The sequence below is a fragment of the Lampetra fluviatilis genome, chromosome 66 (genome assembly GCF_964198595.1).
Source record: "Lampetra fluviatilis chromosome 66, kcLamFluv1.1, whole genome shotgun sequence".
NCBI classification, from domain to species: Eukaryota; Metazoa; Chordata; class Hyperoartia; order Petromyzontiformes; family Petromyzontidae; genus Lampetra; species Lampetra fluviatilis.
The window spans coordinates 615,348-686,607 of NC_136340.1; the positions used below are offsets into that span (position 1 = coordinate 615,348).

The 71,260-nt window shown below is 48.0% G+C and overlaps 11 non-coding genes across 11 annotated transcripts; all 11 read right to left on the reverse strand.

Annotated features, from left to right (window-relative positions):
* Positions 1-8,165: 8,165 nt before the first annotated feature.
* Positions 8,166-8,237, reverse strand: TRNAD-GUC (transfer RNA aspartic acid (anticodon GUC)). The gene has a single exon. It is a non-coding gene; the product is annotated as a tRNA-Asp (tRNA).
* A 1,171-nt stretch (positions 8,238-9,408) lies between these two features.
* Positions 9,409-9,480, reverse strand: TRNAD-GUC (transfer RNA aspartic acid (anticodon GUC)). Its single transcript has one exon. It is a non-coding gene; the product is annotated as a tRNA-Asp (tRNA).
* A 547-nt stretch (positions 9,481-10,027) lies between these two features.
* On the reverse strand, positions 10,028-10,099 carry TRNAD-GUC (transfer RNA aspartic acid (anticodon GUC)). Its single transcript has one exon. It is a non-coding gene; the product is annotated as a tRNA-Asp (tRNA).
* Positions 10,100-13,028: 2,929 nt separating this feature from the next.
* Positions 13,029-13,100, reverse strand: TRNAD-GUC (transfer RNA aspartic acid (anticodon GUC)). The gene has a single exon. It is a non-coding gene; the product is annotated as a tRNA-Asp (tRNA).
* A 552-nt stretch (positions 13,101-13,652) lies between these two features.
* Positions 13,653-13,724, reverse strand: TRNAD-GUC (transfer RNA aspartic acid (anticodon GUC)). The gene has a single exon. It is a non-coding gene; the product is annotated as a tRNA-Asp (tRNA).
* Positions 13,725-25,609: 11,885 nt separating this feature from the next.
* Positions 25,610-25,681, reverse strand: TRNAD-GUC (transfer RNA aspartic acid (anticodon GUC)). Its single transcript has one exon. It is a non-coding gene; the product is annotated as a tRNA-Asp (tRNA).
* An 11,798-nt stretch (positions 25,682-37,479) lies between these two features.
* On the reverse strand, positions 37,480-37,551 carry TRNAD-GUC (transfer RNA aspartic acid (anticodon GUC)). Its single transcript has one exon. It is a non-coding gene; the product is annotated as a tRNA-Asp (tRNA).
* A 3,327-nt stretch (positions 37,552-40,878) lies between these two features.
* TRNAD-GUC (transfer RNA aspartic acid (anticodon GUC)) lies at positions 40,879-40,950 on the reverse strand. Its single transcript has one exon. It is a non-coding gene; the product is annotated as a tRNA-Asp (tRNA).
* Positions 40,951-59,892: 18,942 nt separating this feature from the next.
* Positions 59,893-59,964, reverse strand: TRNAD-GUC (transfer RNA aspartic acid (anticodon GUC)). Its single transcript has one exon. It is a non-coding gene; the product is annotated as a tRNA-Asp (tRNA).
* Positions 59,965-62,051: 2,087 nt separating this feature from the next.
* On the reverse strand, positions 62,052-62,123 carry TRNAD-GUC (transfer RNA aspartic acid (anticodon GUC)). Its single transcript has one exon. It is a non-coding gene; the product is annotated as a tRNA-Asp (tRNA).
* Positions 62,124-64,527: 2,404 nt separating this feature from the next.
* On the reverse strand, positions 64,528-64,599 carry TRNAD-GUC (transfer RNA aspartic acid (anticodon GUC)). Its single transcript has one exon. It is a non-coding gene; the product is annotated as a tRNA-Asp (tRNA).
* Between the last annotated feature and the right edge of the window lie 6,661 nt (positions 64,600-71,260).

A 71,260-nucleotide genomic window follows, 5' to 3' on the forward strand; every position in this document is an offset into this window, starting at 1 on the left:
ATCACGTTATTGAAGTCAAGAACAAGTCCTTTTAAATTGTAATAATGTAGTACCGTTGAGGACGCGTGGACACCGGAGTAGAGGCACACGTATTTATTTCACAACAGTCACTGGGGACATACAGTACTGGAGGGGGTATCGGCCCCCTCACCCGGATAGCTGGGAACACACGGCTAGCTACCCCTAGCCTGCCTCCCAAATACTGGGCTAGGGGAGGCTGTCTGGCCCGACACTGGTCAGTCGGGCTACGGTACCCGGAGTCCCAGAGTCCTGGCTCTGGTTCACGGGACCACGCCGCTGGCTCGGTCCTGCGCGGCCCTGACAAGGGCGGCGTCCCAGGGGAGTCCAGGGCTCTAGCTAGCCAGTCTTCGGTCTTCAAGAGTTTACTTAAACATTCTGCCCCGAGCCCTCTGACACATCCCCCTTTATACTCCACCCCCGCTGAGGGGTGGGGCCCCGGGCTGCCTGGTGCGGACGTCGTTGAGAGCACCCCCCCCCGTGCACTCACGTAGCCCCGCCCACTGTGTTTGTTTCCCATAAGCTGCCATGCATAATGGCTCTCTCTCTAACACCCCTACACTAGTTTCCCGTGTGATCCCATACATACAGCTCCTCCGTAACACCCCTACATCACCCCCCCCTGTACAGCTCGCAGCCGTCCCGGCTGCAACCTTGACAATAAAAGTTTATTCACCCCTCGATCCCCCAGCGTGTGCCTCATTTTTACAACAATCACGCAACGAGAAGAACAACAGGAAGGGAAAATAACCCGACGCACCCCACCCCCGAATAAATACGAAATCCGTACAACCAACGTATATACATTTTTTTCCAGGAAACCCCCCAGCACACACACAACACACAGCGAACACAACATTCGTACAATGCAATGTGCCAGGAACACACCACCGACGCCGCACACAGTGAGCATAACATGTGAACGTACACAGGAAAAAAAAAATATTTTAAAAAAATTTTCCTTCTTCTTTTTTTTCTTTTTTTTTTTCCCATTTTCACTCCGTGCATCACAAGAGTCTGCACATTTTTGCGCGCGTCCTCGCCGCAGGCCCGTCACACGGGATAACCCCGGCCGGCAGGCCGTCGGGTGGCAAGTGTTCATCTCCGAGTGAGTCTGTTGTTGACGTCGCAAGACCCTCGGCATCCCCCGTGGGGGTCGGCGGGCGTGAGCCCGTCACTCCCGGTGCACCTGGGGGCGGGACAGCCGGCAACACGTCAGGCGAGAGCAGCGGAGACGAACTCTTTGAGTCGGTCGCCCCCCCACATGTTCGGCCACGCGCGTGTGTAGTGGGACCTCGCACCGCAACGAAGGGTTTGAGCCTGGAGGGGTGTACAAACCACCGGCGCTTCCCCCATTTAATGCGTACGCACTGAGGTCTCAGGACCTCAACCACCTCGACGGGGCCCCGCCACGGCCGCACCAGTTTTGAGGAGGTCGCGAGTGGTACTGGGGACAGTGCAGCCATGCCCTGTCCCCCGGCTTCCACTGTAGCACATGCGCGCGACCCAGTCTGAGGCGCTCATTAGCCCTCTGCCGCATGTCAGAATTCTGCATGGCAGCATCCCGTGCCTCTGTCAATTTTTGCAGGTTAAATTTAACATGTTCGGCCAATTGAGTTTTTCCCTGTGGCGCTGGGATCTGCAGCTGGGCCCGAACAGGTGGGTCAGGTTCGCGGCCATACATGAGGAAGAAGGGGGAAAATCCCGTCGCAGCATGGGGCCAATCTGTATGCTGCCAGGACCCCCTGAATTTTCAAGTCCCAATCTGTCTGTGAGTCCGAAACCTGCTGTGACAACATCGACGTGATGGTACGATGCAACCGCTCGACCATCCCGTCGGTTTGTGGGTGATATGGAGAGGTACGAATCTTTTTCGTGCCCAGGATCTCACAGACCTGTTGGAGCAATTTGCCAGAAATTTTTTTACCCTGGTCGGTCAGCAGCCGCTCGGGAGCACCTTTGTCAAGGACATATCCCTGGACAAAGGCCTCCACGATGGCTGCTGCCGACGGGTTGGCCAGGGGCCAGGCCATAGGCCAGCGTGTGAAGTACTCCACCCCGGTTAACAAATATCTATTTCCCCTGGGGGTGGCGGGGAACGGTCCCAGAATATCCAGCGCGACAAGTTCGTTCACTCGGGAGACCCTGATAGACTGCAGGGGCGGGTTCGACTCCCTCGCTGGTGGTTTCCGCTGCGCACACCTAGGGCACGACCCTAACAGATCCCCGACATCCCTTGTCATGCCCGGCCAGAAAAAATCAAGTTGGAGCAAGGCCAGGGTCTTTTGGGTTCCCAGGTGGAGGAGGCGCTCGTGAGCGGCCCACACCACCCTACCCGTAACCCCGAAGGGACCACCAGCCGGTGTCGATGGGATTTCCCGTCCCAATGCATTAACAACCCACCGAGCATTTCCCATGCGTCGGCATCACCCCTCCCCCACCCCCGGTCCCCGACGAGGCGGCGCAACGCAAGGAGGGAGGTATCTTCCATCTGCAAACGCCCCCATTCCGTGGCAGGCAACCCCAACAGGGAATCAGATCCCTGCTGTGCGATGGAATTCGTCATTGACGCTGCGTCGTCAGCAGCCGCCAAGACCGGAACAGGCATTTCACCAGGATGCCTGCACCGACCCGACCCCAGGAGGCATGCGCATTCGGGGGTGGTTAGCATGCGCGACAGAGCGTCCGCGTTGGTGTGGCAAACGCCCTTACGGTACGTGGTCTCAAAATCAAAATCCTGGAGAACCTCCAGCCATCGAGACAATTGTCCCGATGGTTGTTGGACTCGCAGGACGTACTGTAGCACCGCATGGTCTGTACGGACGGTGAAACGCTGCCTGTACAGATATGGCCGGTACTGCTGGATGAAATAGACAATTGCCAGCAGTTCCCGACGGGTGACACAATATCGTTGCTCCGCTGGAGACAACACTCGACTACCGTACGCGACCACCCGTTCCACGCCCTCAACCACCTGGGAAAGCACGCCCCCAATACCTGTGTTGCTCACGTCGGTATCGAGCACAAAGGGTTTTGAAAAATCGGGATAAACCAGGGGAGGGGCATTAACCAGAGCGTCCCGAAGGGAGCGGAACACAGCCTCCTCCTCCTGTCCCCAATGGAAGCGGACCCCCTTTGACGTCAAAGCGTGCAGGGGCTTAGCAATGGTGGCAAAGTCCGCGACAAAGCGTCGGTAATATGACGCGAAACCAACGAAGCTCCTGACCTCTCCCACCGAGGTGGGAGTCGGCCAGGAGCTGACGCACTGCGTTTTGGCGGGATCGGTAGCAATACCCGAGCGTCCAACGATGTGCCCCAAATAACGTACCGATTCGCGCAATAAATGACACTTTTGGGGTCTAAATTTCAAATTAGCAGCCCGCATTTTGAGGAAAACGGCCCGCAACCTCTGGAGATGCTCGTCAAATGTTCTGCTAAAGACGATAACGTCATCCAAATAGATTAAACACGAATCCCACTGCAATCCAGCCAAAACCAATTCCATCAATCGCTGGAAAGTCGCCGGCGCCGAGTGTAATCCCATCGGCAACCGGTTAAATTGGAAGAGACCATGTGGTGTACGGAATGCAGTTTTAGGCTTAGATTCATCGTCCAGAGGAAGCTGCCAGAATCCCGAAAGCAAATCCAATGTGGAGAAGAATCGCGCCCCCGCCAAGGCGTCCAGCGATTCGTCAATACGGGGAAGCGGGTATGCGTCAGCAACGGAAATTTTGTTGAGGCGGCGAAAATCGACGCAAAACCGCAACGATCCATCCTGTTTCTTAACCAGAACGATCGGCGCTCTCCATGGGCTGGTAGAGGGAGAAATGATGTCGGCGGCTAACATGTCATCAACAGCCGATTTGACATGGTTCTTTTCGGCGGGACTCAGCCGGAAGGGATTTTGGCGTATGGGCGCGCTGTCACCCGTATCAATATGGTGACGCAGCAAATGGGTACAGCCTAAATCGAATTTGTTCTGACTAAACACGTCGGCAAATTCGCGCAGGAGTGTCCTAAGTTTTTGACGCTCTACATCCGACAGGTCCGTCGATCCCGCACAAAGCGCCTCAAGCCACCCTTCATCGGTGTCCGAATGTGGAAGCGGCAGAGTGGCAGTGCCAACGTGATTGGTGACAGGTTCCTCGCAGGGCACCGGCGTTGCGTGAGCAAGCACGGTCCCTTGAGGAATTACCACGGCCTGCGACCCCACATTGAGGACCGTGATGAAAGGGTCCCCGTCCCCCCTTACGATGGTCTGGGCGGGAATTAAATGCGGCCCGCTAACCCCGGCCCTAGATGGCCCCAGCAGGACACCCTGGTCCCCAACACCCTTAGCGAAGGGCCTGCAAAGTTTTAGGGGCACCAACATTTGTGCGCCCGGCGGCACGCGAACCGTTTGAACGACAAACGCCGGTACCGTCGCGAACGCCGACCGAGCCGCAGTAGGGGAAGGCAAAAACGCCATCCGTCGTCCCGACGGGAGCTCAATGCAACCTTGATCAATCAAAATCCGAATTGGCATTTTGCCCAAGAAGTCCGTCCCCAGCAGGCACGGAACCGCCAGCGAGGAGGAAACAAAAATCGGGCCGGACAATTTAATATCACCGATCGAAATTTGTGCGCGAATCTGACCCATGATACCCAATGAGCCCCCGTTAGCAGCGTAGAATGGGACATTAACTGGTAGCAAAGGACGACTCTGGACAGGGAGAATGTTGTATATGAGTTCCGAAATGATAGTCGCCGACGCTCCTGTATCGACGAGGATACGCACTTCGCCCCCGTCAATGTGCCCTACTACGGCCGACGACCCCGACGACGCAGCCACAACGCGATGGGCCAACACGGACCACTGCCTGGGTTCGATTTGGGTCCCCATAGTGGTGCGTGTTGGCCCGACGGTGCGCAATGTTGGCCCCCCGTTCGTTGCGGTGTGCTTGTGTGTAACGGGTGTGTGCTTTGGCCAAACATGTGGGGTGCCGCGACTCGCCGGGTCATGTTGATGGAGCTTGGAAGGAGGAGGAGGGCCGGCGTCCCGGCGAGGCGTCGTCCCCCGCTGTCGAGGAGAGCGGCACCCCGAGGCGACGTGGCCCCGGATGCCGCAGTTATAGCAGCGCGGGAGCGCAGGCGGTGATGACGGACGGTCGGAGCGGCCCTACCCATCCCGGCCCGCCCATACTCCCACCCTCTGCTGCTGTCGGAAGTCGGCGGCGTAGACCTCCTCCGTCGGGGGGGTGACGGCAGCGACCGTACGCCCGGCCGCTGCCCTGCTGGCCTTCCGTCGCTGTGACAGGAGGTTAGCGTGGAGGAGCCGCGCCGCCTGGAGGGAACCCATCTCCGTGTCCTCCTGTGCGACGATGGCGATGTCCAGGTCGTCCGCCAGCAGAAGAATTTTCTCAGTGACCATCGCGTCCACGCCTTGGTCATCCATACGAGGGAAGGCCGTCTTTGCCAACGCCAGAAGGCTCGTACGGTAGGCGAGGGGCGACTCCTTTGCACCCCGCTGGCGATCGTAAAATCACTGTCTGCATTCCGCCGAAGGTCCGTAGACCCCAGCCAGCAACTGCAGCGCCATCTGAAGAGTGGAGCGCTTGTCCCTCGGTGCCGACGTAAGAGCGGCGAGGGCGTCGCCGTCGAGGAGCGCCGGCAGCGCGCAGAGGGCTTCGGCGTCCGACCACCCCGCCATTTCTTGGTGCGCGAGGAAGCGCCACTGGAACCCCCAAGAGTTGCCCTCCTCAGCTACAAACTCTTTCAGCGGAGGCAGCCTTTGGTGTAGCGCAGCGATCGCCGTGGAGGCCCGCGCTTTGCTGTCCCCGCAACTCGGCTGAGCGTCGGCACGAACGACACATGGAATCGCCTGTCGCGCTGATGGTGACGCTCCGTCCGTTGGTGGTGACGCGGCAGCCCCTGCGAGGCCGATGTCGGACCCCAGGTTGAGGCTGGCCACGCCCTCGGCAGCTGCTGCGGCGATGGCGGGAGATTCGAAGTTGTAGTCAGTAGAAATGGCGGGAAGGCGCAACGGTCGTCGGCCGTCCTCGCCCCGCGGCGGACCAGCAGCCCCCAGCCGAGTGATGCTCTCGAGTGTGGCGGCAGCAGCATACAGCAGCTCCGCCAGCCTCACGTGCGCCAGCCGAAGTCCGTCGGATGGCGACTCCCCTTCCTCCCGATGCCCCGGTAAGGATGCATTCGGCCCCGGCTGCTCGTTGCCCCCATCAGCCGTCTCTGGCACCGCACTTCCCGCGGTGTCCTCCGCCTCCTGCACCCCGGCCCGAGCTGTTCGGCGCGTGTCCATGTTCGTAGTTGTTCACTTCTGTCACCAGATGTAGTACCGTTGAGGACGCGTGGACACCGGAGTAGAGGCACACGTATTTATTTCACAACAGTCACTGGGGACATACAGTACTGGAGGGGGTATCGGCCCCCTCACCCGGATAGCTGGGAACACACGGCTAGCTACCCCTAGCCTGCCTCCTAATCCTGGGCTAGGGGAGGCTGTCTGGCCCGACACTGGTCAGTCGGGCTACGGTACCCGGAGTCCCAGAGTCCTGGCTCTGGTTCACGGGACCACGCTCGGTCCTGACAAGGGCGGCGTCCCAGGGGAGTCCAGGGCTCTAGCTAGGCAGTCTTCGGTCTTCAAGAGTTTACTTAAACATTCTGCCCCGAGCCCTCTGACACATCCCCCTTTATACTCCACCCCCGCTGAGGGGTGGGGCCTCGTACGTCGTTGAGAGCACCCCCCCCCGTGCACTCACGTAGCTCCACCCACTGTGTTGTTTCCCATAAGCTGCCATGCATAACGGCTCTCTCTCTAACACCCCTACACTAGTTTCCCGTGTGATCCCATACATACAGCTCCTCCATAACACCCCTACAATAACAATGAGAGCCAGTGGCCATTTTTTTAAAAAGAGTTTTTCTCCCCGACAGGGAATTGAACCCTGGTCTCCCGCGTGACAGGCGGGGATACTAACCACTACACTATCGAGGACTCGCTCAGAATGCGATTGATTCAAGATTGACTGATATTACAATAAATAGAAATGAACCCATATTCTTGGCATATTACTGATTGAAATGAAGAGGGGTTTATCTTTAAAAGTTCAAGCTGGTTAGAACAGCAGGTTACCTAACGGTTAGGGAAAATCACGTGATTAAAGTCAAGAGCAAGTCCTTTCAAATAGTAATAACAGTAAGGAGAGCCAGAGGCCAAAACATTTTTTAAAAGAGTAGTTCTCCCCGACGGGGAATTGAACCCTGGTCTCCCGCGTTCCATGTGGGGAAACTAACGACGTTACTATCGAGGACTCGGTCAGAGTATGGCTAATTCGTGATTGACAGCAATTATAACAAAAAAAACTCATATTCTCCTCAGATAATAGCTTAAAATGAAGAAGGATTCATCTTTAAAAGTTCAGGCTTTTGAGTGCAGCAGGTGACTCAACGTTTGGTGTAATTAACGTGATAAAAGGATACAGAAAGTAATTTTAAATTGTAATAACAATGAGAGCCAGTGGCCATTTTCTTTTTAAAAAGAGTTTTTCTCCCCGACGGGGAATTGAACCCCGGTCACTCGCGTGACAGGCGGGGATACTAACCACTATATTATCGTGGACTCGCTCAGAATGAGGCTGATTGTAGATTGACTGAAATTATAAGAAGTAGAAATGAACCCCTATACTCGGCATATTACTGATTGAAATGAAGAGGGGTTTATCTTTAAAAGTTCAGCAGGTTACTTCACAATTGGTGAAAATCACGTTATTGAAGTCAAGAGCAAGTCATTTTAAATTGTAATAACAATGAGAGCCAGTGGCCATTTTTTTTAAAAGAGTTTTTCTCCCCGACGGGGAATTGAACCCTGATCTCCCGCGTTACATGTGGGGAACCTAACGGCTTTACTATCGAGGACTCGGTCAGAGTGGGGCAGATTTGTGATTGACAGAAATTATAACTAGAAATAATCTCTAATACTCAATAAATAATAGCTTGAAATGTTGAAGGATTCATCTTTAAAAGCTAAGGCTTTTGAGTGCAGCAGGTGATTTAACGTTTGGTGAAATTAACGTTATAAAAGGGAACAGCAAGTGATTTAAATTGTAATAACAATGAGAGCCAGTGGCCAAAACATTTTAAAAAGTGTAGCTCTCCCCGACGGGGAATTGAACCCCGGTCTCCCGCGTGACAGGCGGGGATACTAACCACTATACTATCGAGGACTCGCTCAGAATGCGACTGATTCTAGATTGACTGATATTATAACACATAGAAATGAACCCATATTCTCGGCATATTACTGATTGAAATGAAGAGGGGGTTATCTTTAAAAGTTCAAGCTGGTTAGAGCAGCAGGTTACTTAACAATTGGTGAAAATCACGTAATTAAAGTCAAGAGCAAGTCCTTGTAAATTGTAATAACAATGAGAGCCAGTGGCCATTTTTTTAAAAAGAGTTGCTCTCCCCGACGGGGAATTGAACCCTGGTCTCCCGCGTTATATGTGGGTAACCTAACGGCTTTACTATCGAGGACTCGGTCAGAGTGGGGCAGATTTGTGATTGACAAAAATTATAACTAGAAATAATCTCTAATACTCAATAAATAATAGCTTGAAATGTTGAAGGATTCATCTTTAAAAGTTAAGGCTTTTGAGTGCAGCAGGTGATTTAACGTTTGGTGAAATTAACGTTATAAAAGGGAACAGCAAGTGATTTTAAATTGTAATAACAATGAGAGCCAGTGGCCAAAACATTTTAAAAAGTGTAGCTCTCCCCGACTGGGAATTGAACCCCGGTCTCCCGCGTGACAGGCGGGGATACTAACCACTATACTATCGAGAACTCGCTCAGAATGCGCCTGATTCTAGATTGACTGATGTTATAACAAATAGAAATGAACCCATATTCTCGGCATATTACTGATTGAAATGAAGAGTGGTTTATCTTTAAACGTTCAAGCTGGTTAGAGCAGCAGGTTACCTAACGATTAGGGAAAATCACGTGATTAAAGTCAAGAGCAAGTCCTTTCAAATAGTAATAACAATAAGGAGAGCCAGAGGCCAAAACATTTTTAAAAGAGTAGTTCTCCCCGACGGGGAATTGAACCCTGGTCTCCCGCGTTCCATGTGGGGAAACTAACGACGTTACTATCGAGGACTCGGTCAGAGTGGGGCAGATTTGTGATTGACAGAAATTATAACTAGAAATAATCTCTAATACTCAATAAATAATAGCTTGAAATGTTGAAGGATTCATCTTTAAAAGTTAAGGCTTTTGAGTGCAGCAGGTGATTTAACGTTTGGTGAAATTAACGTTATAAAAGGGAACAGCAAGTGATTTTAAATTGTAATAACAATGAGAGCCAGTCGCCAAAACATTTTAAAAAGTATTGCTCTCCCCGACGGGGAATTGAACCCCGGTCTCCCGCGTGACAGGCGGGGATACTCACCACTATACTATCGAGGACTCGCTCAGACTGAGGCTGATTGTAGATTGACTGAAATTATAACAAGTAGAAATGAACCCATATACTCGGCATATTACCGATTGAAATGAAGAGGGGTTTTTCTTTAAAAGTTCAAGCTGGTTAGAGCAGCAGGTTACTTAACAATTGGTGAAAATCACGTGATTAAAGTCAAGAGCAAGTCCTTTTAAATTGTAATAACAATGAGAGCCAGTGGCCATTTTTTTAAAAAGAGTTGCTCTCCCCGGCTGGGAATTGAACCCTGGTCTCCCGCGTTACATGTGGGGAACCTAACGACTTTACAATCGAGGACTCGGTCAGAGTGGGGCAGATTTGTGATTGACAGAAATTATAACTAAAAATAATCTCTAATACTTAATAAATAATCGTTTGAAATGAAGAAGGAGTCATCTTTAAAAGTTCAGGCTTTTGAGTGCAGCAGGTGACTTAACGTTTGGTGAAATTAACGTTATAAAAGAGAACAGCAAGTGATTGTAAATTGTAATAACAATGAGAGCCAGTGGCCAAAACATTTTAAAAAGTGTAGCTCTCCCCGACGGGGAATTGAACCCCGGTCTCCCGCGTGACAGGCGGGGATACTAACCACTATACTATCGAGGACTCGCTCAGAATGCGACTGATTCTAGATTGACTGATATTATAACAAGTAGAAATGAACCCATATTCTCGGCATATTACCGATTGAAATGAAGAGGGGTTTATCTTTAAAAGTTCAAGCTAGTTAGAGCAGCAGGTTACCTAACGATTAGGGAAAATCACGTGATTAAAGTCAAGAGCAAGTCCTTTCAAATAGTAATAACAATAAGGAGAGCCAGAGGCCAAAACATTTTTTAAAAGAGTAGTTCTCCCCTACGGGGAATTGAACCCTGGTCTCCCGCGTTCCATGTGGGGAAACTAACGACGTTACTATCGAGGACTCGGTCAGAGTGGGGCTAATTCGTGATTGACAGCAATTATAACAAAAAAATCTCATATTCTCAGTAAATAATAGCTTGAAATGAAGAAGGATTCATCTTTAAAAGTTCAGGCTTTTGAGTGCAGCAGGTGACTCAACGTTTGGTGAAATTAACGTGATAAAAGGGGTCAGCAAGTAATTTTAAATTGTAATAACAATGAGAGCAAGTGGCCAAAAGATTTTAAAAAGTGTTGCTCTCCTCGACGGGAAATTGAACCCCGGTCTCCCGCGTGACAGGCGGGGATACTAACCACAATACTATCGAGGACTCGCTCAGAATGCGACTGATTCTAGATTGACTGATATTATGACAAGTAGAAATGAACCCATATACTCGGCATATTACCGATTTAAATGAAGAGGGGTTTATCTTTAAAAGTTCAAGCTGGTTAGAGCAGCAGGTTACTTCACAATTGGTGAAAATCACGTGATTGAAGTCAAGAGCAAGTCCTTTTAAATTGTAATAACAATGAGAGCCAGTGGCCATTTTTTAAAAAAGAGTTGCTCTCCCCGACGGGAAATTGAACCCTGGTCTCCCGCGTTACATGTGTAGTGGTGATACGCGCTGGGGTAGGGATCGTGTGTCAGCGCGTAGTGATTGGCTGTGTGTGTTGGTGACGCGCGCTGACGGTGAAGGATCAGGGGTCAGCGTGGGGTCATGGGTTATGTGGTAGTGATTGGCTGTGTGCCGGTGACGCGCTTGAGAGGGAGTGATCGTGTGGCAGCGCGGCGTGATTGGTTGTGTAGTGGTAACACGCGCTGGGGAAAACGGATCGTAGGAACAGCGCGTCGTGATTGGTCAACTAAGGAGCGATGCTCACGTCGAGGTCCGCATACACTCCGTCTCCCATGAGCGGGGACTATATAAGGGGATGCGCACAGGCGCACGGGGAGGGAGTACCAGCGAAGACTGAAGACGGAGGAGGAGGCGGAACCCTGGGACCCGGGGCCGAACGTCCGTGAGAGGGCCGGCTCGTGGGACTCAGAGGTTGTGGCCCACGACCAAGCTGGGGTGGGCCTGTAGGCTCCACGGACGTTACGGGGTCAAGTGAAGTGTGTGTAGCCGGAGGAATAGAAGCTACACGAGTCAAGTGAAGTGTGTGTAGCCGGAGGAATAGAAGCTACACGAGTCAAGTGAAGTGTGTGTAGCCGGAGGAATAGAAGCTACACGAGTCAAGTGAAGTGTGTGTAGCCGGAGGAATAGAAGCTACACGAGTCAAGTGAAGTGTGTGTAGCCGGAGGAATAGTAACTACACGTGTCGAGTGAAGTGTGTGTCGTCCGAGGAATAGAGACCACTCGTTGTATAGTGACAAGTCAAGATTTAATAAAAAGTGTGTTACCCGTCAAGGAGTTTCCTGCCGTCATTCAAATACTTCACATGTGGGAAATCTAACGGCTTTACTATCGAGGACTCGGTCAGAGTGGGGCAGATTTGTGATTGACAGAAATTATAACTAGAAATAATCTCTAATACTCAATAAATAATAGCTTGAAATGTTGAAGGATTCATCTTTAAAAGTTAAGGCTTTTGAGTGCCGCAGGTGATTCAACGTTTGGTGAAATTAACGTTATAAAAGGGAACAGCAAGTGATTTGAAATTGTAATAACAATGAGAGCCTGTGGCCAAAACATTTTAAAAAGTGTAGCTCTCCCCGATGGGGAATTGAACCCTGGTCTCCCGCGTTCCATGTGGGGAAACTAACGACGTTACTATCGAGGACTCGGTCAGAGTGGGGCTAATTCGTGATTGACAGCAATAATAACAAAAAAAATCTCATATTCTCAGTAAATAATAGCTTGAAATGAAGAAGGATTCATCTTTAAAAGTTCAGGCCTTTGAGTGCAGCAGGTGACTCAACGTTTGGTGAAATTAACATGATAAAAGGGAACAGCAAGTAATTTTAAATTGTAATAACAATGAGAGTCAATGGCCATTTTCTTTTTAAAAAGAGTTGCTCTCCCCGACGGAAAATTGAACCCCGGTCTCCCGCGTGACAGGCAGGGATACTAACCACAATGCTATCGAGGACTCGCTCAGAATGAGGCTGATTGTAGATTGACTGAAATTATAAGAAGTATAAATGAACCCATATACTCGGCATATTACCGATTGAAATGAAGAGGGGTTTCTCTTCAAAAGTTCAAGCTGGTTAGAGCTGCAGGTTACTTAACAATTGGTGAAAATCACGTGATTAAAGTCAAGAGCAAGTCCTTTTAAATTGTAATAACAATGAGACCCAGTGACCATTTTCTTAAAAAGAGTTACTCTCCCCGACGGGGAATTGAACCCTGGTCTCCCGCGTTACATGTGGGGAACCTATCGACTTTATTATCGAGGACTCGGTCAGTGGGGCAGATTTGTGATTGACAGAAGTTACAACTAGAAATAATCTCTAATACTTAATAAATAATCGTTTGAAATGAAGAAGGAGTCCTCTTTAAAAGTTCAGGCTTTTGAGTGCAGCAGGTGACTCAACGTTTGGTGAAATTAACGTGATAAAAGGGAACAGCAAGTCATTTTTTATTGTAATAACAATGAGAGCCAGTGGCCAAAACATTTTGAAAGCGTAGCTCTCCCCGACGGGGAATTGAACCCCGGTCTCCCGCGTGACAGGCGGGGATACTAACCACTATACTATCGAGGACTCGCTCAGAATGCGAGTGATTCTAGATTGACTGATATTATAACAAATAGAAATGAACCCATATTCTCGGCATATTACTGATTGAAATGAAGAGGGATTTATCTTTAAAAGTTCAAGCTGGTTAGAGCAGCAGGTTACCTAACGATTAGGGAAAATCACGTGATTAAAGTCAAGAGCAAGTCCTTTCAAATAGTAATAACAATAAGGAGAGCCAGAGGCCAAAACATTTTTAAAAGAGTAGTTCTCCCCGACGGGGAATTGAACCCTGGTCTCCCGCGTTCCATGTGGGGAAACTAACGACGTTACTATCGAGGACTCGGTCAGAGTGGGGCAGATTTGTGATTGACAGAAATTATAACTAGAAATAATCTCTAATACTCAATAAATAATATCTTGAAATGTTGAAGGATTAATCTTTAAAAGTTAAGGCTTTTGAGTGCAGCAGGTGACTTAACGTTTGGTGAAATTAACGTGATAAAAGGGAACAGCAAGTGATTTTAAATTGTAATAACAATGAGAGCCAGTCGCCAAAACATTTTAAAAAGTATTGCTCTCCCCGACGGGGAATTGAACCCCGGTCTCCCGCGTGACAGGCGGGGATACTCACCACTATACTATCGAGGACTCGCTCAAAATGAGGCTGATTGTAGATTGACTGAAATTATAACAAGTAGAAATGAACCCATATACTCGGCATATTACCGATTGAAATGAAGAGGGGTTTATCTTTAAAAGTTCAAGCTGGTTAGAGCAGCAGGTTACTTAACAATTGGTGAAAATCACGTGATTAAAGTCAAGAGCAAGTCCTTATAAATTGTAATAACAATGAGAGCCAGTGCCATTTATTTAAAAAGATTTTTTCTCCCCGACGGGGAATTGAACCCTGGTTTCCCGCGTTCCATGTGGGGAAACTAACGACGTTTCTATCGAGGACTCGGTCAGAGTGGGGCAGATTTGTGATTGACAGAAATTATATCTAGAAATAATCTCTAATACTCAATAAATAATAGCTTGAAATGTTGAAGGATTCATCTTTAAAAGTTAAGGCTTTTGAGTGCAGCAGGTGATTTAACGTTTGGTGAAATTAACGTTATAAAAGGGAACAGCAAGTGATTTTAAATTGTAATAACAATGAGAGCCAGTCGCCAAAACATTTTAAAAAGTATTGCTCTCCCCGACGGGGAATTGAACCCCGGTCTCCCGCGTGACAGGCGGGGATACTAACCACTATACTATCGAAGACTCGCTCAGAATGCGACTGATTCTAGATTTACTGATATTATAACAAGTAGAAATGAACCCATATTCTCGGAATTTTACTGATTGAAATGAAGTGGGGTTTATCTTTAAAAGTTCAAGCTGGTTAGAGCAGCAGGTTACCTAACGATTGGTGAAAATCACGTGATTAAAGTCAAGAGCAAGTCCTTTTAAATTGTAATAACAATGAGAGCCAGTGGCCATTTTTTAAAAAAGAGTTGCTCTCCCCGACGGGAAATTGAACCCTTGTCTCCCGCGTTACATGTGTAGTGGTGATACGCGCTGGGGTAGGGATCGTGTGTCAGCGCGTAGTGATTGGCTGTGTGTGTTGGTGACGCGCGCTGACGGTGAAGGATCAGGGGTCAGCGTGGGGTCATGGGTTATGTGGTAGTGATTGGCTGTGTGCCGGTGACGCGCTAGAGAGGGAGTGATTGTGTGGCAGCGCGGCGTGATTGGTTGTGTAGTGGTAACACGCGCTGGGGAAAACGGATCGTAGGAACAGCGCGTCGTGATTGGTCAACTAAGGAGCGATGCTCACGTCGAGGTCCGCATACACTCCGTCTCCCATGAGCGGGGACTATATAAGGGGATGCGCACAGGCGCACGGGGAGGGAGTACCAGCGAAGACTGAAGACGGAGGAGGAGGCAGAACCCTGGGACCCGGGCCGAACGTCCGTGAGAGGGCCGGCTCGTGGGACTCAGAGGTTGTGGCCCACGCCCAAGCTGGGGTGGGCCTGTAGGCTCCACGGACGTTACGGGGTCAAGTGAAGTGTGTGTAGCCGGAGGAATAGAAGCTACACGAGTCAAGTGAAGTGTGTGTAGCCGGAGGAATAGAAGCTACACGAGTCAAGTGAAGTGTGTGTAGCCGGAGGAATAGAAGCTACACGAGTCAAGTGAAGTGTGTGTAGCCGGAGGAATAGAAGCTACACGAGTCAAGTGAAGTGTGTGTAGCCGGAGGAATAGTAACTACACGTGTCGAGTGAAGTGTGTGTCGTCCGAGGAATAGAGACCACTCGTTGTATAGTGACAAGTCAAGATTTAATAAAAAGTGTGTTACCCGTCAAGGAGTTTCCTGCCGTCATTCAAATACTTCACATGTGGGAAATCTAACGGCTTTACTATCGAGGACTCGGTCAGAGTGGGGCAGATTTGTGATTGACAGAAATTATAACTAGAAATAATCTCTAATACTCAATAAATAATAGCTTGAAATGTTGAAGGATTCATCTTTAAAAGTTAAGGCTTTTGAGTGCCGCAGGTGATTCAACGTTTGGTGAAAATCACGTGATTAAAATCAAGAGCAAGTCCTTTTAAATTGTAATAACAATGAGAGCCAGTGGCCATTTTTTTAAAAAGAGTTGCTCTCCCCGACGGGGAATTGAACCCTGGTCTCCCGCGTTATATGTGGGGAACCTAACGGCTTTACTATCGAGGACTCGGTCAGAGTGGGGCAGATTTGTGATTGACAAAAATTATAACTAGAAATAATCTCTAATACTCAATAAATAATAGCTTGAAATGTTGAAGGATTCATCTTTAAAAGTTAAGGCTTTTGAGTGCAGCAGGTGATTTAACGTTTGGTGAAATTAACGTTATAAAAGGGAACAGCAAGTGATTTTAAATTGTAATAACAATGAAGGCCAGTGGCCAAAACATTTTAAAAAGTGTAGCTCTCCCCGACGGGGAATTGAACCCCGGTCTCCCGCGTGACAGGCGGGGATACTAACCACTATACTATCGAGAACTCGCTCAGAATGCGCCTGATTCTAGATTGACTGATGTTATAACAAATAGAAATGAACCCATATTCTCGGCATATTACTGATTGAAATGAAAAGTGGTTTATCTTTAAAAGTTCAAGCTGGTTAAAGCAGCAGGTTACCTAACGATTAGGGAAAATCACGTGATTAAAGTCAAGAGCAAGTCCTTTCAAATAGTAATAACAATAAGGAGAGCCAGAGGCCAAAACATTTTTAAAAGAGTAGTTCTCCCCGACGGGGAATTGAACCCTGGTCTCCCGCGTTCCATGTGGGGAAACTAACGACGTTACTATCGAGGACTCGGTCAGAGTGGGGCAGATTTGTGATTGACAGAAATTATAACTAGAAATAATCTCTAATACTCAATAAATAATAGCTTGAAATGTTGAAGGATTCATCTTTAAAAGTTAAGGCTTTTGAGTGCAGCAGGTGATTTAACGTTTGGTGAAATTAACGTTATAAAAGGGAACAGCAAGTGATTTTAAATTGTAATAACAATGAGAGCCAGTCGCCAAAACATTTTAAAAAGTATAAGCTCTCCCCGACGGGGAATTGAACCCCGGTCTCACGCGTGACAGGCGGGGATACTAACCACTATACTATCGAGGACTCGCTCAGAATGAGGCTGATTGTAGATTGACTGAAATTATAACAAGTAGAAATGAACCCATATACTCGGCATATTACCAATTGAAATGAAGAGGGGTTTTTCTTTAAAAGTTCAAGCTGGTTAGAGCAGCAGGTTACTTAACAATTGGTGAAAATCACGTGATTAAAGTCAAGAGCAAGTCCTTTTAAATTGTAATAACAATGAGAGCCAGTGGCCATTTTTTAAAAAAAGAGTTGCTCTCCCCGGCGGGGAATTGAACCCTGGTCTCCCGCGTTACATGTGGGGAACCTAACGACTTTATATCGAGGACTCGGTCAGAGTGGGCAGATTTGTGATTGACAGAAATTATAACTAAAAATTATCTCTAATACTTAATAAATAATCGTTTGAAATGAAGAAGGAGTCATCTTTAAAAGTTCAGGCTTTTGAGTGCAGCAGGTGACTTAACGTTTGGTGAAATTAACGTTATAAAAGAGAACAGCAAGTGATTGTAAATTGTAATAACAATGAGAGCCAGTGGCCAAAACATTTTAAAAAGTGTAGCTCTCCCCGACGGGGAATTGAACCCGGGTCTCCAGCGTGACAAGCGGGGATAATTACCACTATACTATCGAGGACTCGCTCAGAATGCGACTGATTCTAGATTGACTGATATTATAACAAGTAGAAATGAACCAATTTTCTCGGCATATTACTGATTGAAATGAAGAGGGGTTTATCTTTAAAAGTTCAAGCTGGTTAGAGCAGCAGGTTACCTACAGATTAGGGAAAATCACGTGAATAAAGTCAAGAGCAAGTCCTTTCAAATAGTAATAACAATAAGGAGAGCCAGAGGCCAAAACATTTTTTTAGAAGAGTAGTTCTCCCCGACAGGAAATTGAACTCCGGTCTCCCGCGTGACAGGCGGGGATACTAACCACTATACTATCGAGGACTGGCTCAGAATGAGGCTGATTGTAGATTTGTAATGCGGGCGTAAGCGACCTTCCGGATGTGACGTCACGAGGAGGCGGAGCCAGGTGACGTGGGTAAAAGGTTGGGGTCCTTAAGCGGGTAAACCGGAAAGAGAAGGCAGTCGGGGTGTGAATGGAAAGGTGTGGGGCCACGCGGGCGTACGAGCCGAGGGGGCACCGTCGGAGCGGGAGCCAACCCCGGGAACAGTAGGGAGCTACTGGGAGGTGTAAAGCTGCAGATAGAAATAGGCAGTAAGGCTGTGTGTGAGAGGCAGCGGTGTGGCTGCCAAGAGTCGCAGGAGCGACGAGGAGGCGAGACAGCACGAGGCTGATAGAGCTGCGGAGTAGCAGAGAGGAGAGTGGAGCTGCAGCAAGAACAGCCAAAGGGGCTGTGTGAGATTACAGCAGCGGAGCTACCGTGGGGCTGCAAGAGCGACAAAGAACAGCAGCGGGGCTGCTGATGGTGACTGGAGTGACATCGGAGCAGCACTGTGAGAACTGAGCGAATGAGAGAGACAGCCGTGTGGGAATACAGTACGGACCGAATAAAGGACACTGAGCCAGAGATCGTGGTCAAGTCTCTTATTACACTGGTGTCAGAAGTGAAACGTCATGTCTAAGCAAGTAAGGAAGAAAATTCCTCCGGCGCCAGCATCGGCTTCTTCGTCTGACGACGACGAATTCCCTCCGACCACGGATTCTGCTGGGGTGGTGGAGGAGAGCCCTGCTGAGGCGAGCACGGGGACGGGCGTGGAAGATGTCGGCGCGATGGCGGGTCCGTCAACAACATCGGACGCTGATCAAAGATGGCAACAGGTGGCAGAACAACTGGAGACACTCAAGGACGTCATGGCGCATCTATGTCACCTCGTTGCGCCAAGGACGTTGGCGGAAGGAGAAGGTGCTCCACGGGCCGCCACGTTGCCTGCCCTGCCGCCGCCATTGGCCACGCGGCAAGAAGACGCCATCTTGCGCGCTCCGTGGCGCCAAACCGCCATCTTGGCCACGCCGCGGGCCGACGCCATTTTGAATTTGCCTCCAGAACAACCATCATTGGAAGACGGCGTAAAGAGGAGTCGGAGTCGCCACCTTACTACAGTTAAGGAATTCTCCATCGGGGGCGATTGGAGCGCTTTCGCCTGCCGATTTTTAGCGGCGGTTCGTTCAGCAAGATGGACCGATGCGGAGGCTTTGGAAGTGTTGCCGACTCTACTGGACGACGAATCTGTTCTATTTTTCCGTTCCATAACGGCCGATAAGAAGAAGACTTTATGTGGAGTTTTTGAGGAAATGGCCGACGCCTATGAGCCACCTGACGACGCGCATCGGCGATTCGCTCAACGACAACGGGCACCCGAAGAATCGCCCGTGGCCTTCAGGGGTGCGGTGTTGGAGCTGGCCATGGCAGCATATCCTGAGACGCCACAGGATCTGCTCGAGCCTCTCATATTGGGAAAAATGCTGGAGCTGTCTCGGGATCTGGGGATCCCCATGCCTGTGTGTGGGCATGAGAAGCTCACGTCCCGGGCGGCAGCAAAGTGTCTGGATGCGCAGTTTAATCTCCGTCGCTGGAAGCAAGTGGCGGCATGGACGGGTGGGCCCGTCAAGGAAGGAGGCGCGATGGGGTGGGACCCCACAAGGGCGATCTATGTGCCGGATGAGCGGGGTCCTCGGGAGCTGACGGCCGCCTCCTCTCCATGGTCGGGACGCGGAAGGCCGGGGCCGCGCGCTACGCCATCGGAAAGGGGCCGTCGGGATGCAAGACCTGCGCTTCGGCGCAACGATGCCGATTGCTTCCGCTGTGGCCGTAGGGGCCATTACGCCAAGGATTGCTGGGCCCGCTTCCCGGGTCCGCCACAGCAGGAGGCCACAACACCGGATAAGCCGACCAAGGAACCTCCGAAACAGGCATGTCGGCACGCACCAGACACCCGGCAAGGCTTTACACCTCACCCACCACCTTTGTTGCGCGATCCTATTGTTGTTGTTAAAGAAAGGCCATCGACGGGGCCTTGTCGTTCAGTTACGCAGTGGCGCAAATTGGCACGGAGAGTTGTCGCGGCCGCTACGGGTTCGTCCACTGTACCGGGGTCTATACAAGGTGTGGACGTGCGCATTTTGGTCGACTCGGGAGCGTCTGCGACTATTATATCGGATGTCATTTTCCATCTGTTGGGCATTCCGCCGGGGGCTGTGCGCCCGGTCTATGGGTCGTGCGTCGCTGCGAACGGGGGTAGTATGGGTATCGTGGGCCAGGTGGATGCTAAGATATCTATTGGGGATGTGTCGGCTTCGGGCGTTGTGTTAATATCGAGATCTTTGGCGGTTCCTTGCTTACTAGGCACGGATTTTTTGGCTAAGATGCCCATTTTGATTAAAATCAATGAGAATTGTATTGAATTGCCGGGGGGCCGTCGAATCTCGTTTCTGCCGTCGCCCTGGGGGCGACCTGCTTCAGCCGTACAGGTGCAGGCGCTGTCCGTCGCATCCGTGGACATCCCACCTGGTTCACAGATGCTTATACCCTTGCGGTATCGGAAGCCCCTGCCCAATCGGCTAGGAGCAGTAGGGGTCTTGTTGTCGCCATCCGCCACGATAACAACAGGGTTGGCGTTAGTTGGGGCACAGACCATCGTCCGGCCGGATCAATTACCGTTTTTACAGGTGCTTAATGCGGGGGTGGAAAACATCCATGTTCCGGCCGGTACGGTTGTGGCACATGCCACTACGGCGTTTGCGACGCACGATTGTCCGCATCGCCGGGGAGTGGTCGCTGGTGTTTCCGAGCCAAGGGGTTCGGATAATCGTTGGATCGCTACCTTATGTGACGAAAATTCTTCCCTGTCCGTGGGGCAACGTGATGCGCTGCGTAAATTGTTGCTGACGTATTCGGATGTGTTCAGCTCCGATGATTTGGATTTGGGACGCACATCGTTGCTTTCCCATCACATTGAGACGGGCGACGCTGCCCCTATTCGATTAAATTCGCATCGGATGAGTCCAGCGGAGCGAGAACACGTTCGGGGGGTGGTGGAAGACATGTTGGCTGCGGACATTATATCGCCATCTAACAGCCCATGGGGCGCTCCTGTGGTCTTGGTTAAGAAAAAGGATGGCAACTTGCGATTTTGTGTTGATTTCCGGAAATTGAATAAGATATCGGTGGCAGATGCGTACCCCCTGCCGCGTATGGACGACTCCCTTGACGCATTGTCGGGGGCTAAGTTCTTTTCCACACTGGACCTCTCTTCGGGATTTTGGCAGCTTCCCCTTGACGAGTCCTCACGGGAGAAAACCGCATTCCGTACGCCGCAGGGGTTATTTCAATTCAACTGCCTCCCGATGGGATTGAATGCGGCCCCTGCTACATTTCAAAGGTTGATGGAGCTCGTTTTGACGGGGTTGCAGTGGGAGACGTGTCTTATATATTTGGACGATATTATTGTGTTCAGCCGCACATTTGAGGAACATTTAACGCGGCTGGAGACAGTGTTCACGAGGATGCGCTCTGCCAATTTGAAATTCAAACCAAAGAAATGCCACCTACTGCAACGGTCCGTCCGTTATTTGGGGCACATTGTGAGTGCAGAGGGGGTGTCCACGGATCCGGAGAAGACGGCGTGCGTCCGGGATTGGCCGACCCCGGCCTCCGTGGGGGATGTTCGGCGGTTTTTGGGATTTGCCTCGTATTACCGAAGATTTGTGCCGGGGTTTGCGACGATTGCGAGGCCCTTGCATCTCCTTACGGGTAAAGGACGGAAATTTGTTTGGGGAGAGCCGGAAGAGGCGGCCTTTCGGAGTCTGCGTGATCTATTGGCTACGGCCCCGACATTGGATTATCCCGATTTTGATCGCCCTTTCATTCTTGATACGGACGCGAGTGACACAGGTATTGGGGCGGTATTATCACAGTCTAAAGGGGGCGTAGAGCGCGTCGTGGCGTATGGTAGCCGAGTTTTGTCGCCTGCGGAAACACGCTACTGTGTCACTCGTAGAGAACTTTTGGCGGTTGTTTTTTTCCTACGGCAATTTCGACCGTACCTTTACGGTCGTTCTTTTATTGTGCGTACGGATCATGCGGCCTTGCAATATGCACTTAAAATGGACCAGCCATCGGGACAGTGGGCACGTTGGTTGGACACGCTGCAGGAATTTTCCTTCCAAATTCAACATCGGAAGGGAGTGCGCCATGCGAACGCTGACGCACTTTCCAGATTACCAGGGCGCGCCCCTTGTAAATGTGCGTCGGGGACGCATAGGTGTTCGCCGATTCTAAACCCCCCTCAGCCGCTTACGTTGGCCGTCGAGAAGTCGGATACTCCGATGGAACCGGGACCGGCTGACGGGGTTTTGAATCTGCCGCGGTCTGTCTGGATTCGGGAACAGATGATGGACGAGTCGTTGTTGTCCATGCGGAAGCGGTCTATGAGGGACAATGGGAGTCCGAGTTCGGCTGTGGGGCCGCGAACCGCTCTCCGAGATGGTCTGCTTATGTGGCGAGAAAGGTTCCAGGAAAGCTGGCGTGTGGTGGTACCAACGTCCTTGCGATTTGAGTTGATTAGAACTCTCCATTGTGACACACTATTACATTTAGGGGTGCAGAAAACTTTGTTGACGTTACAACGTCATTATTTTTGGCACGGCATGGCGACAGATGTCGTAGGGCACGTGCGCGCGTGCCCTGAATGCGCCCGGCGTAAGCCGCCTAAACATCCTTACGTGCCGCCTCTCCAGTCGATTCAGGTGTCTCGAGTCAATGAATTGGTGGCACTGGACATATTGGGACCCTTCCCACCATCGGCGAGGGGAAATAAATATTTGCTGGTAGGGGTTGAGTATCTCTCCCGTTGGCCGATGGCCTGGCCGTTGCCCAATCAGTCGGCCGCGGCCATCACCGACGCCTTTTTGTTTGGGTACATTATGGACAAGGGGGCGCCTGAGAGACTCCTCACGGACCAGGGCCGAAATTTCTCTTCTAAATTATTGGCTGAAGTGTGCGCGGGCCTTGGGACTAAGAAAATACGGACATCCCCATACCATCCGCAGACGGATGGTATGGTTGAGCGGCTGAACAGGACATTGTCTGCCATGCTTTGCCATACTGTGAGTGAACAGCAATCAGATTGGGATCTGCACATCCCCAGAGTGCTTTCGGCGTACAGGATGACGCCCCATGCGGCTACAGGGTATTCGCCGTTTTACCTTATGTATGGTCGGGAAAACGTGCCTCCGGTGGATGTGCAATTGGGTACTGGGGTGAAGGGACCTCGTAAACCACTCCCTGAATACATTCAGGACACGGTTCGCCGGGTTACGGAGGCGCGGGAAAACGCCCGCGTGGCTACGGCCAAAGCCCAGGCTCGGAACGAGCGGTATGCTCGGCGGTCTGAGGGGGAGTGCCCCTGGAAGGTTGGAGACCTGGCCTGGCTCCATTGTCCGCAGGTGCGGCCGGGGACCTCTCCTAAATTGCACAAACCTTGGCATGGTCCTGTGCGCCTCATTGAGGTTCCCAATCCACAGTCGGCGCGCGTTCAGATTGGGTCTCGCCGTTGGTTTGTTCATACGTCGCGGTTGAAACCATATGTTGCTCCCCTACGTGATGCGTCATCTCCCAATGTTGCCTTGCCGGGGTCGGTTGCTGCTGACTCTGACTGTTCCCCGCCTGCGTCCATTGATCTTGCTAGACCGCCTGTCGTACCTGTTCCAGACAGGCCGACCGTGACGCCGCGGGGGAGGAGTGGGCCTGTTCGGAGGGCGCCTGCCAGGGCTGCGGGACCTTCGAGCCCTGCAACCCTTCCGACCCCGCTGCAGGCGCATTCGCGGAACACGACCAGGACTGATTCGTCAGGGACACGAGACGTCGGTGGACTTCCAATCGCAGCAGGGGAATTACCCCCTGTCATTCCTCGTGTTCCATCGCGTCCCCGTTCTACAAGTGGGCCGCCGACCGTCCGGGACGGGCCGGCGACCCGCACTCGTTCCAAATCGCTTACGTTTCGTTGATTGTATGTTGTTATTGTTCTTGTTCTTGCCGTCGTATTTATCGCATGCTTTCGTACGTTCGTCGTTGTTACTTGTGTTGTTGTTCTTGTTGTTATATTGCATGCTTAGTGTCCTTTAAGGGGGAAGGTCGGTTCACCGCATTACGCTTTGGTATTGTTCAGCCGAGGTCGGCTGGGTTTTTTCTACGGGGGAGGGTGGTGTAATGCGGGCGTAAGCGACCTTCCGGATGTGACGTCACGAGGAGGCGGAGCCAGGTGACGTGGGTAAAAGGTTGGGGTCCTTAAGCGGGTAAACCGGAAAGAGAAGGCAGTCGGGGTGTGAATGGAAAGGTGTGGGGCCACGCGGGCGTACGAGCCGAGGGGGCACCGTCGGAGCGGGAGCCAACCCCGGGAACAGTAGGGAGCTACTGGGAGGTGTAAAGCTGCAGATAGAAATAGGCAGTAAGGCTGTGTGTGAGAGGCAGCGGTGTGGCTGCCAAGAGTCGCAGGAGCGACGAGGAGGCGAGACAGCACGAGGCTGATAGAGCTGCGGAGTAGCAGAGAGGAGAGTGGAGCTGCAGCAAGAACAGCCAAAGGGGCTGTGTGAGATTACAGCAGCGGAGCTACCGTGGGGCTGCAAGAGCGACAAAGAACAGCAGCGGGGCTGCTGATGGTGACTGGAGTGACATCGGAGCAGCACTGTGAGAACTGAGCGAATGAGAGAGACAGCCGTGTGGGAATACAGTACGGACCGAATAAAGGACACTGAGCCAGAGATCGTGGTCAAGTCTCTTATTACAGATTGACTGAAATTATAACAAGTAGAAATGAACCCATATACTCGGCATATTACCGATTGAAATGAAGAGGGGTTTATCTTTAAAAGTTCAAGCTGGTTAGAGCAGCAGGTTACTTCACAATTGGTGAAAATCACGTGATTGAAGTCAAGAGCAAGTCCTTTTAAATTGTAATAACAATGAGAGCCAGTGGCCATTTTTTAAAATAGAGTTGCTCTCCCCGACGGGGAATTGAACCCTGGTCTCTATCGTTACATGTGGGGAACCTAACGACTTTATCGAGGACACGGTCAGAGTGGGGCAGATTTGTGATTGACAGAAATGAAATTATAACTAGAAATAATCTCTAATACTTAATAAATAATCGTTTGAAATGAAGAAGGAGTCATCTTTAAAAGTTCAGGCTTTTGAGTGCAGCAGGTGACTCAACGTTTGGTGAAATTAACGTGATGAAAGGGGACAGCAAGTAATTTTAAATTGTAATAACAATGAGAGCCAGTGGCCAAAATAATTTAAAAGCGTAGCTCTCCCCGACGGGGAATTGAATCCCGGTCTCCCGCGTGACAGGCGGGGATACTAACCACTGTACTATCGAGGACTCGCTCAGAATGCGACTGATTCTAGATTGACTGATATTATAACAAGTAGAAATGAACCCATATACTCGGCATATTACCAATTTAAATGAAGAGGGGTTTATCTTTAAAAGTTCAAGCTGGTTAGAGCAGCAGGTTACCTAACGATTAGGGAAAATCACGTGATTAAAGTCAAGAGCAAGTCCTTTCAAATAGTAATAACAGTAAGGAGAGCCAGAGGCCAAAACATTTTTTAAAAGAGTAGTTCTCCCCAACGGGGAATTGAACCCTGGTCTCCCGCGTTCCATGTGGGGAAACTAACGACGTTACTATCGAGGACTCGGTCAGAGTATGGCTAATTCGTGATTGACAGCAATTATAACAAATAAAAACTCATATTCTCAGCAGATAATAGCTTGAAATGAAGAAGGATTCATCTTTAAAAGTTCAGGCTTTTGAGTGCAGCAGGTGACTCAACGTTTGGTGTAATTAACGTGATAAAAGGTTACAGAAAGTAATTTTAAATTGTAATAGCAATGAGAGCCAGTGGCCATTTTCTTTTTAAAATGAGTTGCTCTCCCCGACGGGGAATTGAACCCCGGTCTCCCGCGTGACAGGCGGGGATACTAACCACTATACTATCGAGGACTCGCTCAGATTGAGGCTGATTGTAGATTGACTGAAATTATAACAAGTAGAAATGAACCCATATACTCGGCATATTACTGATTGAAATGAAGAGGGGTTTATCTTTAAAAGTTCAAGCTGGTTAGAGCAGCAGGTTACTTCACAATTGGTGAAAATCACGTGATTAAAGTCAAGAGCAAGTCCTTTTAAATTGTAATAACAATGAGAGCCAGTGGCCATTTTTTTAAAAAGAGTTGCTCTCCCCGACGGGAAATTGAACCCTGGTCTCCCGCGTTACATGTGTAGTGGTGATACGCGCTGGGGTAGGGATCGTGTGTCAGCGCGTAGTGATTGGCTGTGTGTGTTGGTGACGCGCGCTGACGGTGAAGGATCAGGGGTCAGCGCGGGGTCATGGGTTATGTGGTAGTGATTGGCTGTGTGCCGGTGACGCGCTTGAGAGGGAGTGATCGTGTGGCAGCGCGGCGTGATTGGTTGTGTAGTGGTAACACGCGCTGGGGAAAACGGATCGTAGGAACAGCGCGTCGTGATTGGTCAACTAAGGAGCGATGCTCACGTCGAGGTCCGCATACACTCCGTCTCCCATGAGCGGGGACTATATAAGGGGATGCGCACAGGCGCACGGGGAGGGAGTACCAGCGAAGACTGAAGACGGAGGAGGAGGCAGAACCCTGGGACCCGGGGCCGAACGTCCATGAGAGGGCCGGCTCGTGGGACTCAGAGGTTGTGGCCCACGCCCAAGCTGGGGTGGGCCTGTAGGCTCCACGGACGTTACGGGGTCAAGTGAAGTGTGTGTAGCCGGAGGAATAGAAGCTACACGAGTCAAGTGAAGTGTGTGTAGCCGGAGGAATAGAAGCTACACGAGTCAAGTGAAGTGTGTGTAGCCGGAGGAATAGAAGCTACACGAGTCAAGTGAAGTGTGTGTAGCCGGAGGAATAGAAGCTACACGAGTCAAGTGAAGTGTGTGTAGCCGGAGGAATAGTAACTACACGTGTCGAGTGAAGTGTGTGTCGTCCGAGGAATAGAGACCACTCGTTGTATAGTGACAAGTCAAGATTTAATAAAAAGTGTGTTACCCGTCAAGGAGTTTCCTGCCGTCATTCTAATACTTCAACTGGCGTCAGAAGTGAAACAGTCTTCCAAGCATGGATACAAGGAAGACCCGTCGGACTCACGAGATTGACCACGAGGATAACCTTGACGACTCGGGCCAGCTGGCATCGGGGGGTGAGGAAGAAGAAATTCCGACGCCGCAGGATCCGCCGAGGGCGCCGGACGAGCGATTGGGGACCGAAGCCGTGCTCCGCGAGGCGCACTCCCGTCTGGCGGAGCTGCTGCTCGCCGCCGCGTCTATCCTGGCGGAGATCAGCACGTCGGGAGGAGCAGGGACGTCGGCGGACATTCAACAGGGTCGCCCCGCGGATTCCCGCCAAAATGACTGGGGGATTCCCGCCCTTTCTACTGCGCGGCCATCTTTTGGTGGGAACGGCGAGCACCACGTGGCGGCGGTTCTCCAAGCGCGCCCGCTTACGTCATCAATGCGCGCTGTGGACCGCCATCAGACACCCGCCATTGGGGCCGCCATCTCGCACACCGACGGAGCGGCGGAGAGGAACCACGAGGCAGAGGACGACTTCATCTTTCAACAGCGCCTTCCAACATTGTCAGCCTTCAAGGCGGATGGCGGGGACTGGGGCCAATTCCAGCGCAGATTTCTGGCGCATCAGGAAATGTCCGCCTGGTCCGACGCTACGGCGCTGCGGGCACTGCCTGCCATGTTGGACGACAACGCGCTCGTGGCCTTCACGTCAGCACGGAGGTCGGACCGCTCCACGCTTAAGGCCGCGTTGGGTCTCATGGCCAAGGTCTACGGACCTCCCTCGGCGTGTCGCCATCATTTATACGCAAGGCGGAAGGCGGACATGGAGACCGTGCTCGCCTACCGGACGGCGTTGCTGGCTCTCGCCGACGCCGCGTTCCCTCATATGGACGAGGAGGGCCAGGACGCGATGGTCTTGGAGCAACTGCTCAAGTTGGCGCAGGACCTGGGGGTCCCCATCAACACGGCCGACGAGATCGATATTTCTTCCTTGCGGGTCGCAACAAGTATACAGGTGCACGAGGTCCTTCAACGTAAACAGGGGGTCGTCTGCAACGCTGCCGTGGCCTCAGCTCCGGGCCCGGTGGTCACCGAACCCCAAGTTGTCAGCCCACGAGAGGAGGCGTTCACCACGGGACGACCGGGGGACTGGAGGTCGGGGGTCATTCGCCTCTGCGATCGGCCCGCAAGCTGGAGCAACCGAGATCTCCGACGACCCTCATCACGTGTTATAACTGCGGCCTCCGGGGCCACGTGGCGTCCGGTTGCCGCGCTCCACGTCAGCGCGCCATGGGACCTCGGCTGGACGACGACCAAGGCCCCAAGTCGTCCCTACTAACCCCGGCAAGTCGCGGCACCTCACATGCTCGGCCTACATCCACGACACACATGGGCCGTCGCGTTGCGGCGGAGGAGAGCCGGTTAGGGTTCGGGGATTCGGTTCGGCGAGGGGGGTTCGGCCGGGACCGGGGGGACATTAAATGGTCGGAGTTGGGGCACAGAATAGTGGCTGCCTCGGCGGGATCATCCGTCGTTACGGGATTCATTGATGGGGTCGAGGTCAGGGTGTTAGTGGACACGGGGGCGTCGGCGACTATTATATCGGACCTCATTTACAACATTCTCCCCGTCCAATGTCGACCACTGCTCCCAGTGGACGTGCCATTTTACGCCGCTAATGGGGGATCGTTTGGCATTATCGGTCAGATTAGGGCGTCCATTTGCATTGGAGATATAAAATTGTTGGGACCCGTTTTCGTTTCTTCTTCCTTGGCGGTTCCTTGTCTATTGGGCACAGATTTTTTGGCTAAAATGCCCATTAAAATTCTCATCGATCAGCATTGCATTGACCTACCATCGGGTCGCCGTATTTCATTTTTGACGAACCCTACTGAAATTCGGACGGCGTGCGCTACGATACAAGCGTTGGCGACACAGACCGTGCACGTGCCCCCGGGTTCACAGATGTTAATTCCCCTCCGGTTGCGGAAACCGTGGGTGGGGGAGACCTCGGAACAAGGCATGCTTTTGGGTCCTTCAAATAGGGCTGTCGGGAGTCTCGATTTGTCGGTGGATCACACTTTGGTTCGGGCTGACAAGGACCCGTTTGTGATGGTTTTAAACGCTGGATCGCGGCCGGCCGTTATTCAGCAGGGCACCGTGCTAGCTCACGCGGCACGGGTCCCTGCGGAAGAGCGGCTGGTTGCGCAGGTTGATCCGAGCCCCACGTGGAACATTACAGCGAGGGAGGACCTTGGATGGGTCGATTCGCTGTGCGCGGACTCGAACGATTTGTCAACGGTACAGTTGGGTGCGCTGCGTGCGTTGCTGATAGAGTTTTCTGATGTGTTCAGTAAGCATAAGTATGACATTGGGTGCACGAACCTGTTACGCCACCATATTGAAACGGGCGATGCGGCACCGGTCAGGCAAAATCCCTTCCGACTGAGTCCTGCTGAGAAGGAACACGTTCAGTTGGCCGTCAACGATATGCTGGAAGCCGACATTATTTCGCCTTCTTCCAGTCCTTGGGGAGCACCTATTGTGCTGGTTAAAAAGCAGGACGGGTCCTTGCGATTTTGCGTAGATTTCCGTCGCCTGAATAAAATCTCAGTGGCTGACGCGTATCCGCTCCCCAGAATGGACGAGTCCCTCGATGCATTGTCTGGTGCGCGATATTTTTCGACTCTTGATTTATTATCGGGATTCTGGCAGTTGCCACTCGACGACGAGTCTAAACCTAAGAGAGCATTTCGGACTCCAGGGGGCCTGTTCCAGTTTAACCGGTTACCCATGGGACTTCACTCCGCTCCCGCGACGTTTCAGCGCCTTATGGAGTTGGTTTTGTCGGGCTTGCAATGGGATACGTGCTTGATTTACCTTGACGATGTCATTGTTTTCAGTAAGACGTTTGAGGAACACCTCCAGCGATTGAGAGGGGTGTTCTTGAGAATGCGATCGGCTAATTTAAAGTTTAAACCGGCCAAATGCCACCTTCTTCGTAAGTCCGTTAGATACTTGGGCCACATTGTCGACTCTTCGGGGATCTTTACCGATCCCGCGAAGACGGACTGTGTCAGTTCATGGCCGACGCCCCACGTCAGTTTCGGACGTGCGCAGTTTCACCGGTTTTGCTTCTTATTACCGCCGATTCGTTGAGCATTTCGCCACCATTGCAAAACCCTTGCACACTCTAACGGCAAAAGGAGTCAAGTTCCTACGGGGACCGGAGGAGGAGGCCGCGTTCTGCTCCCTCCGGGACGCCTTGGTGGGTGCCCCACCCTTGCGTTATCCTGACTTTGCGAGTCCCTTCTTGCTAGACACGGATGCTAGCAACACGGGCATTGGGGGGGTGCTCTCGCAAGTCGTTGGGGGAGTCGAAAGGGTGGTCGCCTATGGTAGCAGGGTATTGTCACCGGCGGAGCAGCGCTACTGCGTCACCCATCGCGAGCTGCTTGCTATTGTTTTTTTTGTAAAACAATTTAGACCGTATCTCTATGGCCGTCACTTTACGGTCCGGACGGACCACGCGGCGCTTCAGTATTCATTGAGGGTCGCCCAACCCTCGGGCCAATTGTCACGGTGGTTGGAAGTCCTCCAGGACTATCAGTTCACGACTACATACCGTAAGGGGTTGCGCCACACAAACGCGGATGCCCTGTCGCGATTGTCGCCTTGTCACAAATGTGCGTGCTTATCGGGATCGGCGCGCTGTAAACCGACAGTTGGGGAAGGTATGGGGGCGTTGGCTGCGACCGCGGGTGCACCAATCGGGGATGTTCCCGCTACCCCTGAGGGAGAGGACTCGCTACTCTCACTGTCGCTGATTGAGTGGGGCCGTTTCCAAATGGAAGACAGCTCCCTGCTAGCATTGCGCCGCAGGGTGGGGGGTCCCGAGGAGGGCCGGGAGCGAACTGGCTCCTGGGTACTTAAGCAAGGCCTATTAATGAGATGGGATAGTTTGTCCCGGCGGCACGCACTTGTGGTGCCTTCCTCTGTGAGGGGGAAAGTTGTCCTGGCCGCACATGAACGCCTCTTGCATTTGGGAGTAAACAAAACGCTTGCTCTGCTTCAGCGTGACTATTATTGGCCGGGGATGGGGAGTGACGTGGTGAATATTCTAAAGGGATGTGTTGATTGCGCCAGACGGAAACCACCGCCCGTGGCATCTAATCCACCGCTGCAATCTATTCAGGTCTCGCGCACTAACGAGCTCGTTGCGCTCGATATTTTGGGGCCTTTTCCAGTCACGCCTAGGGGTAATAAGTACCTGTTGGTGGGTGTCGAATATTTTACCCGGTGGCCTATGGCGTGGCCACTCGCCAACCAGTCGGCGGCGGCTGTGACGGACGCCTTTGTCCAGGGCTACGTCCTGGACAAGGGGGCTCCCGAACGCTTGCTGACCGACCAAGGGAAAATTTTTTCAAGAAAATTGCTGCAAGAGGTGTGCGACCTATTGGGTACTAAAAAGGTGCGTACCTCCCCGTACCACCCACAGACGGACGGGATGGTGGAGAGACTCCACAGGACTTTGACTTCTATGCTGTGCCAGCAGGTGTGTGAGGCACATGTTGATTGGGACCTGCAGGTCCCGGGGGTCCTCGCCGCGTATAGAATGGCCCCCCATTCAGCAACGGGATTTTCCCCATTCTATCTGATGTACGGTCGGGAAGCCGACCCGCCCATGGAAACGCAGCTGGGCCTGTCCGCACCACGAACAAATTCGAAATTGGCAGAACATATTAAATTTAATATCCATAAGCTGACAGAGGCAAGGGAGGCCGCACGGCTTAATTCGCGGGCTCGCCAAATTGCAAACGAGCGGTTGCGTGCACGGAAGGTGTCCATGCACGACTGGAAACCAGGTGATAGGGCCTGGCTGCATTGCCCTCAGGCACCTTTGGCTACGTCGCCTAAATTGTTGAAGCCATGGCGGGGACCCGTGGAGGTCGTGCGGGTTGCACGCCGCCAGTGCGTTCAAATAAAATGGGGAAAGCGCCGTTGGTACGTCCACCCCTCCCGACTGAAACCGTTCTCGCCTCCATATGGCCTCCCTTTGTGTCGTGAGGGCCGAGCATGTGACGTGACCGACGATCCAAGGGGGGAAATGTCTCTGCCTGATCCTCACATGTCTCCGCCTGATACGCTCCCAGGTGTCTCGGAACTGACAGCTGCCGACCACCGGCGGCCGGATCTTCGCGGCGCGGCCGGTCCTTCCAGGCCCGATCCACGCCGTCCAGAGCAGCCGGAGCCACCGGACGGTCGTCAGCGTCCCGTCCCATACGACGGACCGACCAGGCGGACTCGCGCTAGGTCGCGCTACTTGTTATGATCTACCGATTGAGGAGTCGAGGCGGCCGGAGCGCCTCGTCACTGCATGTAGTCGCAGAGACACTGGACGCGTTCATTTTCTGGAATTCGCTTTTATTGTGTTGTTCGTCGGGCTGTACATAGCTTCTTATCTAGGTGTTGTGTGTGTTGTTGTTGACTTTTATTGTGTTGGTTGTCGATTTGTACATAGGTTGTTGTTGTTGTTGTGTTGTTGTTGTTGCGTTACAGGGCACACTGGGGGGTGGGGTTTTTCTTGTGTTGACGTTGTGTTGTGTTGTTGTTTAGCAGCCTGGCCGGCTGCGAGCTATATGGGAGGGGGTGATGTAGTGGTGATACGCGCTGGTTTAGGGATCGTGTGTCAGCGCGTAGTGATTAGCTGTGTGTGTTGGTGACACGCGCTGACGGTGAAGGATAAGGGGTCAGCGCGGGGTCATGGGTTATGTGGTAGTGATTGGCTGTGTGCCGGTGACGCTCTTGAGAGGGAGTGATCGTGTGGCAGCGCGGCGTGATTGGTTGTGTAGTGGTAACACGCGCTGGGGAAAACGGATCGTAGGAACAGCGCGTCGTGATTGGTCAACTAAGGAGCGATGCTCACGTCGAGGTCCGCATACACTCCGTCTCCCGTGAGCGGGGACTATATAAGGGGATGCGCACAGGCGCACGGGGAGGGAGTACCAGCGAAGACTGAAGACGGAGGAGGAGGCGGAACCCTTGGACCCGGGGCCGAACGTCCGTGAGAGGGCCGGCTCGTGTGACTCAGAGGTTGTGGCCCACGCCCAAGCTGGGGTGGGCCTGTAGGCTCCACGGACGTTACGGGGTCAAGTGAAGTGTGTGTAGCCGGAGGAATAGAAGCTACACGAGTCAAGTGAAGTGTGTGTAGCCGGAGGAATAGAAGCTACACGAGTCAAGTGAAGTGTGTGTAGCCGGAGGAATAGAAGCTACACGAGTCAAGTGAAGTGTGTGTAGCCGGAGGAATAGTAACTACACGTGTCGAGTGAAGTGTGTGTCGTCCGAGGAATAGAGACCACTCGTTGTATCGTGACAAGTCAAGATTTAATAAAAAGTGTGTTACCCGTCAAGGAGTTTCCTGCCGTCATTCAAATACTTCACATGTGGGAAATCTAACGGCTTTACTATCGAGGACTCGGTCAGAGTGGGGCAGATTTGTGATTGACAGAAATTATAACTAGAAATAATCTCTAATACTCAATAAATAATAGCTTGAAATGTTGAAGGATTCATCTTTAAAAGTTAAGGCTTTTGAGTGCCGCAGGTGATTCAACGTTTGGTGAAATTAACGTTATAAAAGGGAACAGCAAGTGATTTTAAATTGTAATAACAATGAGAGCCTGTGGCCAAAACATTTTAAAAAGTGTAGCTCTCCCCGATGGGGAATTGAACCCTGGTCTCCCGCGTTCCATGTGGGGAAACTAACGACGTTACTATCGAGGACTCGGTCAGAGTGGGGCTAATTCGTGATTGACAGCAATAATAACAAAAAAAAATCTCATATTCTCAGTAAATAATAGCTTGAAATGAAGAAGGATTCATCTTTAAAAGTTCAGGCCTTTGAGTGCAGCAGGTGACTCAACGTTTGGTGAAATTAACGTGATAAAAGGGAACAGCAAGTAATTTTAAATTGTAATAACAATGAGAGTCAATGGCCATTTTCTTTTTAAAAAGAGTTGCTCTCCCCAACGGAAAATTGAACCCCGTCTCCCGCGTGACAGGCAGGGATACTAACCACAATGCTATCGAGGACTCGCTCAGAATGAGGCTGATTGTAGATTGACTGAAATTATAAGAAGTAGAAATGAACCCATATACTCGGCATATTACCGACTGAAATGAAGAGGGGTTTCTCTTCAAAAGTTCAAGCTGGTTAGAGCAGCAGGTTACTTAAAAATTGGTGAAAATCACGTGATTAAAGTCAAGAGCAAGTCCTTTTAAATTGTAATAACAATGAGAGCCAGTGACCATTTTCTTAAAAAGAGTTACTCTCCCCGACGGGGAATTGAACCCTGGTCTCCCGCGTTACATGTGGGGAACCTATCGACTTTATTATCGAGGACTCGGTCAGTGGGGCAGATTTGTGATTGACAGAAGTTACAACTAGAAATAATCTCTAATACTTAATAAATAATCGTTTGAAATGAAGAAGGAGTCCTCTTTAAAAGTTCAGGCTTTTGAGTGCAGCAGGTGACTCAACGTTTGGTGAAATTAACGTGATAAAAGGGAACAGCAAGTCATTTTTAATTGTAATAACAATGAGAGCCAGTGACCATTTTCTTAAAAAGAGTTGCTCTCCCCGACGGGGAATTGAACCCTGGTCTCCCGCGTTACATGTGGGGAACCTAACGACTTTACTACCGAGGACTCGGTCAGAGTGGGGCAGATTTGTGATTGACAGAAATTATAACTAGAAATAATCTCTAATACTTAATAAATAATCGTTTGAAATGAAGAAGGAGTCATCTTTAAATGTTCAGGCTTTTGAGTGCAGCAGGTGATTTAACGTTATGTGAAATTAACGTTATAAAAGGAAACAGCAAGTGATTTTAAATTGTAATAACAATGAGAGCCAGTGGCCAAAACATTTTGAAAGCGTAGCTCTCCCCAACGGGGAATTGAACCCCGGTCTCCACTATACTATCGAGGACTCGCTCAAAATTCGACTGATTCTAGATTGACTGATATTATAACAAGTATAAATGAACCCATATACTCGGCATATTACCGATTGAAATGAAGAGGGGTTATCTTTAAAAGTTCAAGCTGGTTAGAGAAGCAGGTTACCTAACGATTAGGGAAAATCACGTGATTAATGTCAAGAGCAAGTCCTTTCAAATAGTAATAACAATAAGGAGAGCCAGAGGCCAAAACATTTTTAAAAGAGTAGTTCTCCCCGACGGGGAATTGAACCCTGGTTTCCCACGTTCCATTTGGGGAAACTAACGACGTTACTATCGAGGACTCGGTCAGAGTGGGGCTAATTCGTGATTGACAGCAATTATAACAGAAAAAACTCATATTCTCAGTAGATAATAGCTTGAAATGAAGAAGGATTCATCTTTAAAAGTTCAGGCTTTTGTGTGCAGCAGATGACTTAACGTTTGGTGAAATTAACGTGATAAAAGGGAACAGCAAGTAATTTTAAATTGTAATAACAATGAGAGCCAGTCTACATTTTCTTTTTCAAAAGAGTTGCTCTCCCAGACGGGGAATTGAACCCCGGTCTCCCTCGTGACAGGCGGGGATACTAACCTCTATACTATCGAGGACCCGCTCAGAATGCGACTGATTCTAGATTGACTGATATTATAACAAGTAGAAATGAACCCATATTCTCGGCATATTACTGATTGAAATGAAGAGGGTTTTATCTTTAAAAGTTCAAGCTGGTTAGAGCAGCAGGTTACCTAACGATTAGGAAAAATCACGTGATTAAAGTCAAGAGCAAGTCCTTTCAAATAGTAATAACAATAAGGAGAGCCAGAGGCCAAAACATTTTTAAAAGAGTAGTTCTCCCAGACGTGGAATTGAACCCTGGTCTCCCGCGTTCCATGTGGGGAAACTAACGACGTTACTATCGAGGACTCGGTCAGAGTGGGGCAGATTTGTGATTGACAGAAATTATAACTAGAAATAATCTCTAATACTTAATAAATAGTCGTTTGAAATGAAGAAGGAGTCATCTTTAAAAGTTCAGGCTTTTGAGTGCAGCAGGTGGCTCAACGTTTGGTGTAATTAACGTGATAAAAGGGTACAGCAAGTAATTTTAAATTGTAATAACAATGAGAGCCAGTGGTCATTTTTTAGAAACGAGTTGCTCCCCAGACGGGGAATTGAACCCTGGTCTCCCGCGTTACATGTGGGGAACCTAACGACTTTACTATCGAGGACTCGGTCAGAGTGGGGCACATTTGTGATTGACAGAAATTATAACTAGAAATAATCTCTAATACTCAATAAATAATAGCTTGAAATGTTGAAGGATTCATCTTTAAAAGTTAAGGCTTTTGAGTGCCGCAGGTGATTCAACGTTTGGTGAAATTAACGTTATAAAAGGGAACAGCAAGTGATTTTAAATTGTAATAACAATGAGAGCCTGTGGCCAAAACATTTTAAAAAGTGTAGCTCTCCCCGATGGGGAATTGAACCCTGGTCTCCCGCGTTCCATGTGGGGAAACTAACGACGTTACTATCGAGGACTCGGTCAGAGTGGGGCTAATTCGTGATTGACAGCAATAATAACAAAAAAAAAATCTCATATTCTCAGTAAATAATAGCTTGAAATGAAGAAGGATTCATCTTTAAAAGTTCAGGCCTTTGAGTGCAGCAGGTGACTCAACGTTTGGTGAAATTAACGTGATAAAAGGGAACAGCAAGTAATTTTAAATTGTAATAACAATGAGAGTCAATGGCCATTTTCTTTTTAAAAAGAGTTGCTCTCCCCGACGGAAAATTGAACCCCGTCTCCCGCGTGACAGGCAGGGATACTAACCACAATGCTATCGAGGACTCGCTCAGAATGAGGCTGATTGTAGATTGACTGAAATTATAAGAAGTAGAAATGAACCCATATACTCGGCATATTACCGATTGAAATGAAGAGGGGTTTCTCTTCAAAAGTTCAAGCTGGTTAGAGCAGCAGGTTACTTAACAATTGGTGAAAATCACGTGATTAAAGTCAAGAGCAAGTCCTTTTAAATTGTAATAACAATGAGAGCCAGTGACCATTTTCTTAAAAAGAGTTACTCTCCCCGACGGGGAATTGAACCCTGGTCTCCCGCGTTACATGTGGGGAACCTATCGACTTTATTATCGAGGACTCGGTCAGTGGGGCAGATTTGTGATTGACAGAAGTTACAACTAGAAATAATCTCTAATACTTAATAAATAATCGTTTGAAATGAAGAATGAGTCCTCTTTAAAAGTTCAGGCTTTTGAGTGCAGCAGGTGACTCAACGTTTGGTGAAATTAACGTGATAAAAGGGAACAGCAAGTCATTTTTAATTGTAATAACAATGAGAGCCAGTGGCCATTTTTTTGAAAGAGTTGCTCTCCCCGACGGGGAATTGAACCCTGGTTTCCCGCGTTACATGTGGGGAACCTAACGACTTTACTACCGAGGACTCGGTCAGAGTGGGGCAGATTTGTGATTGACAGAAATTATAACTAGAAATAATCTCTAATACTTAATAAATAATCGTTTGAAATGAAGAAGGAGTGATCTTTAAATGTTCAGGCTTTTGAGTGCAGCAGGTGATTTAACGTTATGTGAAATTAACGTTATAAAAGGAAACAGCAAGTGATTTTAAATTGTAATAACAATGAGAGCCAGTGGCCAAAACATTTTGAAAGCGTAGCTCTCCCCAACGGGGAATTGAACCCCGGTCTCCCGCGTGACAGGCGGGGATACTAACCACTATACTATCGAGGACTCGCTCAAAATTCGACTGATTCTAGATTGACTGATATTATAACAAGTAGAAATGAACCCATATACTCGGCATATTACCGATTGAAATGAAGAGGGGTTATCTTTAAAAGTTCAAGCTGGTTAGAGAAGCAGGTTACCTAACGATTAGGGAAAATCACGTGATTAATGTCAAGAGCAAGTCCTTTCAAATAGTAATAACAATAAGGAGAGCCAGAGGCCAAAACATTTTTAAAAGAGTAGTTCTCCCCGACGGGGAATTGAACCCTGGTTTCCCACGTTCCATTTGGGGAAACTAACGACGTTACTATCGAGGACTCGGTCAGAGTGGGGCTAATTCGTGATTGACAGCAATTATAACAGAAAAAAACTCATATTCTCAGTAGATAATAGCTTGAAATGAAGAAGGATTCATCTTTAAAAGTGCAGGCTTTTGTGTGCAGCAGGTGACTCAACGTTTGGTGAAATTAACGTGATAAAAGGGAACAGCAAGTAATTTTAAATTGTAATAACAATGAGAGCCAGTCTACATTTTCTTTTTAAAAAGAGTTGCTCTCCCAGACGGGGAATTGAACCCCGGTCTCCCTCGTGACAGGCGGAGATAATAACCTCTATACTATCGAGGACCCGCACAGAATGCGACTGATTCTAGATTGACTGATATTATAACAAGTAGAAATGAACCCATATTCTCGGCATATTACTGATTGAAATGAAGAGGGTTTTATCTTTAAAAGTTCAAGCTGGTTAGAGCAGCAGGTTACCTAACGATTAGGAAAAATCACGTGATTAAAGTCAAGAGCAAGTCCTTTCAAATAGTAATAACAATAAGGAGAGCCAGAGGCCAAAACATTTTTAAAATAGTAGTTCTCCCAGACGTGGAATTGAACCCTGGTCTTCCGCGTTCCATGTGGGGAAACTAACGACGTTACTATCGAGGACTCGGTCAGAGTGGGGCAGATTTGTGATTGACAGAAATTATAACTAGAAATAATCTCTAATACTTAATAAATAGTCGTTTGAAATGAAGAAGGAGTCATCTTTAAAAGTTCAGGCTTTTGAGTGCAGCAGGTGGCTCAACGTTTGGTGTAATTAACGTGATAAAAGGGTACAGCAAATAATTTTTAATTGTAAAAACAATGAGAGCCAGTGGTCATTTTTTAGAAAAGAGTTGCTCCCCAGACGGGACATTGAACCCTGGTCTCCCGCGTTACATGTGGGGAACCTAACGACTTTACTATCGAGGACTCGGTCAGAGTGGGGCACATTTGTGATTGACAGAAATTATAACTAGGAATAATCTCTAATACTTAATAAATAATCGTTTGAAATGAAGAAGGAGTCATCTTTAAATGTTCAGGCTTTTGAGTGCAGCAGGTGACTTAACGTTTGGTGAAATTAACGTTTATAAGGGAACAGCAAGTGATTTTAAATTGTAATAACAATGAGAGCCAGTGGCCAAAACATTTTAAAAAGTGTAGCTCTCCCCGACGGGGAATTGAACCCTGGTCTCCCGCGTTCCATGTGGGGAAACTAACGACTTTATCATCGAGGACTCGGTCAGAGTGGGGCTAATTCGTGATTGACAGCAATTATAAAAAAAAACCTCATATCCTCAGTAAATAATAGCTTGAAATGAAGAAGGATTCATCTTTAAAAGTTCAGGCTTTTGAGTGCAGCAGGTGACTCAACGTTTGGTGAAATTAACGTGATAAAAGGGAACAGCAAGTGATTTTAAATTGAAATAACAATGAGAGCCAGTGGCCAAAACATTTTAAAAAGTGTTGCTCTCCCCGACGGGGAATTGAACCCCGGTCTCCCGAGTGACAGGCGGGGATACTAACCACTATACTATCGAGGACTCGCTCAGAATGCGACTGATTCTAGATTGACTGATATTATGACAACTAGAAATGAACCCATATACTCTTCATATTACCGATTGAAATGAAGAGGGGTTTATCTTTAAAAGTTCAAGCTGGTTAGAGCAGCAGGTTACTTCATAATTGGTGAAAATCACGTGATTAAAGTCAAGGGCAAGTCCTTTTAAATTGTAATAACAATGAGAGCCAGTGGCCATTTTCTTTTTTAAAAGAGTTACTCTCCCCGACGGGGAATTGAACACTGGTCTCCCGCGTTACATGTGGGGAACCTAACGGCTTTACTATCGAGGACTCGGTCAGGGTGAGGCAGATTTGTGATTGACAGAAATTATAACTAGAAATAATCTCTAATACTCAATAAATAATAGCTTGAAATGTTGAAGGATTCATCTTTAAAAGTTAAGGCTTTTGAGTGCAGCAGGTGACTCAACGTTTGGTGAAATTAACGTGATAAAAGGGAACAGCAAGTAATTTTTAATTTTAATAACAATGAGAGCCAGTGGCCATTTTATTTTTAAAAAGAGTTGCTTTCCCAGACGTGGAATTGAACCCCGGTCTCCCGCGTGACAGGCGGGGATACTAACCACTATACTATCGAGGACTCGCTCAGAATTTCGACAGATTCTAGATTGACTGATATTATAACAAGTAGAAATGAACCCATATTCTCGGCATATTACTGATTGAAATGAAGAGGGGTTTATCTTTAAAAGTTCAAGCTGGTTACAGCAGCAGGTTACCTAACGATTAGGGAAAATCACGTGATTAAAATCAAGAGCAAGTCCTTTCAAATAGTAATAACAATATGGAGAGCCAGAGGCCAAAACATTTTTTAAAAGAATAGTTCTTCCCGACGGGGAAATGAACCCTGGTCTCCCGCGTTCCATGTGGGGAAACTAACGACGTTACTATCGAGGACTCGGTCAGAGTGGGGCTAATTCGTGATTGACAGCAATTATAACAAAACAAACTCATATTCTCAGTAGATAATAGCTTGAAATGAAGAAGGATTCATTTTTAAAAGTTCAGGCTTTTGAGTGCAGCAGGTGGTGAAATAACGTGATAAAAGGGAACAGCAAGTAATTTTAAATTGTAATAACAATGAGAGCCAGTGGCCATTTTTTTAAAAAGAGTTGCTCTCCCCGACAGGGAATTGAACCCTGGTCTCCCGCGTTACATGTGGGGAACCTAACGACTTTACTATCGAGGACCCGGTCTGAGTGGGGCAGATTTGTGATTGACAGAAATTATAACTAGAAATAATCTCTAATACTCAATAAATAATAGCTTGAAATGTTGAAGGAGTCATCTTTAAATGTAAACGCTTTTGAGTGCAGCAGGTGATTTAACGTTTGGTGAAATTAACGTTAGAAAAGGGAACAGCAAGTGATTTTAAATTGTAATAACAATGAGAGCCAGTGGCCAAAACATTTTAAAAAGTGTAGCTCTCCCCGACGGGGAATTGAACCCCGGTCTCCCGCGTGACAGGCGGGGATACTAACCACTATACTATCGAGGACTCGCTCAGAATGCGACAGATTCTAGATTGACTGATATTATAACAAGTAGAAATGAACCCATATTCTCGGCATATTACTGATTGAAATGAAGAGGGGTTTATCTTTAAAAGTTCAAGCTGGTTACAGCAGCAGGTTACCTAACGATTAGGGAAAATCACGTGATTAAAATCAATAGCAAGTCCTTTCAAATAGTAATAAAAATAAGGAGAGCCAGAGGCCAAAACATTTTTTAAAAGAATAGTTCTTCCCGACGGGGAAATGAACCCTGGTCTCCCGCGTTCCATGTGGGGAAACTAACGACGTTACTATCGAGGACTCGGTCAGAGTGGGGCTAATTCGTGATTGACAGCAATTATAACAAAACAAACTCATATTCTCAGTAGATAATAGCTTGAAATGAAGAAGGATTCATTTTTAAAAGTTCAGGCTTTTGAGTGCAGCAGGTGGTGAAATTAACGTGATAAAAGGGAACAGCAAGTAATTTTAAATTGTAATAACAATGAGAGCCAGTGGCCATTTTTTAAAAAAAGAGTTGCTCCCCAGACGGGGAATTGAACCCTGATCTCCCGCGTTACATGTGGGGAACCTAACGACTTTACTATCGAGGACTCGGTCAGAGTGGGGCAGATTTGTGATTGACAGAAATTATAACTAGAAATAATCTCTAATACTTAATAAATAATCGTTTGAAATGAAGAAGGAGTCATCTTTAAAAGTTCAGGCTTTTGAGTGCAGCAGGTGACTCAACGTTTGGTGTAATTAACATGATAAAAGGGTACAGCAAGTAATTTTAAATTGTAATAACAATGAGAGCCAGTGGCCATTTTTTTTAAAAAGAGTTGCTCTCCAGACGGGGAATTGAACCCTGGTCTCCCGCGTTACATGTGGGGAATCTAACGGCTTTGCTATCGATGACTCGGTCAGAGTGGGGCAGATTTGTGATTGACAGAAATTATAATTAGAAATAATCTCTAATACTCAATAAATAATCGTTTGAAATGAATAAGGAGTCATCTTTAAAAGTTCAGGCTTTTGAGTGCAGCAGGTGACTTAACGTTTGGTGAAATTAACGTGATAAAAGGGAACAGCAAGTGATTTTAAATTGTAATAACAATGAGAGCCAGTCGCCAAAACATTTTAAAAAGTATTGCTCTCCCCGACGGGGAATTGAACCCCGGTCTCCCGCGTGACAGGCAGGGATACTAACCACTATACTATCGAGGACTCGCTCAGAATGCGACTGATTCTAGATTGACTGATATTATAACAAGTAGAAATGAACCCATATTCTCGGCATATTACTGATTGAAATGAAGAGGGGTTTATCTTTAAAAGTTCAAGCTGGTTAGAGCAGCAGGTTACCTAACGATTGGTGAAAATCACGTGATTAAAGTCAAGAGCAAGTCCTTTTAAATTGTAATAACAATGAGAGCCAGTGGCCATTTTTTAAAAAAGAGTTGCTCTCCCCGACGGGAAATTGAACCCTGGTCTCCCGCGTTACATGTGTAGTGGTGATACGTGCTGGGGTAGGGATCGTGTGTCAGCGCGTAGTGATTGGCTGTGTGTGTTGGTGACGCGCGCTGACGGTGAAGGATCAGGGGTCAGCGCGGGGTCATGGGTTATGTGGTAGTGATTGGCTGTGTGCCGGTGACGCGCTTGAGAGGGACTGATCGTGTGGCAGCGCGGCGTGATTGGTTGTGTAGTGGTAACACGCGCTGGGGAAAACGGATCGTAGGAACAGCGCGTCGTGATTGGTCAACTAAGGAGCGATGCTCACGTCGAGGTCCGCATACACTCCGTCTCCCATGAGCGGCGACTATATAAGGGGATGCGCACAGGCGCACGGGGACGGAGTACCAGCGAAGACTGAAGACGGAGGAGGAGTCGGAACCCTGGGACCCGGGGCCGAACGTCCGTGAGAGGGCCGGCTCGTGGGACTCAGAGGTTGTGGCCCACGCCCAACCTGGGGTGGGCCTGTAGGCTCCACAGACGTTACGGGGTCAAGTGAAGTGTGTGTAGCCGGAGGAATAGAAGCTACACGAGTCAAGTGAAGTGTGTGTAGCCGGAGGAATAGAAGCTACACGAGTCAAGTGAAGTGTGTGTAGCCGGAGGAATAGAAGCTACACGAGTCAAGTGAAGTGTGTGTAGCCGGAGGAATAGAAGCTACACGAGTCAAGTGAAGTGTGTGTAGCCGGAGGAATAGTAACTACACGTGTCGAGTGAAGTGTGTGTCGTCCGAGGAATAGAGACCACTCGTTGTATAGTGACAAGTCAAGATTTAATAAAAAGTGTGTTACCCGTCAAGGAGTTTCCTGCCGTCATTCAAATACTTCAACTGGTGTCAGAAGTGAAACAGTCTTCCAAGCATGGATACAAGGAAGACCCGTCGGACTCACGAGATTGACCACGAGGATAACCTTGACGACTCGGGCCAGCTGGCATCGGGGGGTGAGGAAGAAGAAATGCCGACGCCGCAGGATCCGCCGAGGGCGCCGGACGAGCGATTGGGGACCGAAGCCGTGCTCCGCGAGGCGCACTCCCGTCTGGCGGAGCTGCTGCTCGCCGCCGCGTCCATCCTGGCGGAGATCAGCACGTCGGGAGGAGTGGGGACGTCGGCGGACATTCAACAGGGTCACCCCGCGGATTCCCGCCAAAATGACTGGGGGCTTCCCGCCTATTCTACTGCGCGGCCATCTTTTGGCGGGAACGGCGAGCACCACGTGGCGGCGGTTCTCCAAGCGCGCCCGCTTACGTCATCAACGCGCGCTGCGGACCGCCATCAGACACCCGCCATTGGGGCCGCCATCTCTCACACCGACGGAGCGGCGGAGAGGAACCACGAGGCATAGGACGACTTCATCTTTCAACAGCGCCTTCCAACATTGTCAGCCTTCAAGGCGGATGGCGGGGACTGGGGCCAATTCCAGCGCAGATTTCTGGCGCATCAGGAAATGTCCGCCTGGTCCGACGCTACGGCGCTGCGTGCACTGCCTGCCATGTTGGACGACAACGCGCTCGCGGCCTTCACGTCAGCACGGAGGTCGGACCGCTCCACGCTTAAGGCCGCGTTGGGTCTCATGGCCAAGGTCTACGGACCTCCCTCGGCGTGTCGCCATCATTTTTACGCAAGGCGGAAGGCGGACATGGAGACCGTGCTCGCCTACCGGACGGCGTTGCTGGCTCTCGCCGACGCCGCGTTCCCTCGTATGGACGAGGAGGGCCAGGACGCGTTGGTCTTGGAGCAACTGCTCAAGTTGGCCCAGGACCTGGGGGTCCCCATCAACACGGCCGACGAGATCGATATTTCTTCCTTGCGGGTCACAACAAGTATACAGGCGCACGAGGTCCTTCAACGTAAACAGGCGGTCGTCTGCAACGCTGCCGTGGCCTCAGCTCCGGGCCCGGTGGTCACCGAACCCCAAGTTGTCAGCCCACGAGAGGAGGCGTTCACCACGGGACGACCAGGGGACTGGAGGTCGGGGGTCATTCGCCTCTGCGATCGGCCCGCAAGCTGGAGCAACCGAGATCTCCGACGACCCTCATCATGTGTTATAACTGCGGCCTCCGGGGCCACGTGGCGTCCGGTTGCCGCGCTCCACGTCAGCGCGCCATGGGACCTCGGCTGGACGACGACCAAGCTCCATGTCGTCCCTACTAACCCCGGCAAGTCGCGGCACCTCACATGCTCGGCCTACATTCACGACACACATGGGCCATCGCGTTGCGGCAGAGGAGAGCCGGTTAGGGTTCGGGGATTCGGTTCGGCGAGGGGGGTTCTGCCGGGACCGGGGGGACATTAAATGGTCGGAGTTGGGGCACAGAATAGTGGCTGCCTCGGCGGGATCATCCGTCATTACGGGATTCATTGATGGGGTCGAGGTCAGGGTGTTAGTGGACACGGGGGCGTCGGCGACTATTATATCGGACCTCATTTACAACATTCTCCCCGTCCAATGTCGACCGCTGCTCCCAGTGGACGTGCCATTTTACGCCGCTAATGGGGGATCGTTGGGCATTATCGGTCAGATTAGGGCGTCCATTTGCATTGGAGATATAAAATTGTCGGGACCCGTTTTCGTTTCTTCTTCCTTGGCGGTTCCTTGTCTATTGGGCACAGATTTTTTGGCTAAAATGCCCATTAAAATTCTCATCGATCAGCGTTGCATTGAACTACCATCGGGTCGCCGTATTTCATTTTTAACGAACCCTACTGAAATTCGGATGGCGTGCGCTACGATACAAGCGTTGGCGACACAGACCGTGCACGTGCCCCCGGGTTCACAGATGTTAATTCCCCTCCGGTTGCGGAAACCGTGGGTGGGGGAGACCTCGGAACAAAGCATGCTTTTGGGTCCTTCAAATAGGGCTGTCGGAGGTCTCGATTTGTCGGTGGCTCACACTTTGGTTCGGGCTGACAAGGACCCGTTTGTCATGGTTTTAAATGCTGGGTCGCGGCCGGCCGTTATTCAGCAGGGCACCGTGCTAGCTCACGCGGCACGGGTCCCTGCGGACGAGCGGCTGGTTGCGCAGGTTGATCCGAGCCCCACGCGGAACATTACAGTGAGGGAGGACCTTGGATGGGTCGATTCGCTGTGCGCGGACTCGAACGATTTGTCAACGGTACAGTTGGGTGCGCTGCGTGCGTTGCTGATAGAGTTTTCTGATGTGTTCAGTAAGCATAAGTATGACATTGGGTGCACGAACCTGTTACGCCACCATATTGAAACGGGCGATGCGGCACCGGTCAGGCAAAATCCCTTCCGACTGAGTCCTGCTGAGAAGGAACACGTTCAGTCGGCCGTCAACGATATGCTGGAAGCCGACATTATTTCGCCTTCTTCCAGTCCTTGGGGAGCACCTATTGTGCTGGTTAAAAAGCAGGACGGGTCCTTGCGATTTTGCGTAGATTTCCGTTGCCTGAATAAAATCTCTGTGGCTGACGCGTATCCGCTCCCCAGAATGGACGAGTTCCTCGATGCATTGTCTGGTGCGCAATATTTTTCGACTCTTGATTTATTATCGGGATTCTGGCAGTTGCCACTCGACGACGAGTCTAAACCTAAGACAGCATTTCGGACTCCAGGGGGCCTGTTCCAGTTTAACCGGTTACCCATGGGACTTCACTCCGCTCCCGCGATGTTTCAGCGCCTTATGGAGTTGGTTTTGTCGGGCTTGCAATGGGATACGTGCTTGATTTACCTGGACGATGTCATTGTTTTCAGTAAGACGTTTGAGGAACACCTCCAGCGATTGAGAAGGGTGTTCTTGAGAATGTGATCGGCTAATTTAAAGTTTAAACCGGCCAAATGCCACCTTCTTCGTAAGTCCGTTAGATACTTGGGCCACATTGTCGACTCTTCGGGGATCTCTACCGATCCCGCGAAGACGGACTGTGTCAGTTCATGGCCGACGCCCACGTCAGTTTCGGACGTGCGCAGTTTCATCGGTTTTGCTTCTTATTACCGCCGATTTGTTGAGCATTTCGCCACCATTGCAAAACCCTTGCACGCTCTAACGGCAAAAGGAGTCAAGTTCCGATGGGGACCGGAGGAGGAGGCCGCGTTCTGCTCCCTCCGGGATGCCTTGGTGGGTGCCCCACCCTTGCGTTATCCTGACTTTGCGAGTCCCTTCTTGCTAGACACGGATGCTAGCAACACGGGCATTGGGGGGGTGCTCTCGCAAGTCGTTGGGGGAGTCGAAAGGGTGGTCGCCTATGGTAGCAGGGTATTGTCACCGGCGGAGCAGCGCTACTGCGTCACCCGTCGCGAGCTGCTTGCTATTGTTTTTTTTGTACAACAATTTAGACCGTATCTCTATGGCCGTCACTTTACGGTCCGGACGGACCACGCGGCGCTTCAGTATTCATTGAGGGTCGCCCAACCCTCGGGCCAATTGTCACGGTGGTTGGAAGTCCTCCAGGACTATCAGTTCACGACTACATACCGTAAGGGGTTGCGCCACACAAACGCCGATGCCCTGTCGCGATTGTCGCCTTGTCACAAATGTGCCTGCTTATCGGGATCGGCGTGCTGTAAACTGACAGTTGGGGAAGGTATGGGGGCGTTGGCTGCGACCGCGGGTGCACCAATCGGGGATGTTCCCGCTACCCCTGAGGGAGAGGACTCGCTACTCTCACTGTCGCTGATTGAGTGGGGCCGTCTTCAAATGGAAGACAGCTCCCTGCTAGCATTGCGCCGCACGGTGGGGGGTCCCGAGGAGGGCCGGGAGCGAACTGGCTCCTGGGTACCTAAGCAAGGCCTATTAATGAGATGGGATAGTTTGTGCCGGCGGCACTCACTTGTGGTGCCTTCCGCTGTGAGGGGGAAAGTTGTCCTGGCCGCACATGAACGCCTCTTGCATTTGGGAGGAAACAAAACGCTTGCTCTGCTTCAGCGTGACTATTATTGGCCGGGGATGGAGAGTGACGTGGTGAATATTCTAAAGGGATGTGTTGATTGCGCCAGACAGAAACCACCGCCCGTGGCATCTAATCCACCGCTGCAATCTATTCAGGTCTCGTGCACTAACGAGCTCGTTGCGCTCGATATTTTGGGGCCTTTTCCAGTCACGCCTAGGGGTAATAAGTACCTGTTGGTGGGTGTCGAATATTTTACCCGGTGGCCTATGGCGTGGCCACTCGCCAACCAGTCAGCGGCGGCTGTGACGGACGCCTTTGTCCAGGTCTACGTCCTGGACAAGGGGGCTCCCGAACGCTTGCTGACCGACCAAGGGAAACATTTTTCAAGTAAATTGCTGCAAGAGGTGTGCGACCTATTGGGTACTAAGAAGGTGCGTACCTCCCCGTACCACCCACAGACGGACGGGATGGTGGAGAGACTCCACAGGACTTTGACTTCTATGCTGTGCCAGCAGGTGTGTGAGGCACATGTTGATTGGGACCTGCAGGTCCCGGGGGTCCTCGCCGCGTATAGAATGGCCCCCCATTCAGCAACGGGATTTTCCCCATTCTATCTGATGTACGGTCGGGAAGCCGACCCGCCCATGGAAACGCAGCTGGGCCTGTCCGCACCACGAACAAATTCGAAATTGGCAGAACATATTAAATTTAATATCCATAAGCTGACAGAGGCAAGGGAGGCCGCACGGCTTAATTCGCGGGCTCGCCAAATTGCAAACGAGCGGTTGCGTGCACGGAAGGTGTCCGTGCACGACTGGAAACCAGGTGATAGGGCCTGGCTGCATTGCCCTCAGGCACCTTTGGCTACGTCGCCTAAATTGTTGAAGCCATGGCGGGGACCCATGGAGGTCGTGCGGGTTGCACGCCCCCAGTGCGTTCAAATAAAATGGGGAAAGCGCCGTTGGTACGTCCACCCCTCCCGACTGAAACCGTTCTCGCCTCCATATGGCCTCCCTTTGTGTCGTGAGGGCCGAGCATGTGACGTGACCGACGACCCAAGGGGGGAAATGTCTCTGCCTGATCCTCACATGTCTCCGCCTGATTCGCTCCCAGGTGTCTCGGAACTGACAGCTGCCGACCACCGGCGGCCGGATCTTCGCGGCGCGGCCGGTCCTTCCAGGCCCGATCCGCGCCGTCCAGAGCAGCCGGAGCCACCGGACGGTCGTCAGCGTCCCATCCCATACGACGGACCGGCCAGGCGGACTCGCGCTAGGTCGCGCTACTTGTTATGATCTACCGATTGAGGAGTCGAGGCGGCCGGAGCGCCTCGTCACTGCATGTAGTCGCAGAGACACTGGACGCGTTCATTTTCTGGAATTCGCTTTTATTGTGTTGTTCGTCGGGCTGTACATAGCTTCTTATCTAGGTGTTGTGTGTGTTGTTGTTGACTTTTATTGTGTTGGTTGTCGATTTGTACATAGGTTGTTGTTGTTGTTGTGTTGTTGTTGTTGCATTACAGGGCACACTGGGGGGTGGGGTTTTTCTTGTGTTGACGTTGTGTTGTGTTGTTGTTTAGCAGCCGGGCTGGCTGCGAGCTATGTGGGAGGGGGTGATGTAGTGGTGATACGCGCTGGGGTAGGGATCGTGTGTCAGCGCGTAGTGATTGGCTGTGTGTGTTGGTGACGCGCGCTGACGGTGAAGGATCAGGGGTCAGCGCGGGGTCATGGGTTATGTGGTAGTGATTGGCTGTGTGCCGGTGACGCGCTTGAGAGGGAGTGATCGTGTGGCAGCGCGGCGTGATTGGTTGTGTAGTGGTAACACGCGCTGGGGAAAACAGATCGTAGGAACAGCACGTCGTGATTGGTCAACTAAGGAGCGATGCTCACGTCGAGGTCCACATACACTCCGTCTCCCGTGAGCGGGGACTATATAAGGGGATGCGCACAGGCGCACGGGGAGGGAGTACCAGCGAAAACTGAAGACGGATGAGGAGGCGGAACCCTGGGACCCGGGGCCGAACGTCCGTGAGAGGGCCGGCTCGTGGGACTCAGAGGTTGTGGCCCACGCCCAAGCTGGGGTGGGCCTGTAGGCTCCACGGACGTTACGGGGTCAAGTGAAGTGTGTGTAGCCGGAGGAATAGAAGCTACACGAGTCAAGTGAAGTGTGTGTAGCCGGAGGAATAGAAGCTACACGAGTCAAGTGAAGTGTGTGTAGCCGGAGGAATAGAAGCTACACGAGTCAAGTGAAGTGTGTGTAGCCGGAGGAATAGAAGCTACACGAGTCAAGTGAAGTGTGTGTAGCCGGAGGAATAGTAACTACACGTGTCGAGTGAAGTGTGTGTCGTCCGAGGAATAGAGACCACTCGTTGTATAGTGACAAGTCAAGATTTAATAAAAAGTGTGTTACCCGTCAAGGAGTTTCCTGCCGTCATTAAAATACTTCACATGTGGGGAATCTAACGGCTTTACTATCGAGGACTCGGTCAGAGTGGGGCAGATTTGTGATTGACAGAAATTATAACTAGAAATAATCTCTAATACTCAATAAATAATAGCTTGAAATGTTGAAGGATTCATCTTTAAAAGTTAAGGCTTTTGAGTGCCGCAGGTGATTCAACGTTTGGTGAAATTAACGTTATAAAAGGGAACAGCAAGTGATTTTAAATTGTAATAACAATGAGAGCCTGTGGCCAAAACATTTTAAAAAGTGTAGCTCTCCCCGATGGGGAATTGAACCCTGGTCTCCCGCGTTCCATGTGGGGAAACTAACGACTTTATCATCGAGGACTCGGTCAGAGTGGGGCTAATTCGTGATTGACAGCAATTATAAAAAAAAACTCATATTCTCAGTAAATAACAGCTTGAAATGAAGAAGGATTCATCTTTAAAAGTTCAGGCTTTTGAGTGCAGCAGGTGACTCAACGTTTGGTGAAATTAACGTGATAAAAGGGAACAGCAAGTAATTTTGAATTGTAATAACAATGAGAGCCAGTGGCCATTTTCTTTTTAAAAAGAGTTGCTTTCCCTGACGTGGAATTGAACCCCGGTCTGCCGCGTGACAGGCGGGGATACTAACCACTATACTATCGAGGACTCGCTCAGAATGAGGCTGATTCTAGATTGACTGATATTATAAAAAGTAGAAATGAACCCATATACTCGGCATGTTACCGATTGAAATGAAGAGGGGTTTATCTTTAAAAGTTCAAGCTGGTTAGAGCAGCAGGTTACTTCACAATTGGTGAAAATCACGTGATTAAAGTCAAGAGCAAGTCCTTTTAAATTGTAATAACAATGAGAGCCAGTGGCCATTTTTTTAAAAAAGAGTTGCTCTCCCCGACAGGGAATTGAACCCTGGTCTCCCGCGTTACATGTGGGGAACCTAACGACTTTACTATCGAGGACTCGGTCTGAGTGGGGCAGATTTGTGATTGACAGAAATTATAACTAGAAATCATCTCTAATACTCAATAAATAATAGCTTGAAATGTTGAAGGATTCATCTTTAAAAGGTAAGGCTTTTGAGTGCAGCAGGTGATTTAACGTTTGGTGAAATTACGTTATAAAAGGGAACAGCAAGTGATTTTAAATTGTAATAACAATGAGAGCCAGTGGCCAAAGCATTTTTAAAAGTGTAGCTCTCCCCGACGGGGAATTGAACCCCGGTCTCGCGCGTGACAGGCGGGGATACTACCCTGCGGAAGAGCGGCTGGTTGCGCAGGTTGATCTGAGCCCCACGCGGAACATTACAGTGAGGGAGGACCTTGGATGGGTCGATTCGCTGTGCGCGGACTCGAACGATTTGTCAACGGTACAGTTGGGTGCGCTGCGTGCGTTGCTGATAGAGTTTTCTGATGTGTTCAGTAAGCATAAGTATGACATTGGGTGCACGAACCTGTTACGCCACCATATTGAAACGGGCGATGCGGCACCGGTCAGGCAAAATCCCTTCCGACTGAGTCCTGCTGAGAAGGAACACGTTCAGTCGGCCGTCAACGATATGCTGGAAGCCGACATTATTTCGCCTTCTTCCAGTCCTTGGGGAGCACCTATTGTGCTGGTTAAAAAGCAGGACGGGTCCTTGCGATTTTGCGTAGATTTCCGTTGCCTGAATAAAATCTCTGTGGCTGACGCGTAACCGCTCACCAGAATGGACGAGTTCCTCGATGCATTGTCTGGTGCGCGATATTTTTCGACTCTTGATTTATTATCGGGATTCTGGCAGTTGCCACTCGACGACGAGTCTAAACCTAAGACAGCATTTCGGACTCCAGGGGGCCTGTTCCAGTTTAACCGGTTACCCATGGGACTTCACTCCGCTCCCGCGACGTTTCAGCGCCTTATGGAGTTGGTTTTGTCGGGCTTGCAATGGGATACGTGCTTGATTTACCTTGACGATGTCATTGTTTTCAGTAAGACGTTTGAGGAACACCTCCAGCGATTGAGAAGGGTGTTCTTGAGAATGCGATCGGCTAATTTAAAGTTTAAACCGGCCAAATGCCACCTTCTTCGTAAGTCCGTTAGATACTTGGGCCACATTGTCGACTCTTCGGGGATCTCTACCGATCCCGCGAAGACGGACTGTGTCAGTTCATGGCCGACGCCCACGTCAGTTTCGGACGTGCGCAGTTTCATCGGTTTTGCTTCTTATTACCGCCGATTCGTTGAGCATTTCGCCACCATTGCAAAACCCTTGCACGCTCTAACGGCAAAAGGAGTCAAGTTCCGATGGGGACCGGAGGAGGAGGCCGCGTTCTGCTCCCTCCGGGATGCCTTGGTGGGTGCCCCACCCTTGCGTTATCCTGACTTTGCGAGTCCCTTCTTGCTAGACACGGATGCTAGCAACACGGGCATTGGGGGGGTGCTCTCGCAAGTCGTTGGGGGAGTCGAAAGGGTGGTCGCCTATGGTAGCAGGGTATTGTCACCGGCGGAGCAGCGCTACTGCGTCACCCGTCGCGAGCTGCTTGCTATTGTTTTTTTTGTACAACAATTTAGACCGTATCTCTATGGCCGTCACTTTACGGTCCGGACGGACCACGCGGCGCTTCAGTATTCATTGAGGGTCGCCCAACCCTCGGGCCAATTGTCACGGTGGTTGGAAGTCCTCCAGGACTATCAGTTCACGACTACATACCGTAAGGGGTTGCGCCACACAAACGCCGATGCCCTGTCGCGATTGTCGCCTTGTCACAAATGTGCCTGCTTATCGGGATCGGCGTGCTGTAAACTGACAGTTGGGGAAGGTATGGGGGCGTTGGCTGCGACCGCGGGTGCACCAATCGGGGATGTTCCCGCTACCCCTGAGGGAGAGGACTCGCTACTCTCACTGTCGCTGATTGAGTGGGGCCGTCTCCAAATGGAAGACAGCTCCCTGCTAGCATTGCGCCGCAGGGTGGGGGGTCCCGAGGAGGGCCGGGAGCGAACTGGCTCCTGGGTACTTAAGCAAGGCCTATTAATGAGATGGGATAGTTTGTCCCGGCGGCACTCACTTGTGGTGCCTTCCGCTGTGAGGGGGAAAGTTGTCCTGGCCGCACATGAACGCCTCTTGCATTTGGGAGGAAACAAAATGCTTGCTCTGCTTCAGCGTGACTATTATTGGCCGGGGATGGAGAGTGACGTGGTGAATATTCTAAAGGGATGTGTTGATTGCGCCAGACAGAAACCACCGCCCGTGGCATCTAATCCACCGCTGCAATCTATTCAGGTCTCGTGCACTAACGAGCTCGTTGCGCTCGATATTTTGGGGCCTTTTCCAGTCACGCCTAGGGGTAATAAGTACCTGTTGGTGGGTGTCGAATATTTTACCCGGTGGCCTATGGCGTGGCCACTCGCCAACCAGTCGGCGGCGGCTGTGACGGACGCCTTTGTCCAGGTCTACGTCCTGGACAAGGGGGCTCCCGAACGCTTGCTGACCGACCAAGGGAAACATTTTTCAAGTAAATTGCTGCAAGAGGTGTGCGACCTATTGGGTACTAAGAAGGTGCGTACCTCCCCGTACCACCCACAGACGGACGGGATGGTGGAGAGACTCCACAGGACTTTGACTTCTATGCTGTGCCAGCAGGTGTGTGAGGCACATGTTGATTGGGACCTGCAGGTCCCGGGGGTCCTCGCCGCGTATAGAATGGCCCCCCATTCAGCAACGGGATTTTCCCCATTCTATCTGATGTACGGTCGGGAAGCCGACCCGCCCATGGAAACGCAGCTGGGCCTGTCCGCACCACGAACAAATTCGAAATTGGCAGAACATATTAAATTTAATATCCATAAGCTGACAGAGGCAAGGGAGGCCGCACGGCTTAATTCGCGGGCTCGCCAAATTGCAAACGAGCGGTTGCGTGCACGGAAGGTGTCCGTGCACGACTGGAAACCAGGTGATAGGGCCTGGCTGCATTGCCCTCAGGCACCTTTGGCTACGTCGCCTAAATTGTTGAAGCCATGGCGGGGACCCATGGAGGTCGTGCGGGTTGCACGCCCCCAGTGCGTTCAAATAAAATGGGGAAAGCGCCGTTGGTACGTCCACCCCTCCCGACTGAAACCGTTCTCGCCTCCATATGGCCTCCCTTTGTGTCGTGAGGGCCGAGCATGTGACGTGACCGACGACCCAAGGGGGGAAATGTCTCTGCCTGATCCTGACATGTCTCCGCCTGATTCGCTCCCAGGTGTCTCGGAACTGACAGCTGCCGACCACCGGCGGCCGGATCTTCGCGGCGCGGCCGGTCCTTCCAGGCCCGATCCGCGCCGTCCAGAGCAGCCGGAGCCACCGGACGGTCGTCAGCGTCCCGTCCCATACGACGGATCGGCCAGGCGGACTCGCGCTAGGTCGCGCTACTTGTTATGATCTACCGATTGAGGAGTCGAGGCGGCCGGAGCGCCTCGTCACTGCATGTAGTCGCAGAGACACTGGACGCGTTCATTTTCTGGAATTCGCTTTTATTGTGTTGTTCGTCGGGCTGTACATAGCTTCTTATCTAGGTGTTGTGTGTGTTGTTGTTGACTTTTATTGTGTTGGTTGTCGATTTGTACATAGGTTGTTGTTGTTGTTGTGTTGTTGTTGTTGCGTTACAGGGCACACTGGGGGGTGGGGTTTTTCTTGTGTTGACGTTGTGTTGTGTTGTTGTTTAGCAGCCGGGCTGGCTGCGAGCTATGTGGGAGGGGGTGATGTAGTGGTGATACGCGCTGGGGTAGGGATCGTGTGTCAGCGCGTAGTGATTGGCTGTGTGTGTTGGTGACGCGCGCTGACGGTGAAGGATCAGGGGTCAGCGCGGGGTCATGGGTTATGTGGTAGTGATTGGCTGTGTGCCGGTGACGCGCTTGAGAGGGAGTGATCGTGTGGCAGCGCGGCGTGATTGGTTGTGTAGTGGTAACACGCGCTGGGGAAAACAGATCGTAGGAACAGCGCGTCGTGATTGGTCAACTAAGGAGCGATGCTCACGTCGAGGTCCACATACACTCCGTCTCCCGTGAGCGGGGACTATATAAGGGGATGCGCACAGGCGCACGGGGAGGGAGTACCAGCGAAAACTGAAGACGGATGAGGAGGCGGAACCCTGGGACCCGGGGCCGAACGTCCGTGAGAGGGCCGGCTCGTGGGACTCAGAGGTTGTGGCCCACGCCCAAGCTGGGGTGGGCCTGTAGGCTCCACGGACGTTACGGGGTCAAGTGAAGTGTGTGTAGCCGGAGGAATAGAAGCTACACGAGTCAAGTGAAGTGTGTGTAGCCGGAGGAATAGAAGCTACACGAGTCAAGTGAAGTGTGTGTAGCCGGAGGAATAGAAGCTACACGAGTCAAGTGAAGTGTGTGTAGCCGGAGGAATAGAAGCTACACGAGTCAAGTGAAGTGTGTGTAGCCGGAGGAATAGTAACTACACGTGTCGAGTGAAGTGTGTGTCGTCCGAGGAATAGAGACCACTCGTTGTATAGTGACAAGTCAAGATTTAATAAAAAGTGTGTTACCCGTCAAGGAGTTTCCTGCCGTCATTCAAATACTTCACATGTGGGGAATCTAACGGCTTTACTATCGAGGACTCGGTCAGAGTGGGGCAGATTTGTGATTGACAGAAATTATAACTAGAAATAATCTCTAATACTCAATAAATAATAGCTTGAAATGTTGAAGGATTCATCTTTAAAAGTTAAGGCTTTTGAGTGCCGCAGGTGATTCAACGTTTGGTGAAATTAACGTTATAAAAGGGAACAGCAAGTGATTTGAAATTGTAATAACAATGAGAGCCTGTGGCCAAAACATTTTAAAAAGTGTAGCTCTCCCCGATGGGGAATTGAACCCTGGTCTCCCGCGTTCCATGTGGGGAAACTAACGACTTTATCATCGAGGACTCGGTCAGAGTGGGGCTAATTCGTGATTGACAGCAATTATAAAAAAAAACTCATATTCTCAGTAAATAATAGCTTGAAATGAAGAAGGATTCATCTTTAAAAGTTCAGGCTTTTGAGTGCAGCAGGTGACTCAACGTTTGGTGAAATTAACGTGATAAAAGGGAACAGCAAGTAATTTTGAATTGTAATAACAATGAGAGCCAGTGGCCATTTTCTTTTTAAAAAGAGTTGCTTTCACAGACGTGGAATTGAACCCCGGTCTGCCGCGTGACAGGCGGGGATACTAACCACTATATTATCGAGGACTCGCTCAGAATGAGGCAGATTGTAGATTGACTGAAATTATAAGAAGTAGAAATGAACCCATATACTCGGCATATTACCGATTGAAATGAAGAGGGGTTTATCTTTAAAAGTTCAAGCTGGTTAGAGCAGCAGGTTACTTCATAATTGGTGAAAATCACGTGATTAAAGTCAAGGGCAAGTCCTTTTAAATTGTAATAACAATGAGAGCCAGTGGCCATTTTTTTAAAAAGAGTTGCTCTCCCGACAGGGAATTGAACCCTGGTCTCCCGCGTTACATGTGGGGAACCTAACGACTTTACTATCGAGGACTCGGTCTGAGTGGGGCAGATTTGTGATTGACAGAAATTATAACTAGAAATCATCTCTAATACTCAATAAATAATAGCTTGAAATGTTGAAGGATTCATCTTTAAAAGGTAAGGCTTTTGAGTGCAGCAGGTGATTTAACGTTTGGTGAAATTACGTTATAAAAGGGAACAGCAAGTGATTTTAAATTGTAATAACAATGAGAGCCAGTGGCCAAAACATTTTTAAAAGTGTAGCTCTCCCCGACGGGGAATTGAACCCCGGTCTCGCGCGTGACAGGCGGGGATACTAACCACTATACTATCAAGGACTCGCTCAGAATGCAACTGATTCTAGATTGATTGATATTATAACAAGTAGAAATGAACCCATATTCTCGGCATATTACTGATTGAAATGAAGAGGGGTTTATCTTTAAAAGTTCAAGCTGGTTAGAGCAGCAGGTTACCTAACGATTAGGGAAAATCATGTGATTAAAGTCAAGAGCAAGTCCTTTTAAATTGTAATAACAATGAGAGCCAGTGGCCATTTTTTTTAAAAAGAGTTTTTCTCCGCGACGGGGAATTGAACCCTGGTCTCCCGCGTTACATTTGGGGAACCTAACGGCTTTACTATCGAGGACTCGGTCAGAGTGGGAAGATTTGTGATTGACAGAAATTATAACTAGAAATAATCTCTAATACTCAATAAATAATAGCTTGAAATGTTGAAGGATTCATCTTTAAAAGTTAAGGCTTTTGAGTGCAGCAGGTGATTTAACGTTTGGTGAAATTAACGTTATAAAAGGGAACAGCAAGTGATTTTAAATTGTAATAACAATGAGAGCCAGTGGCCAATTTCTTTTTTAAAAGTGCTGCTCTCCCGGACGGGGAGTTGAAACCCGGTCTCCCGCGTGACAGGCGGGGATACTAACCACTATACTATCGAGGACTCGCTCGTTTTTCGACTGATTCTAGATTGACTGATATTATAAAAAGTAGAAATTAACCCATATACTCGGCATATTACCGATTGAAATGAAGAGGGGTTTATCTTCAAAAGTTCAAGCTGGTTAGAGCAGCCGGTTACTTCACAATTGGTGAAAATCACGTGATTGAAGTCAAGAGCAAGTCCTTTTAAATTGTAATAACAATAAGAGCCAGTGGCCATTTTTTTAAAAAGAGTTTTTCTCCGCGACGGGGAATTGAACCCTGGTCTCCCGCGTTACATTTGGGGAACCTAACGGCTTTACTATCGAGGACTCGGTCAGAGTGGGAAGATTTGTGATTGACAGAAATTATAACTAGAAATAATCTCTAATACTCAATAAATAATAGCTTGAAATGTTGAAGGATTCATCTTTAAAAGTTAAGGCTTTTGAGTGCAGCAGGTGATTTAACGTTTGGTGAAATTAACGTTATAAAAGGGAACAGCAAGTGATTTTAAATTGTAATAACAATGAGAGCCAGTGGCCAATTTCTTTTTTAAAAGTGCTGCTCTCCCGGACGGGGAGTTGAAACCCGGTCTCCCGCGTGACAGGCGGGGATACTAACCACTATACTATCGAGGACTCGCTCGTTTTTCGACTGATTCTAGATTGACTGATATTATAAAAAGTAGAAATTAACCCATATACTCGGCATATTACCGATTGAAATGAAGAGGGGTTTATCTTCAAAAGTTCAAGCTGGTTAGAGCAGCCGGTTACTTCACAATTGGTGAAAATCACGTGATTGAAGTCAAGAGCAAGTCCTTTTAAATTGTAATAACAATAAGAGCCAGTGGCCATTTTTTTAAAAAGAGTTTTTCTCCGCGACGGGGAATTGAACCCTGGTCTCCCGCGTTACATTTGGGGAACCTAACGGCTTTACTATCGAGGACTCGGTCAGAGTGGGAAGATTTGTGATTGACAGAAATTATAACTAGAAATAATCTCTAATACTCAATAAATAATAGCTTGAAATGTTGAAGGATTCATCTTTAAAAGTTAAGGCTTTTGAGTGCAGCAGGTGATTTAACTTTTGGTGAAATTAACGTTATAAAAGGGAACAGCAAGTGATTTTAAATTGTAATAACAATGAGAGCCAGTGGCCAATTTCTTTTTTAAAAGTGTTGCTCTCCCCGACAGGGAATTGAAACCCTGTCTCCCGCGTGACAGGCGAGGATACTAACCACTATACTATCGAGGACTCGCTCAGAATGAGGCTGATTGTAGATTCATTGAAATTATAAGAAGTAGAAATGAACACATATACGGCATATTACCCATTGAAATGAAGAGGGGTTTATCTTCAAAAGTTCAAGCTGGTTAGAGCAGCAGGTTACCTAACGATTAGGGAAAATCACGTGATTAAAGTCAAGAGCAAGTCCTTTTAAATTGTAATAACAATGAGAGCCAGTGGCCATTTTCTTTTAAAAAAGAGTTGCTCTCCCCGACGGGGAATTGAACCCTGGTCTCCCGCGTTACATTTGGGGAACCTAACGGCTTTACTATCGAGGACTCGGTCAGAGTGGGGCAGATTTGTGATTGACAGAAATTATAACTAGAAATAATCTTTAATACTTAATAAATAATCGTTTGAAATGAAGACGGATTCATCTTTAAAAGTTAAGGCTTTTGAGTGCACCAGGTGATTTAACGTTTGGTGAAATTAACGTTATAAAAGGGAACAGCAAGTGATTTTGAATTGTAATAACAATGAGATCCAGTGGCCAAAACCTTTTGAAAAGTGTATCTCTCCCCGACAAGGAATTGAACTCCGGTCTCCCGCGTGAGAAGCGGGTTACTAACCACTATACTATCGAGGACTCGCTCAGAATTCGACTGATTCTAGATTGACTGATATTATAACAAGTAGAAATGAACCCATATACTCGGCATATTACTGATTGAAATGAAGAGGAGTTTATCTATAAAGTTTTGGCTGGTTAGAGCAGCAGGTTACCTAACGATTAGGGAAAATAACGTGATTAAAATCAAGAGCACGCCTTTTCAAATAGTAATAACAATAAGGAGAGCCAGAGGCCAAAACATTTTTTAAAAGAGTAGTTCTTCCCGACGGGGAATTGAACCCTGGTCTCCCGCGTTCCATGTGGGGAAACTAACGACGTTACTATCGAGGACTCGGTCAGAGTCGGGCTAATTCGTGATTGACAGCAATTATAACAGAAAAAAACTCATATTCTCAGTAGATAATAGCTTGAAATGAAGAAGGATTCATCTTTAAAAGTTCAGGCTTTTGAGTGCAGCAGGTGACTCAACGTTTGGTGAAATTAACGTGATAAAAGGGAACAGCAAGTAATTTTAAATTGTAATAACAATGAGAGCCAGTGGCCATTTTCTTTTTTAAAAGAGTAGTTCTTTCCGACGGGGAATTGAACCCTGGTCTCCCGCGTTACATGTGGGGAACCTAACGACTTTGCTATCGAGGACTCGGTCAGAGTGGGGCAGATTTGTGATTGACAGAAATTGTAACTAGGACTTAATAAATAATCGTTTGAAATGAAGATGGATTCATCTTTAAAAGTTAAGGCTTTTGAGTGCACCAGGTGATTTAACGTTTGGTGAAATTAACGTTATAAAAGGGAACAGCAAGTGATTTTAAATTGTAATAACAATGAGAGCCAGTGGCCAATTTCTTTTTTAAAAGTGTTGCTCTCCCCGACGGGGAATTGAACCCCGGTCTCCCGCGTGACAGGCGGGGATACTAACCACTATACTATCGAGGACTCGCTCGGAATTCGACTGATTCTAGATTGACTGATATTATAAAAAGTAGAAATGAACCCATATACTCGGCATATTACCGATTAAAATGAAGAGGGGTTTATCTTCAAAAGTTCAAGCTGGTTAGAGCATCCGGTTACTTAACAATTGGTGAAAATCACGTGATTGAAGTCAAAAGCAAGTCCTTTTAAACTGTAATAACAATGAGAGCCAGTGGCCATTTTTTAAAAAAGAGTTGCTCTCTCCGACGGGGAATTGAACCCTGGTCCCCCGCGTTACATGTGGGGAACCTAACGACTTTACTATCGAGGACTCGGTCAGAGTGGGGCAGATTTGGGATTGACAGAAATTGTAACTAGATATAATCTCTAATACTTAATAAATAATCGTTTGAAATGAAGAAGGAGTCATCTTTAAAAGTTCAGGCTTTTGAGTGCAGCAGGTGATTTAACGTTTGGTGAAATTAACGTTATAAAAGGGAACAGCAAGTGATTTTAAATTGTAAAAACAATGAGAGCCAGTGGCCAAAACATTTTAAAAAGTGTAGCTCTCCCCGACAGTGAATTGAACCCCGGTCTCCCGCGAGACAGGCGGGGATACTAACCACTATACTATCGAGGACTCGTTCGGAATTCGACTGATTTTAGATTTACTGATATTATAAAACGTAGAAATGAACCCATATACTCGGCATATTACCGATTGAAATGAAGAGGGATTTCTCTTCAAACGTTCAAGCTGGTTAGAGCAGCAGGTTACCTAATGATTAGGGAAAATCACGCGATTAAAGTCAAGAGCAAGTCCTTTTAAATTGTAATAACAATGAGAGCCAGTGACCATTTTTTTAAAAAGAGTTGCTCTCCCTGACGGGGAATTGAACCCTGGTCTCCCGCGTTACATTTGGGGAACCTAACGGCTTTACTATCGAGGACTCGGTCAGAGTGGGGCAGATTTGTGATTGACAGAAATTATAACTAGAAATAATCTCTAATACTTAATAAATAATCGTTTGAAATGAAGATGGATTCATCTTTAAAAGTTAAGGCTTTTGAGTGCACCAGGTGATTTAACGTTTGGTGAAATTAACGTTATAAAAGGGAACAGCAAGTGATTTTGAATTGTAATAACAATGAGATGCAGTGGCCAAAACCTTTTAAAAAGTGTATCTCTCCCCGACGGGGAATTGAACTCCGGTCTCCCGCGTGACAAGCGGGGATACTAACCACTATACTATCGAGGACTCGCTCAGAATTCGACTGATTCTAGATTGACTGATATTATAACAAGTAGAAATGAACCCATATACTCGGCATATTACTGATTGAAATGAAGAGGAGTTTATCTATAAAGTTTAAGCTGGTTAGAGCAGCAGGTTACCTAACGATTAGGGAAAATCACGTGATTAAAATCAAGAGCACGCCTTTTCAAATAGTAATAACAATAAGGAGAGCCAGAGGCCAAAACATTTTTTAAAAGAGTAGTTCTTCCCGACGGGGAATTGAACCCTGGTCTCCCGCGTTCCATGTGGGGAAACTAACGACGTTACTATCGAGGACTCGGTCAGAGTCGGGCTAATTCGTGATTGACAGCAATTATAACAGAAAAAAACTCATATTCTCAGTAGATAATAGCTTGAAATGAAGAAGGATTCATCTTTAAAAGTTCAGGCTTTTGAGTGCAGCAGGTGACTCAACGTTTGGTGAAATTAACGTGATAAAAGGGAACAGCAAGTAATTTTAAATTGTAATAACAATGAGAGCCAGTGGCCATTTTCTTTTTTAAAAAAGTAGTTCTTCCCGACGGGGAATTGAACCCTGGTCTCCCGCGTTACATGTGGGGAACCTAACGACTTTACTATCGAGGACTCGGTCAGAGTGGGGCAGATTTGTGATTGACAGAAATTGTAACTAGGACTTAATAAATAATCGTTTGAAATGAAGATGGATTCATCTTTAAAAGTTAAGGCTTTTGAGTGCACCAGGTGATTTAACGTTTGGTGAAATTAACGTTATAAAAGGGAACAGCAAGTGATTTTAAATTGTAATAACAATGAGAGCCAGTGGCCAATTTCTTTTTTAAAAGTGTTGCTCTCCCCGACGGGGAATTGAACCCCGGTCTCCCGCGTGACAGGCGGGGATACTAACCACTATACTATCGAGGACTCGCTCGGAATTCGACTGATTCTAGATTGACTGATATTATAAAAAGTAGAAATGAACCCATATACTCGGCATATTACCGATTGAAATGAAGAGGGGTTTATCTTCAAAAGTTCAAGCTGGTTAGAGCATCCGGTTACTTAACAATTGGTGAAAATCACGTGATTGAAGTCAAAAGCAAGTCCTTTTAAACTGTAATAACAATGAGAGCCAGTGGCCATTTTTTAAAAAAGAGTTGCTCTCTCCGACGGGGAATTGAACCCTGGTCCCCGCGTTACATGTGGGGAACCTAACGACTTTACTATCGAGGACTCGGTCAGAGTGGGGCAGATTTGGGATTGACAGAAATTGTAACTAGATATAATCTCTAATACTTAATAAATAATCGTTTGAAATGAAGAAGGAGTCATCTTTAAAAGTTCAGGCTTTTGAGTGCAGCAGGTGATTTAACGTTTGGTGAAATTAACGTTATAAAAGGGAACAGCAAGTGATTTTAAATTGTAAAAACAATGAGAGCCAGTGGCCAAAACATTTTAAAAAGTGTAGCTCTCCCCGACAGGGAATTGAACCCCGGTCTCCCGCGAGACAGGCGGGGATACTAACCACTATACTATCGAGGACTCGTTCGGAATTCGACTGATTTTAGATTGACTGATATTATAAAACGTAGAAATGAACCCATATACTCGGCATATTACCGATTGAAATGAAGAGGGATTTCTCTTCAAACGTTCAAGCTGGTTAGAGCAGCAGGTTACCTAATGATTAGGGAAAATCACGCGATTAAAGTCAAGAGCAAGTCCTTTTAAATTGTAATAACAATGAGAGCCAGTGACCATTTTTTTAAAAAGAGTTGCTCTCCCTGACGGGGAATTGAACCCTGGTCTCCCGCGTTACATTTGGGGAACCTAACGGCTTTACTATCGAGGACTCGGTCAGAGTGGGGCAGATTTGTGATTGACAGAAATTATAACTAGAAATAATCTCTAATACTTAATAAATAATCGTTTGAAATGAAGATGGATTCATCTTTAAAAGTTAAGGCTTTTGAGTGCACCAGGTGATTTAACGTTTGGTGAAATTAACGTTATAAAAGGGAACAGCAAGTGATTTTGAATTGTAATAACAATGAGATCCAGTGGCCAAAACCTTTTAAAAAGTGTATCTCTCCCCGACGGGGAATTGAACTCCGGTCTCCCGCGTGACAAGCGGGGATACTAACCACTATACTATCGAGGACTCGCTCAGAATTCGACTGATTCTAGATTGACTGATATTATAACAAGTAGAAATGAACCCATATACTCGGCATATTACTGATTGAAATGAAGAGGAGTTTATCTATAAAGTTTAAGCTGGTTAGAGCAGCAGGTTACCTAACGATTAGGGAAAATCACGTGATTAAAATCAAGAGCACGCCCTTTCAAATAGTAATAACAATAAGGAGAGCCAGAGGCCAAAACATTTTTTATAAGAGTAGTTCTTCCCGACGGGGAATTGAACCCTGGTCTCCCGCGTTCCATGTGGGGAAACTAACGACGTTACTATCGAGGACTCGGTCAGAGTCGGGCTAATTCGTGATTGACAGCAATTATAACAGAAAAAAACTCATATTCTCAGTAGATAATAGCTTGAAATGAAGAAGGATTCATCTTTAAAAGTTCAGGCTTTTGAGTGCAGCAGGTGACTCAACGTTTGGTGAAATTAACGTGATAAAAGGGAACAGCAAGTAATTTTAAATTGTAATAACAATGAGTGCCAGTGGCCATTTTCTTTTTTAAAAGAGTTCTCCCCGACGGAGAATTGAACCCCGGTCTCCCGCGTGACAGGCGGGGATACTAACCACTATACTATCGAGGACTCGCTCGGAATTCGACTGATTCTAGATTGACTGATATTATAAAAAGTAGAAATGAACCCATATACTCGGCATATTACCGATTGAAATGAAGAGGGGTTTATCTTCAAAAGTTCAAGCTGGTTAGAGCAGCCGGTTACTTCACAATTGGTGAAAATCACGTGATTGAAGTCAAAAGCAAGTCCTTTTAAATTGTAATAACAATAAGAGCCAGTGGCCATTTTTTTAAAAGAGTTTTTCTCCGCGACGGAGAATTGAACCCTGGTCTCCCGCGTTACATTTGGGGAACCTAACGGCTTTACTATCGAGGACTCGGTCAGAGTGGGAAGATTTGTGATTGACAGAAATTATAACTAGAAATAATCTCTAATACTCAATAAATAATAGCTTGAAATGTTGAAGGATTCATCTTTAAAAGTTAAGGCTTTTGAGTGCAGCAGGTGATTTAACGTTTGGTGAAATTAACGTTATAAAAGGGAACAGCAAGTGATTTTAAATTGTAATAACAATGAGAGCCAGTGGCCAATTTCTTTTTTAAAAGCGTTGCTCTCCCCGACGGGGAATTGAACCCCGGTCTCCCGCGTGACAGGCGGGGATACTAACCACTATACTATCGAGGACTCGCTCGGAATTCGACTGATTCTAGATTGACTGATTTTATAAAAAGTAGAAATGAACCCATATACTCGGCATATTACCGATTGAAATGAAGAGGGGTTTATCTTCAAAAGTTCAAGCTGGTTAGAGCAGCCGGTTACTTCACAATTGGTGAAAATCACGTGATTGAAGTCAAGAGCAAGTCCTTTTAAATTGTAATAACAATAAGAGCCAGTGGCCATTTTTTTTAAAAGAGTTTTTCTCCGCGACGGGGAATTGAACCCTGGTCTCCCGCGTTACATTTGGGGAACCTAACGGCTTTACTATCGAGGACTCGGTCAGAGTGGGAAGATTTGTGATTGACAGAAATTATAACAAGAAATAATCTCTAATACTCAATAAATAATAGCTTGAAATGTTGAAGGATTCATCTTTAAAAGTTAAGGCTTTTGAGTGCAGCAGGTGATTTAACGTTTGGTGAAATTAAAGTTATAAAAGGGAACAGCAAGTGATTTTAAATTGTAATACCAATGAGAGCCAGTGGCCAATTTCTTTTTTAAAAGTGTTGCTCTCCCCGACGGGGAATTGAACCCCGGTCTCCCGCGAGACAGGCGGGCATACTAACCACTATACTATCGAGCACTCGCTCGGAATTCGACTGATTCTAGATTGACTGATATTATAAAAAGTAGAAATGAACCCATATACTCGGCATATTACCGATTGAAATGAAGAGGGGTTTATCTTCAAAAGTTCAAGCTGGTTAGAGCAGCCGGTTACTTAACAATTGGTGAAAATCATGTGATTAAAGTCAAGAGCAAGTCCTTTTAAATTGTAATAACAATGAGAGCCAGTGGCCATTTTTTTTTAAAAAGAGTTGCTCTTCCCGACGGGGAATTGAACCCTGGTCTCTCGCGTTACATGTGGGGAACCTAACGACTTTACTATCGAGGACTCGGTCAGAGTGTGGCTAATTCATGATTGACAGCAATTATAACAAAAAAACTCATATTCTCAGTAAATAATAGCTTGAAATGAAGAAGAATTCGTCTTTAAAAGTTCAGGCTTTTGAGTGCAGCAGGTGACTCAACGTTTGGTGAAATTAACGTGATAAAAGGGAACAGCAAGTCATTTTAAATTGTAATAAGTATAACCAGTAAAAACAAAGTTTTTCACTATAAATCCTTTATATGCGTGGCGGCTAGAGTTTTCTCGTCCTCTGCCTTGAGATGGATGCCACCTATGGGTCAGATGATTGCATAGCACCATTAAGCAATTGGTAATTAAATATAATATTTTTGTCCTAAAAAGTGTACAATTTTTGAATTTTTTTTCACGAACATTAATTGTCACACACAACGAGTCTGTGTGGAAAATGTCAGCTCGATTGGATCACGGGAAGTGGGTTAAAAAACTACCGAAAGATTTGCACGGTCCTAAGCAAGCAAGCGAACTTAATATAAAGGATTTAACAAGTAAACCCGTAAAAACTAAGTTTTTCACTATAAATCCTTTATATGCGTGGCGGCTAGAGTCCTCTCGTCCTCTGGCTTGAGATGGCTGCCACCTATGGGTCAGATGATTGTCTGCCACCATTAAGCAATTGGTAATTAAATATTTAATTTGTTTTCCCTAAACAGTGTAAAATTTTGGAATTTTTTTTCACGAAAATTAATTGTCACACACAACGAGTCTGTGTGGAAAATATCAGCTCGATTGGATCACGGGAAGTGGGTTAAAAAACGAGCGAAAGATTTGCACGATCCTAAGCAAGCAAGCGAACTTAATATAAAGGATTTAAAATTATATTCGCCTGTGGAGGACGCGGGGATCGATCCCGCGACCTTTGGCATGGGAAGCGAGGGCGCTACCAACTGCGCTACTCCGCCACGGCCTGTGGAGGGGTTACGCTCTGGGCTCTTACACTGTGACGTTCAGCCAAAGCCATGAATGAGTTCTATTTGAATATATGTAAAATATTTTTTTTTGCCTAAAAAGTGTACAATTTTGGGAATTTTTTTTCACGAACATTAATTGTCTCGCACAACGAGTCTGTGTGGAAAATGTCAGATCGATTGGATCACGGGAAGTGGGTTAAAAAACTACCGAAAGATTTGCACGGTCGTAAGCAAGCAAGCAAGCACGCAAGCAAGCAAGCAAGCGTACTTAATATAAAGGATTTAATAACAATGATAGCCGGTGGCCATTTTCTTTTTAAAAAGAGTTGCTCTCCCCGACGGGGAATTGAACTCCGGTCTCCCGCGTGACAAGCAGAGATACTAACCACAATACTATCGAGGACTCGCTCAGAATGAGGCTGATTGTAGATTGACTGAAATTATAAAAAGTAGAAATGAACCCATATACTCGGCATATTACCGATTGAAATGAAGAGGGGTTTATCTTTAAAAGTTCAAGCTGGTTAGAGCAGCAGGTTACTTCATAATTGGTGAAAATCACGTGATTAAAGTCAAGGGCAAGTCCTTTTAAATTGTAATAACAATGAGAGCCAGTGGCCATTTTTTTAAAAAGAGTTGCTCTCCCCGACGGGGAATTGAACCCTGGTCTCCCGCGTTACATGTGGGGAACCTAACGACTTTACTATCGAGGACTCGGTCAGAGTGTGGCTAATTCGTGATTGACAGCAATTATAACAAAAAAAACTCATATTCTCAGTAAATAATAGCTTGAAATGAAGAAGAATTCGTCTTTAAAAGTTCAGGCTTTTGAGTGCAGCAGGTGACTCAACGTTTGGTGAAATTAACGTGATAAAAGGGAACAGCAAGTAATTTTAAATTGTAATAACAATGAGAGCCAGTGGCCATTTTCTTTTTTAAAAGAGTAGTTCTTCCCGACGGGGAATTGAACCCTGGTCTCCCGCGTTACATGTGGGGAACCTAACGACTTTACTATCGAGGACTCGGTCAGAGTGGGGCAGATTTGTGATTGACAAAAATTGTAACTAGGACTTAATAAATAATCGTTTGAAATGAAGAAGGAGTCATCTTTAAAAGTTCAGGCTTTTGAGTGCAGCAGGTGACTTAACGTTTGGTGAAATTAACGTTATAAAAGGGAACAGCAAGTGATTTAAAATTGTAATAACAATGAGAGCCAGTGGCCAAAACATTTTAAAAAGTGTAGCTCTCCCCGACGGGGAATTGAACCCAGGTCTCCCGCGTGACAGGCGGGGATACTAACCACTATACTATCGAGGACTCGCTCGGAATTCGACTGATTCTAGATTGACTGATATTATAAAAAGTAGAAATGAACCCATATACTCGGCATATTACCGATTGAAATGAAGAGGGGTTTATCTTCAAAAGTTCAAGCTGGTTAGAGCAGCCGGTTACTTCACAATTGGTGAAAATCACGTGATTGAAGTCAAGAGCAAGTCCTTTTAAATTGTAATAACAATAAGAGCCAGTGGCCATTTTTTTAAAAATAGTTTTTCTCCGCGACGGGGAATTGAACCCTGGTCTCCCGCGTTACATTTGGGGAACCTAACGGCTTTACTATCGAGGACTCGGTCAGAGTGGGAAGATTTGTGATTGACAGAAATTATAACTAGAAATAATCTCTAATACTCAATAAATAATAGCTTGAAATGTTGAAGGATTCATCTTTAAAAGTTAAGGCTTTTGAGTGCAGCAGGTGATTTAACGTTTGGTGAAATTAACGTTATAAAAGGAAACAGCAAGTGATTTTAAATTGTAATAAGTATAACCAGTAAAAACAAAGTTTTTCACTATAAATCCTTTATATGCGTGGCGGCTAGAGTTTTCTCGTCCTCTGCCTTGGGATGGCTGCCACCTATGGGTCAGATGATTGCATTGCACCATTAAGCAATTGGTAATTAAATATAATATTTTTGTCCTAAAAAGTGTAAAATTTTTGAATTTTTTTTCACGAACATTAATTGTCACACACAACGAGTCTGTGTGGAAAATGTCAGCTCGATTGGATCACGGGAAGTGGGTTAAAAAATGACCTAAAAATTTGCACGGTCCTAAGCAAGCAAGCGAACTTAATATAAAGGATTTAACAAGTAAACCCGTAAAAACTAAGTTTTTCACTATAAATCCTTTATATGCGTGGCGGCTAGAGTCCTCTCGTCCTCTGGCTTGAGATGGCTGCCACCTATGGGTCAGATGATTGTCTGCCACCATTAAGCAATTGGTAATTAAATATTTAATTTGTTTTCCCTAAACAGTGTAAAATTTTGGAATTTTTTTTCACGAAAATTAATTGTCACACACAACGAGTCTGTGTGGAAAATATCAGCTCGATTGGATCACGGGAAGTGGGTTAAAAAACGAGCGAAAGATTTGCACGGTCCTAAGCAAGCAAGCGAACTTAATATAAAGGATTTAAAAATATATTCGCCTGTGGAGGACGCGGGGATCGATCCCGCGACCTTTGGCATGGGAAGCGAGGGCGCTACCAACTGCGCTACTCCGCCACGGCCTGTGGAGGGGTTACGCTCTGGGCTCTTACACTGTGACGTTCAGCCAAAGCCATGAATGAGTTCTATTTGAATATATGTAAAATAAAAAAATTTTGCCTAAAAAGTGTACAATTTTGGGAATTTTTTTTCACGAACATTAATTGTCTCGCACAACGAGTCTGTGTGGAAAATGTCAGCTCGATTGGATCACGGGAAGTGGGTTAAAAAACTACCGAAAGATTTGCACGGTCGTAAGCAAGCAAGCAAGCACGCAAGCAAGCAAGCAAGCGAACTTAATATAAAGGATTTAATAACAATGATAGCCAGTGGCCATTTTCTTTTAAAAAAGAGTTGCTCTCCCCGACGGGGAATTGAACCCTGGTCTCCCGCGTTACATGTGGGGAACCTAACGACTTTACTATCGAGGACTCGGTCAGAGTGTGGCTAATTCGTGATTGACAGCAATTATAACAAAAAAAAACTCATATTCTCAGTAAATAATAGCTTGAAATGAAGAAGAATTCGTCTTTAAAAGTTCAGGCTTTTGAGTGCAGCAGGTGACTCAACGTTTGGTGAAATTAACGTGATAAAAGGGAACAGCAAGTAATTTTAAATTGTAATAACAATGAGAGCCAGTGGCCATTTTCTTTTTTAAAAGAGTAGTTCTTCCCGACGGGGAATTGAACCCTGGTCTCCCGCGTTACATGTGGGGAACCTAACGACTTTACTATCGAGGACTCGATCAGAGTGGGGCAGATTTGTGATTGACAGAAATTGTAACTAGGACTTAATAAATAATCGTTTGAAATGAAGAAGGAGTCATCTTTAAAAGTTCAGGCTTTTGAGTGCAGCAGGTGACTTAACGTTTGGTGAAATTAACGTTATAAAAGGGAACAGCAAGTGATTTAAAATTGTAATAACAATGAGAGCCAGTGGCCAAAACATTTTAAAAAGTGTAGCTCTCCCCGACGGGGAATTGAACCCAGGTCTCCCGCGTGACAGGCGGGGATACTAACCACTATACTATCGAGGACTCGCTCGGAATTCGACTGATTCTAGATTGACTGATATTATAAAAAGTAGAAATGAACCCATATACTCGGCATATTACCGATTGAAATGAAGAGGGGGTTATCTTCAAAAGTTCAAGCTGGTTAGAGCAGCCGGTTACTTCACAATTGGTGAAAATCACGTGATTGAAGTCAAGAGCAAGTCCTTTTAAATTGTAATAACAATAAGAGCCAGTGGCCATTTTTTTAAAAAGAGTTTTTCTCCGCGACGGGGAATTGAACCCTGGTCTCCCGCGTTACATGTGGGGAACCTAACGGCTTTACTATCGAGGACTCGGTCAGAGTGGGAAGATTTGTGATTGACAGAAATTATAACTAGAAATAATCTCTAATACTCAATAAATAATAGCTTGAAATGTTGAAGGATTCATCTTTAAAAGTTAAGGCTTTTGAGTGCAGCAGGTGATTTAACGTTTGGTGAAATTAACGTTATAAAAGGAAACAGCAAGTGATTTTAAATTGTAATAAGTATAACCAGTAAAAACAAAGTTTTTCACTATAAATCCTTTATATGCGTGGCGGCTAGAGTTTTCTCGTCCTCTGCCTTGAGATGGCTGCCACCTATGGGTCAGATGATTGCATTGCACCATTAAGCAATTGGTAATTAAATATAATATTTTTGTCCTAAAAAGTGTAAAATTTTTGAATTTTTTTTCACGAACATTAATTGTCACACACAACGAGTCTGTGTGGAAAATGTCAGCTCGATTGGATCACGGGAAGTGGGTTAAAAAATGACCTAAAGATTTGCACGGTCCTAAGCAAGCAAGCGAACTTAATATAAAGGATTTAACAAGTAAACCCGTAAAAACTAAGTTTTTCACTATAAATCCTTTATATGCGTGGCGGCTAGAGTCCTCTCGTCCTCTGGCTTGAGATGGCTGCCACCTATGGGTCAGATGATTGTCTGCCACCATTAAGCAATTGGTAATTAAATATTTAATTTGTTTTCCCTAAACAGTGTAAAATTTTGGAATTTTTTTTCACGAAAATTAATTGTCACACACAACGAGTATGTGTGGAAAATATCAGCTCGATTGGATCACGGGAAGTGGGTTAAAAAACGAGCGAAAGATTTGCACGGTCCTAAGCAAGCAAGCGAACTTAATATAAAGGATTTAAAAATATATTCGCCTGTGGAGGACGCGGGGATCGATCCCGCGACCT